Source organism: Ovis canadensis, chromosome 3 (genome assembly GCF_042477335.2).
Source record: "Ovis canadensis isolate MfBH-ARS-UI-01 breed Bighorn chromosome 3, ARS-UI_OviCan_v2, whole genome shotgun sequence".
Lineage (NCBI taxonomy): Eukaryota > Metazoa > Chordata > Mammalia > Artiodactyla > Bovidae > Ovis > Ovis canadensis.
The window spans coordinates 227,033,500-227,094,447 of record NC_091247.1 but is presented as its reverse complement, the minus strand read 5'-3'; the positions used below and the strand labels follow the sequence as shown (position 1 = coordinate 227,094,447).

Sequence of the window (60,948 nt, the reverse complement as noted above, 5' to 3'; positions counted from 1 at the left end):
CTCCTCCCGGCATGTGGCCCGCGTGGCCGTGTGTCATCCTCAGAGCCCCACGGGAGGGACCTGGCGCAGCCCCTGACCATGTCCGTGTGGTGGCCGTCCCAGCGCAGGTCGGAAAAGAACTTCCAGACACGGAGCATTGCAGAATGGAGTGAGTTCATTAAGAACAAAGAGCAGAGACAATGTGGGCACTGCGAGCACGGCAGGCTGAGCTCTTGACCCGTCAGGGAGAGCTGACGGGATGCTGTCTGAATCGCGGGCCGGCTCCAGGGAGAGCCGACACTTTCGTGAGTTGTTGTTCAGTCGCTCAGTCGTGTCTGACTCTTTGTGATCCATGGACTATAGCACGCCAGGCTTCCCTGCTCTTCACTATCTCGCTGAGTTTGCTCAAACTCATGTCCATCGAGTTGGTGATGCTACCCAACCATCTCATCCTCTGTCGTCCCCTTCTCCTCCTGCCCTCAGTCTTTCCCAGCATCAGGGTCTTTTGCAATGAGTCGGCTCCTCATATCAGGTGGCCAAAGTGTTGGAGTTTCAGCTTCAGCATCAGTCCTTCCAGTGAATATTTAGGACTGATTTCCTTTAGGATGGACTGGTTGGATCTCCTTGCATCCAAGGGACTCTCAAGAGTCTTCTCCAACACCACAGTTCAAAAGCATCAATTCTTCAGTGCTCAACTTTCTTTATAGTTCAACTCTCACATCCATACATGACTACTGGAAAAACCATAGCTCTGACTAGATGGACCTTTGTTGGCAAAGTGATGTCTCTGCTTTTTAATACACTGTCTAGGTTTGTCACAGCTTTTGTGGGTTAGTAGCCAATTTTTATAGCCTCAAGACAAAGAAAATTCCTGCTGGAAGGGTGCTATTAGGTGATTGGTTAGGGGCTATAGGGTGAGCACAGGTGGGCATTTTTGCCTAACTTGGGGTCAGAAAACCAGCTGGTGATGATCAGGGGGCTTTTGGCAGCAGTTACAAAGGGGCTCAGTCTGTTCTAGAGGTGACCTTGGTTCTGGGCTCTGTGTCTGTGGTCTTGGTGCAAGGCCTCACACCTGTGACCTTGGACTGGGACTCCACAGCCCATCCTGCTGGGGCTGGGCCTACCTCTCCCGAGGAGGACGTGCTGTGTCAGTGGGAGGGTCTCTTCTCCAGCACCTGCCACCAGCTCCCCCTCCTCCGCCCCAGAAGCCACAGGAGGACCAATGTCCTCCTCACCTGAATGGCCGGGACTTGGGGACACTGTGCTCTGGCCTGGACACGACATGGAACCTGCGTCAGAGAAATGAGAGGATGCTCCCCTGCTCTCAGTCTGCTGGATCCTTGAAACGAGGTGTCACCCACTCATTGCTGGGCGCTGGGAGACGGCTCAGTGGGCACACGTCCCCTCTATTACAGAGACGAGGACAAGCTGGGAGATGGCTCAGTGGGCACACGTCCCCTCCCTTACAGAGACGAGGACAGGCTGGGAGATGGCTCAGTGGGCACACGTCCCCTCCCTTACAGAGATGAGGACAGGCAGGCAGGCGACCGCAGCCACGGGTGAGTGGAGTGAATGCAGAGGTGAGAAGAGGCAGGAGGTGAGCACGGCGCCCACACCCTCCGCGTTCAGGAAGTAGCCCCAGGTGTCCATGGGATTTCCCAGGCAAGAATACTAGAGCGGGTTGCCGTGCCCTCCTCCAGGGGGTCTTCCCGACCCAGGGACTGAACTCACAGCTCTGGTGTCACCTGCATTGGCAGGAAGGCTTGTCACCACTAGCTCCACCTGGGAATATAAAGTGAAAGTGTTAGCTGCTCACTTGTGTCTAAGTCTCTGCGATCCCATGAACAGTAGCCCGCCAGGCTCCTCTGTCCATGGGATTCTCCAGGCAAGAATACTGGGGTGGGTTTCCATTCCCTTCTCCAGGGGGTCTTCCCCACCCAGGGATGGAGCGCAGCTCTCCTGTTTTGTGCAGACTCTTTACTGTCTGAGCCACCAGGGAAGCCTTCCTCACAGAGTAGTTAAAGTTAAATGAGGTCACGAGTGCGGGGCGGGCCCGACAGGTCGTGTGTCCTTACGGGAAGAGACACCAGAGAGCTGGCCCTTCTGGCTCCTGAGGACAGAGAGGAGGTGGCCGTCTGCACGTCAGGGGGAGCGCCCTCACCAGAAGTAAAGCCTGCTGGCACGCTGACCCTGGGTTTCTGGCCTCCACAACGGCAAGAAAAGAAGGGCCTGTTGCTGAAACCCTGGCCAGCGGTGTATGTTGTAGGGGTCTGCTCACACTGACCCACCGGGCACCAGCTCTCCTTTGTGGGGAGCCCACCGGTGCCCGCCCCGGACACAGCGCCCGTCCCGGGTGAGACCGCGGCTTGGCCAATCAGGGACACTGGGGGCTCTTTGCTGGGAACGTGGAGCCGTGACTTTTCAGGGCTCCTCACTGTATGGGGCGCTGGGAACACAGGACCGGCCCGTAACGCCCAGGGCAGGACACGTCCTGCAGCCCTCGGGCAGCCGACGGCCCCGTTTCTCCCCCTCCTCTTATCCGCACCCTCTGCCCTTCCACTGCGACCCTGGCCTTGGCCCGGAGGCCAGCTCTGGCCGACAGGGTGTGAGCGTTAGTGACGCCACCCAAGCTTGGAAGCCGCCGTGCTGGTGCTCTTGCTTGGGCTCGGCTCGTGTCCAGGGAACGCGTGCCCATTCATCAAACGGAAACGCAGCACCTGCGGGAGGGTGGAGCCTCCCCAGCCACCCTGGTCAAGCAAGTCCTGAAGCGACCAGAGCTGCCCGCTGACCCACCGACTCGCAGGCAGTGACCGGAGGCCGCTGCTCTAAGGCACTGGGTCTACACGGTTTGTCACGTGGCATCACAGCAGCAGGAGATGCCTGGCACCAGGCCCAGCCACCACATTCCCATTTTCAGGGGGCCCGGCCGAGTCCTGATCCTAACAGATCCATCATCTTGCCTGCAAGTACCCAACAAGAGGGGCTGACGAATCAGAACCACAGAATTTTCACTGGAGGGAGGGTCGGTTCCCTAGAAGATCGTTTAATGGCAAGTTTACAAAACACAGATGCAGAGACCACCACTGACATTTCCAGCCCTAGAGGGGTCTCCAGGCCGTGGTCAGGGGACGCGGAGGGAGCGGGGGTCTGGCGAGGCTGGAGGCAGGTCTGTCTCCTGCAGTGCCCCCAGCAGGGACGGAGCCTCTGGCGCGGGGACCGCCCTGCTCGCCCGCCTGGGCCCCGTGCTCCTCTCGGCCGCTGAAGACCTTATCATAGTACTCAATCAGCAGCTCGGTGAACAGGTTCAGAGGCACGAGGGCACTCAGGGAGGAGGCCCCCTGGGACGGCCAGATCAGATTCAGCCCGAAGACGCAGGCCAGGTTGGAGCTGTTCATTTTGTTCGAGATGCTCTCCCGGGACACCTGGGGTGAGAACACGGTGGAGACAGAAGAGGTGTGACTCTGTGCCCGGAGGAGGGCTGGAGTCGCCCATCTGTAAAACAGAAGGGATGGGCCTTGACGCCCCGGAGGCCCACTGGCTCTGGCCTCTTAATCTCCTTCCAGAATGTCTGCAGTATCCCCGCCACATCCCATCCCAGCCTCCTCCTCCACTCCCAGGACTCAGGGGGTGGGGCCCTGGCACCATGGGTACAGAGTGGGGCCCTGGCCTGCAGGTGCTCTTGTAGGGTTAACGAGAGAGTGTAGGGAATTTGCTTCCCCAAAGGGGCTGTCCCCTCATCTCGGCCAACACTTAGAGCAACTCCAGGGTGGGGAGAGGAGACATTTCTACTGTCTTAGGGCCCTCGGTGTGTGGCTCATGGTGCAGCAGGCCCAGGACACTTCCTGCTCAGGCCTCACACCGGCTGCAGACTCTAAGCATCCTTGGTCTGGGCACACAACCCCCCTACCCCGTCCGCACCCCACCCCGTGACCTGCTGGGCAGAGGTGTGGCCCGGTCAGGCCTTTAGGAGGCCCTTTGGGCCCAGACTGGGCTCCAGGGTCGAGGGAGGTGAGAACCCAGGCCTGGTCTGCCTGGGCACTGGCTTGGCCCCCTCACCTCGTGCAGGAAGCCCATGAGGTAGCTGAGGACGGCGTAGTTGTGTTCTGGAAGGTTCTGCAGGATTTGGCGGCAGCAGGTCACCCGCAGGCTGCTCTCCACACCTGCCACGGCCCAAGGATCCTTCCTGAGCGTCCCCTTCCTGCATCCCATCCCTCCGAGGACGGGCAGGGGCATGGGGAGGTGGGGACAGGCTGCCCCACGCCTGGACCTTGGGTCCCACTTCCCAAGGAAGCTCTGCTCCGAGCTCTGCCCACTTCTTCACCTCGGGCACAGCGACTGCTCCCCGCCATGACCCCTGGGAGCCAGATCACCTTATGGATGGGATGGTCGGTACAAACTACAGGCCGAGGGCCAGGAAAGCTTTATTGGCGCAGACCCACATCTGTTCATTTGTCCATGGCTGCTTTTGCACGGTGGCTGAGTCTGGCACACACAGCCTAAAATAGTTACTATCTGACTCTACAGAAGCACACGGACCCTGCTCTGGACTAACTCAACCTGTTTCCCATCCACAACTCAGGGCCCCACACCCAGCGGGGTCTGGAAGCAGCCAAGCAACCAAGCGGCCCCAGTGGCCCCCCACCACATACTCCACTGAGCTCCATAAACTGCGAGTGCAGACGTGCTACTCAACACACATTCGCCCAGCTCCTGCTGCTGACACACACGTGCACACACAGACACACCTTGAGCTCCCAGCACCCTAAACCTCCTCCCACTAAGCCTTGGGCACGGTGACTGTGGACTAACACAGCCTCTGCTGAAAGACGCAGAGTTCCCTGCTGTGAACGTTCTTGTTGGTTTTTCAACAGAAGTCATTCTTCCATGAACTCAAGTGGTTGCCGGGTAATTTGAGCAGACTAGGAATTCCCTTGCAGTTATTATTTCCGAGGAACCAACAAGTCTCATTGCCCTGGATCTCTGCTTTCCAGACTCGACATCTTTCTAAAAGCTGTGGTCCCAGAACAGATATGGAGCATCGTCCACCCCTGGGTTTTACTATGGTTCCTTGAAGAAAGAAGGAAGTGAGCAGGAAGGAGCAGCTCGCTGTCACAAAGCCACCATGAACCAAGCGCTTACCGTGTGCCAGGAATCATGCCAAGCAGTGTATGACCTTTCATTCTCAAAGCAACCCCGATTTTATGCAGACGAGGAAAGTGAGCTCAGAGAGGTTCAGTGACCTGCCCAAGGTCGCACAGTTAATGTGTGCTGAAGCCCAGACTAGAGTCCCATTCTGTTCAGCTATGAGTTGGTGCTCTAAACCTTGCTATACCTTGGCGACTATCCCTATGGCAGTTGGCTTTTTTTCCTGGACACCACAGGCCACCTGGGCAGCCCATTTCCTCCAGAGCATTCTCTGCAAGGACTTCTTGCCTCACTCCAAGAAGACACACACCCCACCTGGGCAGGGTTGCCGATACAATAGAGGATATCCAGTTCAATGTGAATTGAAGATAAACAGCAAATTCTTTTTTAGTGCAGGTACATCCTGTTCAATATTTGGAACATACTTATTCTAAAGAGTTTAGTATACTTATTTACACATAGATACGTGCTTATACTAAGAGTTCATTATTTACCTGAAATTCATATTTGACTGGACATCCTGTGTTTTTTAAAAGCTGAATCTGGCAGCCCTATGCCTGAGTCACAATTCAGTCAGGCTGAGTTGTTGAATGACAGCCGACAGGGTCCATAGCCTTCAGAATAGCTAAGCTGACAGAAAGATAGGCAGCTATTAAAAAGAATGAGTAGAGGTGCAAATGAAGAGGAAAGAAGTAGCTCATAATTGCAAACTTTCCACAGGAACTGCTCTAAGATGGGGCCAGGCAGCTCTGTCTATCACCAGGTTTTGGCTGGAATGAGAAGTACTTTCTCGGGCAGGATTTTGTTTGGGTTGTAGTCACCGTCCTAGGGGTACAGCCTCGAGCCGCTAACTCTCATTGTTAGAAACGATCAGAGTGCCTGTTCAAATCTCTTCGTGTGTGTGTGTGGGGGGGCGGGGCAGGGAGGAAGTTGGGGCTCGGCTGTGTCTATGGCTTGACACCTACCAGGAGCCAAATCCAGTTTTGGGAGAACACTGGGGGCAGAGGTCATCCCATTGAAAGCATTGAAAGCAACAATGTTTGATTACGCTGCTTTCCCAGCATCCTCCAGCATCTCTGACATGCCCTCGTTGTTGTTTACTTGCTAAGTTGCGTCTGAGTCTTTACGACCCCATGGACTGTAGCCCGCCAGGCTCCTCTGTCCATGAGATTCTCCAGGCAAGAATACTGGGGTGGGTTGCCAATTCCTTCTCCAGGGGGAAGATCCTCCTAGCCTAGGGAATGAACCACGTCTCCCGCATTTGCAGGCGGATTCTTTACTACTGAGCCACTTAGGAAGCCCTGACGTGCCCTCACTGGCTGTTAGGAGTGATCAGCGCCACGGCCCTCGGTGCACCTGGTCCATTCCAGAACACCGGCATCACCATGCCCGAGAGCTGCAGCTCACATCACATCTCCCCAGCATTCTCCACCAATCTGGGGAGACTCTCTCCTCAAACTCTAGTCAGGCTTTGTTGAGTTCTTTTATTAACAAAGCCTCTGGTTTCAGGCTTCTTTTTGTCTCTGCATTGTCCAGCTTTATGAAGAGCCGTAAGTTAGTGTAACGGGAACCTTGATCACCCTTGCCATCTGATGGGTCCTCATCCCCCCATCCCCCACCCTCTAGGGGATGTTGGGCCGCCTGGTCTGCTGGTAGCAAGGGTCCTGTTGGATCAGTGTAGTCAGAATCCGGCCCCCGCCTACCCCCACGCCTGTTTCCTCCGAGTAACCTTCCATCCACAGACCGCCCGCCCGCCAGCTCCTCGGCTGTAAAGCTCCTCCAGCTTGCAGTATTTGGGGTTGAGCCCAGTCTGCCTCCCCGCTGCAACGGTCCCTACACCTCTCACGGTGCCCCCCTGCCCCACGACGGGTGCCTCACTATGCTCTCTCAAGGGCCATGCACAGCTTTTTCTGTAACAGCAGGCGGGGGTGGCTACCCCTCTTTCTAGACGAGGAAATTGAGGTGCTAGAAGTAGAGACCCTGTGGAACAGTGCAGGGGGGTGCACTCTGACCGGGGCAATGCACCCCAGATTCAGAGATGCCCTCCAAGACCGCGCCTCTGGGCCCAGGGGCATCTGATAACCCCTGACCCCGTGTCCCCCAACCATGGGCAGGGCTGGCCTGGCCGAGGCTGGCGGGGGTCCGGGAGGGACAGCCCCTCTCCTGGCCTGCAGCGCCGGAGGGAAACAGCAGGAGGCCGAGCAGCCCCGCCCCCACCCACCTGGCCTTCAGCTGGCACCCTGGGCACCCCTGGCCAGCACCCCGGCGCGTACATACTGGTGATCTCGAGGATCTGCTCGTAGGCCTCGAAGGTCAGCAGCGGCTGGGGCAGCTCCCGCAGGAAGGTCTTCAGGATCACGGCTGGGAGGTGGATGTCCCCATAGTCATCGAAGTTCACAGGCTTCCCTGGACACACAAGGGCGAGCGTCTGAGTTCCGACGCTGGGCTGGGGACTCCAGCTGCAGAGCAGGCTCGGGCCTGAAATGGCTTGAAACCTCCTGAGGGGAGGAGCCCGACACCAGGACACAGCACTGTCCCGCCCTGCCGATGGTGTCACCTGCCCTCCCCTGCCTCTCACGGCGCCCGGCAGAGGCTGGGGACACTGGGCTTTTAATGAATTAATTTGGCACCACCGGTCTTCGTTGCAGCATGCGGGCGGGGTCTTTGATCTTTGTTGCGGCACATGGGATCTCGCTCCCTGACCAGGGATTGAACCCAGGCCCCCGTATGAGGAGTGCGGAGTCTTTGCCACTGGACCGCCATGGAAATTTCAGGGGTACACTATTGATTCTCTGCCATATGACCCAGTCCCGCCTGGACAAGAGCATCCTGAGGTCAGGCCCGGCTTCTGCTGTCCCCAGGCTTGAGAGGGGAGGCTTGGGGTCCAGGCACAGACTCACCAGGGCAGCTGTCCCCCAAGTCTGGGCTATTCTGGGGTCAGGGGTGGGGGGAGCTCCGCTGGCTCGAGTGTGGGCTCTGTGGCCTCAGAGGCCCCTGTGAGGCTGGCTGGGTGGGAGACTGACAGGGAGGGTCTTGGGGAGCCACTCACCTTGGTTGTAGAGCCGCTGGATCTCACGGACCGTCTGGACACTGGCTGATCTCCGGAACAGGCCCTCGGTGTGGAGTCCTGTGGGGAGTCTCCAGGCATCTCACAGGGCCCAGCATCTGAGGTTTCTGGAACGTTCCGTGACTCCCCCTTCCCACGCATCCCCCCACCGCGGCTGGCAGGGAACACTCTCCAGCCTGGCTCATCTTCTCCCCGCTAGCCCCACACCCACCTTTGTTTATTCCTCTTAAATCAAACCTTTTCCGTACTCCCCAGTCCCCCCGACTCCCCACCTCTGTGGCCCCAGAAAGGGAGAGTGGAAGAGGCTGACGCTTCAGGCAGACAGCTGGGGTCTGCCCAACAACGCTGCCTCGGGCCAGCTGTGTGACCTCAGAGAAAGCGCTCAGCCTCTCTGAGCCTCAGCTGCCTCCTCTGCCAAGTAAGCCAGGAGCGCCTGCCTCCAAGGGCTGCGGGAAGGATGAACGGGGGTAACGCATGGCCCCAGCGCAGCCCCCAGGACGCCCCCAAACATGCTGCTCCTCTTTCTCCCCAGTGTCTAGAGCCGACCTGGCCTATATGGCGGCCACTAGCTGCCCATGGTGGTTTACATTTGTGCAATTAAAATTAAATCAAGTGAAAAATCAAGTTACCCAGGCTCGGCACACGAGCCACACACGCAGTGCTCCGTTGGACGACGGCCACATATGGCCAGTGGCTACCATCCTGGACAGTGCCAACAAAGAGCATGTCCACGTTCACCAGGACAACACCAGGCCCCAGACCCCCATGCTCGCCGCTCACCCCCTCCCGTCTCTTTCCATGCTGAAGTTGGGTGAGCTATTTGACACCTACATCCAAACCTCATCGGCTCTGGCACAGAGGTCTTCCTGTCTCCATCAGTGATGGGAGAGCTGCCTGCGAACCCATACCACAGACCTACGGGTCTGCCTACTGCTGCCCAGCTCTCCTGCCCAGCGCCCCCCGCCCGCCCCTCTAAGCCGTCTGTCCAGCCCCCACCGGCTCCACGCTCCTTCCTACCTTCACCCTCTGCACCCGCTGTTCCCCTTGCCTAGGGGCCCCTCCTCTCTTTCTTGCTGAGTGACTGTAATAGGCAGAATTCTGACATGGCCCCCAGGCTCCTGGGCCCTGGGGTCCCACGTACTCATTCAAACACTAATCTAGATGCTGGAGTGGAGGGACTCTGCAGAGGGAATTCAGGTCCAACGTAGCCGAGCTGAAGGTACGGAGATTATCTAGGGTGGGTCTGGCCTAATCAGGCGAGCCTCATAAGAGGGACCCAGGTTCCTCCTGGCAACACAGACTCAAAGCATGTGGGGCAAGGATTTGAGGTGTGGGGGTTTCTCCAGGGGGAGGTCGCACAGCAAAGAAAGCAGGCTGCCTCTAGGAACAGAAAGAGACCCCTGGCTGACAGCCAGCAAAGACGCAGGCAACTTGGATCTACAACCGCAAGAACTGAACTTGACTGACGCACTGGATGTGCATGGACGTGGAGCCTTGCCCAGAGCCTCCAGAAAAGAGCACAGCCTGGCCGGCACCTTGAGTTGAGCCCGGTGAGACCCTGAGCAGAAAACCCAACCCCTGTGGACAGACTTCTGACCTCAGACATTATAATACATTTTAAGCTCCTAAATCTGTGGCTATTTGTTACGCAGCCGCCTGCGTGTCAGAGCTCAGGTTCCCCTGACCTCTATGACCGGCTCAACCCTGTCGTGTCAGTCTGTAGCTGTCACAGCTACAGCCCCTGGAAGGGACACAGGCTGTGTGTTGCGGTCACCATGATAACCCGAGAGCCTAGACGAATACACGTTTAATCCACATATTCTTCATCAAACACAGAGTGAGTTCCTACTATGGGCTGTTTGTTTTTTTAAGTTTTTTTTTTTAATAAGGGAATTAATACATTTTTTTTAAAAAGGAAAACTCCCTTCCACAGTTTCTATGAAACTTTTTTATCCACAAGTTTTTTTGTCCATTCCTGAAACACATAACGGAAAGGGCAGTATTGCTAATGACAGAGCAGGAATGTCGAAGGAGACAGAGCGCCAAGTGGCCAACCACAGGCCCTGCAGCCCGAGAGCCGCGGCCTCAGAGAGCTTTGGGCGCCGTGAGTGGGCAGTTCCTGGGACGTGCTGGGAGCCACCCCAGGGACCCTGCTCCCCTCTGATGCACGGACCCCCACAGCTGCTGCATCTGAGTCTGCTGGGGACCACCCCGCGCTGGCAGCCCTTTCTCTCGAGAATGGTCTTCCTCCCGTTAGGGTAAAAGACACCTCCGTGCACCTTTCCTGTGGATCTGAGCTCTAGCCTCCGGAGTCTAGGAGGAGCCACAAGGCTCACCCCCAAGTCACTGAGCACACCCACCCCACTGGCAATGTGTCTACAAACCAAGCGTGTCTCTCGTGATAAAGGACCAGAGGTGTGTGGAGCACCACGCACATCACCTCACTTAGGCTCCACGGCAACCCCGTGCACCAGGTGCTGTTATCACCCCACCGGACAGATGAGGAAACAGAGGCCCAGAGAAGGAAGGTGACTTGCCTGAGGCCACACAGCTAGCATGCAGCGGAGCCAGGGTTCAAACCAGAGAGGCCAGGAGGCTGGAGCCACTGTGCCCGGGCCTGCCCATCCCGGTCACCCCCCGGGCCCAGGTTCCAGCTCCTCCCATCCTCTGGCCTGTGCGGCGCTCAGGATCCCAGAGAGGCCTCCAGGAGACGAGTCCCTGGCACCCCTCACGTCCCCTGGCTGGAGCCAGCTCTTACTCACCTTTCTCTCTCAGGTATGTCACTGTGTATCTCAGCACCGGGGGGATGAGTTCACCTTGATTTTTGTCTTTTAGGCTGAGGGGAGAGAAAAGAGGGCAACAGTTTTCACCTGGGTGTGATAGGTGATTGTGATAAGCACAGGGTCCTCACCACACCTATGAGAAAACATGGGCCCGAAGCGCCATACAGGGAGAGAAAGAGGCAGCCTGGGCCCCAAGGAGGCAAGTGGTCTGGTGGCCAAGAGAGGCAGAAATAATAGAAATGACAGTGCATTATCCGAGCGCTCCCCCAGAAGGGTGTACATGTTACGGAGGAGATCTGCGGTTGGCGAGGGCTCCACATGGGGCAACTTCTCGCTGGGTTTTGAGGGACGAGTAGGAGCTTGCAGAGGACAAAAGAGGAAAGGGCATTCCAGGCAGAAGGAAACACACAGAAGAAGGCCCAGAGGTGTGAGAAGATCTGGCCGTGAAAGCAGAACCAGGAGACCGAATCAATCAAAAGAGACGCTGTGTGAAAACCAAGTATGTTGCCTCGGACAGGCTGTTAACAGTCTCTCAAGTAGTAATTTGATACAGAGATTCAGGAAACTTTAAATGCTTTAAAGACAGGGAAACTTTAAAACACAGGTACAATCATACGAATGGTCCTTCCAGCCCCATCTCCCCACACCCCTACTCAAGTGGCAGTCAGAAATTTGAAGCCAGAGCTGCCTACACTGACCCATTCTACAGACCCCTGGGATCCCTCTAAACATGTTTGTTTCTCTCTTTCCTCAGCTGCTGGATTTTCTTGCCCAAAAGGCAGCATATTTGAGAGACTGGGCTACATTGGGCCAGGCTCCTCTGTCCATGGGTTCTCCAGGCAAGAAGACTGCAGTGGGTTGCCATTTCCTCCTCCAGGGGATCTTCCCAACCCAGGGATCAAACCCAGCCTCCTGCACTGCAGGCGGTTTCTTTACCGTCTGAGCCACCAGGAAGCCCCAGCTAGACTGAGGGGCCAGGGCTCTGAAGTCAGACCTTCCTGGCTGGGATCCTGCCCTGACACTTTTTAACTGAGCAGAATATGTTTTGCTGTTCCTAGGATGCCCATTCTTTAAATTTCAGTGGGGTTAGTTGACTGATGTGCTGCTCAAGCTTGCTGTGGGCTTGTTCCATCACCTATACAGAGCAGGGTACTAGGGTCTCCTACCAGGATTGTGTATCTGCTTCTTTGGTGCCCCCAGATTTTGTTGCATGTATTTTAAAGCTGTTACTAGTGAGTAAACTTTTAAGATTAACTTGTTTATTATTACAAAACATTCCTTGTTACCCCACAGAAATCAGGATACACCACAAAACGGTTGTTTGAAGCTAGGTTCTGGGGGAACTTATGACGCAGCCACAGATTAGGGGAAAACATGGTCACAAGCGGACAGAGCCGGGACTCAGACCCACGAGTCTGAGCCTAGAGCCCTCGCTCTGAAATATTATCTACTTAGTTTCCATTGTACTTTTGTTGACCCCAATCAGATGGGAGATGGACACTGGGAAAGTCCAGGTGACCAGCTCGAGGTCCCAAAGCCAAGAGATGGCAGAGCTGGAGGCAAGGCGGCCATGACCCAGACCCATGCTCCTTCAGTAGCAATTCACTGGGGAGATATGATATCCGTCCTGCTTTCCATTTTCCTCTGAGATTTACAGAGGACCTAAACATGAACACATGGGCTTTCCAGGTGGTGCTGGTGGTAAGGAATCCATCTGCCAATGTAGGAGACACAACAGACGTGGGTTCAATCCTGGGCCGGGAAGATCCCCTGGAGGAGGAAATGGCACCCTACTCCAGTATTCTTGCCTGGAGAATTCCATGGGCAGAGGAGCCTCATGGGCTACAGTCCATGCGGCCGCGAAGAGCTGGACACGACTGGGTGACGGAGCACACGCACGGGCACAAGGAGGACCACGTCACCAGCAGAGACAGGCCTCTGCAGGCCCTGATAGCCGCAGAAAGCTGGGTTTACTGCTGATTTCACTTCTACTGAAGCTTGTCCCACCAGGACTCCAAACGATAGTCCAGTTGGCAAATGGGCCCGGGGGATGGTCTCTGCTTTCATGAGGTCATGCTACCGTAGGAATGCAAGCTGGACACTCCCCACCCCTTCCCTGACTTGATTCCCTGTGTGTCCCCTCTGAGTGGGAGGACGAGGCTTGGGGCCCAAGTAGTGTCCAGGAGGTGTCCCTGCTGCACCCCGGGGAGGAGTGGGTGGATGGGTCCTTTTCTCCCAGGACATTCCAAAGCTGCAGGCGCTCTTCCTCCTCCGTTTACTTTGGGAACCACACAGATCTGCAGAAGTCCTAGGAAATGGGTGACCCGCAGCCTGTCTCTGAGCCTCCCCAGCCTCCCCACATGAGAAAGAGACTTGCCGGCCACCTCCCTCCAGGGAGGGCTTCAAGTCAAAACAGTGAACGACGGGAAAAGCTGTAAGCTGTAAGTCAAAGACACTGATAATTAAAATCACTGCAATGCTGAGAGCTGGGTGACATCCCAGGCCAGACACAGAGGGCCCATTTCACGGATGGAGACCTGGATCCAGTGTGCTTATGAATAGACACGGAATCCTCAACAAAATATCAGCCATGCAAATTCAGCAACATATGAAAAGATTATACACCATGAACACATGTGATCTATCCTCAGACTACAAGGTTTGTTCAACACATGCAAATCAATCAGTGTAACATCACATTAACGGAATAAAGGGCAGAAGTCATGCGATGCTCTCAACAGAGCAAAAAAAAAGGTCTGACAAAATCTAACACCCTTTCATGAAAGAAAAAAAAAAAAACACATTCAACAGAGTCGCCACAGAAGGGATTTTCCTCAACCTGATTGAGGGAATCTATGAAAAACTAGCTTCCTACTTAATGATAAAGAGACTGAAAGCTCCCCTCTAAGATCAGGAACAAAACAGGGGTGACCGTGCTCGTCTATTCAACACTTCTATTCAACACTGTACTGGAGGCATAGCCAGTGCAATCAGGCAAGACAGGGAAATAAAAGGCACCCAAGTTGGAAAAGGATAAGTATAACTATCTCTATTTGCAGATGGTGTGATCTTAGACGTGGAAAATACTAAGAAAAAAATTCACCAAAAAAATCTATTAGAATAAATGAGTTCAACTAGATTGCAGGAGGTAGAATCAGCATACAAAAATCAGTTGTATTTCTATACACTAGCAATGAACAATTAAAAATGAAATTAAGAAGCAATTTGATTTGCAATAGCATCACGAAGAATAAAAACTAAATAAATTTAATAAAAAAGTACAGAACTGCTACATGGAAAACTATAAAACATTTTTGAAAGAAATTTAAAGATTCAAATAAATGGTAAGACATCCTTGCTTTTGAATTGGAAAGAACCTGCCTGTCAATGCAGGGGACATAAGAGACTCCGGTTGGATCCTTGGGTTGGGAAGATCCCCTGGAGGAGGGCATGGCAACTCACTCCAGTATTCTTACCTGGAGAATCCCATGGACAGAGGAACCTGGTGGGCTACAGTCCATGCAGTCACATAGAGTTGGACACTACTGAAGCAACTTAGCATGTAGTACACTATTAAAATGGCAATAGCCCCCAAATTGGCCTACTGACACAGCACAGTCCCTATTGAAATTCCAATTGCTTTTTTTTGCAGAAATTGACAAGCCGATTCTAAAATTAGTAAAGAAATTCAAGGGACTCAGAAGAGCTGAAATAATCTTGAAAAAGAAAAGCAAAACTGGAAGAATCACACTTCCCAATTGCAAAACTTACTATAAATCTACAATAAAGATCATGTAACACCAGCTTACAAATCAATGGAATAGAATCAAGAGTCCAGAAATATACCCTCATCTGTTCAGTTCAGTTCAGTCGTTCAGTCGTGTCCAACTCTTTGCAACCCCATGAATCGCAGCATGCCAGGCCTCCCTGTCCATCACCAACTCCCGGAGTTCACCCAAACTCAGGTCCATTGAGTCGGTGATGCCATCCAGCCATCTCATCCTCGGTCATCCCCTTTTCCTCCTGCCCCCAATCCCTCCCAGCATCAGAGTCTTTTCCAATGAGTCAACTCTTTGCATGAGGTGGCCAAAGTACTGGAGTTTCAGCTTCAGCATCAGTCCTTCCAAAGAACACCCAGGAGTGATCTCCTTCAGAATGGACTGGTAGCATCTCCTTGCAGTCCAAGGGACTCTCAAGAGTCTTCTCCAACACCACAGTTCAAAAGCATCAATTCTTCGGCGCTCAGCTTTCTTCACAATCCAACTCTCACATCCATACATGACCACTGGAAAAACCATAGCCTTGACTAGGTGGACCTTTGCTGGCAAAGTAATGTCTCTGCTTTTCAATATGTAGTCTAGGTTGGTCATAACTTTCATGGTCAATTAGTTCCTTACAAGGGTGTCAAGGCAATTCCATGGGGGCAAGAATAGTCTTCTCAACAGATGCTTCTTGCCTGTGTGGAGTATCAGGGAAGGCTTTCTGGAGGAGCGGATCAGAAGAGGGAATAAGAGCAGGCGATGAACTGGGCAGCAGGAACTGCTCACATTGTCTGCATCCTATTAGGGCCCCGTGGCCCTGAAGGGTACAGAGAGCAGGGTTTCACCTACGGTTAGAGGGGAAGAGGCGAGGGTGAGAAGTTACATCACAAGCTTGCCTTCCCAGAGCTGGTAAAGGCTAGAGCTGGGATGCGACCTGCCTCCCTCCCCCACCGCCCCAGAGGCCCCTCCCCTTTTCCATTGCTTCACAACTGCCCAGTTCAGGGCTGTTTCCATTGTCCCTCTTCAGGCATGGCAGGCAGGCAAAGACTTCTTGAATCTCTGACTTCCCCTTAATATATTAACTTAATTAGCTCGTGCTAAGGTGATAGCGTTCTGTTGTGTGTTTTTGAACGTAACTCAGCGAATTAACACTTGTGAATAGGATCTGCTTATGAATTTTAATGACTTTCATTCATTCACAGTCCAAACAAATTACATATTTGGTGCTTTATTTAATATGTTTATTGCCATTTTATTACAGTCATTTGCAATGAAACAGCATAAAATATTAATTTAAAGGGGCAATCGCATGGATTAGCTCTCAAAGTGGCACATGCAGAATGGTTTTCAGAGGTTGCCCAACGATAGTCACCATTCCCTAAAGATGTAACGAACTGACAGGAAGAGCAACAACTGGTTCTGGAGCGGGGCTGGACCACAGCCTTTACACCAGGTATCCCCCGCATCTGCGGGCAGCTCCAGGCTGAAATGCTGCATCAGCACCTTCCAAAAGGCACCTGCTCGAAACACAAGGCCAAGGTGCCCTGGTGAACTTCATAGGCTGAGCAGTACCCAAATCACAAAGACCTCACACACACACACACACACACACACACACACACAAACACACACACACACACACACACATTGTACTCAAGCAGATGGCTTCAGAAGTCCACAAGTTGGGTGAGTTTTGCTTTTTGTTTTTCATTTTTAAAGCTTTGTTAGATGATAAGGAGACTTCCCTGGTAGCTCAGACAGTATAAAGAATCCGCGTGCAATGCAGGAGACCTGGGTTCAATCCCTGGGTCAGGAAGATCCCCTGAAGGAGGGCATGTACGACTCAGTTGTGTGTGACTCTTTGTGATCTGATGGACTGTAGCCTGCCAGGCTCCTCCATCCGTGGAATTTTCCAGGCAAGAATACCGGAGTGGGTTGCCATTTCCATCTTCCACGTCACAGCAGGCGTGTTCCGGGTCTTGCCTTCCTGAGGGCAGTTAGGGGGTGGTGGGGGCCACACCAGCACATCTTTACAATGTTTAAAAGCGGAAAAGGAAGTGCTGTTCGCTGAACTTTGCTCCAGATGTATTTATGGAGGTCGTATATGAACATACGGTATATTCACTTTTGTTGTCTAGTTGCTGAGTCGTGTCCAGCACTTTGCGACCCACGGACTGCAGCATGCCAGGCTTCCCTGTCCTTCACCGTCTCCCGAATTGGCTCAGACTCACGTGCATCGAGTCGGTGACGCCACCTAACCGTCTCATTCTCTGCCGCCCTCTTCTCTTTTGCCTTCAACCTTTCCCGGTCACTAAGTGCTCACAAACACCCGAGTCGAGGGAGCGCTGCTGGGTGTGTGTCTGACTGAGGGGGAGCTGACACCCCGCCACCCGCGGCCACCCTGTCCACCGGGCAGCGAGCGGCCACCTGAGCTGAAAGCAGTTCCAGGCAAATGAGACGATAAATCCGGTGCCTCACCTGCCCTGCGTGGACAGTACGGACCATGGCTGCGACTATAGAAAGTTCTGGAAAACAACAGTCCCTTTCGGCTGCTGGGTCACACCCAAGGCACCACTTCCACCTCCTTACCCGGCCTGGGCCCTGCCCAGAGCCTCCTCAGCTCCTGACCTTTCAGTGTCTTAACATCCAGCACGGCCCTTAAAGATCACGGGATCTTTATACACAGACCGATCACACGGCATGCTTCTAACAAGAAACAACTAACAGACGAAACCGGGCAGACTGCTCCCCGGATCCACCACCCTCCAGGCCCTGGTTTTCCTACACGTCATGCGGCTCAGACCCAACTGCCCCACGGGGCTCGAATGGTTTTAACAGCCCCTTCGTCTTCCATCATGTCAGCTGCCTCACACCTGGCCAGGTGCCGGAGACAGAGGCTAGGAGGAGAACTCTTCGCCTCTGAGCAGGGCAAAGAGCCTGAGGGGCTCCTCCCGGCGCCTGCTCAGATCGGGACTGCAACGGAGGGAGGCCTTACATGCAGTCTAGAGCATCAGGGAGGGTTTCCTGCAAGAGGTACCACTATGATGAATCTTAGAATGGCCTCGGTGGGGGCCCAGAATCCTTTCCAAGGAGTAAAGATTGACGATCACATCATGCAGAAACTCGCTGATTTTAGAAATAAGGAAACAAGCTGAGAGGGGGCGTGAGCTCAAGGTTCATGTGGCCAACAAGGGTGAGACAGGCAGGACGGGAAGGATACACCGCGGGAGCAACAGTCCTTACAGCCGGGTGGCTGAGCCCCATGGGGGTTCACTCCCCACTCAGGCAGCCCCACGCCCTGGGCGTCAGTGGGAGGGGCTCTGTGGTCACCCAAGAACGCGGGCCAGCCAGATGCCGTCTCCACCCCACCTCCGTCACCACAAGAGACCAGCTACGAACCAGCCACTAAAGTTCCCTCCAGGACGTGACCTGCCCCACGGCCGCTCCTGTCTCCTTGGCCAGAGCAAAGCACGTGGCCAAGCCTCACGTGGAAAGTGATGGGAGGCGTCTGGGCCGTGGTCTCGGGATACAGAACCAGAATTGCCCACTGAGCAATGATGAGGAAAACTGAGGCAAGGACCCCACCACCCCCACCCCCAGCTCCCCCCGGCCCATGGCTGGGTGCTCTGCACACAAGCACACAGACACACACAGTGGTGGGCACTCTGGCCTCGTGACAAGCTCACAGGTCAGTTTCCCCAAAGGCTTAAGCTCGGCTGCAGAGGCTGAGGACTGGGGAGAATCCCACCACCACTGGCACACGGATGCATCCCAGGCAACAAGGCAGACCCCGTCCCCGCTCACTTACTATTGCAGACTGACGCCGAATTGCTGGGTGGGCAGAGGGGGCCGCGGCGGGGGCGTCTTGGTGGGAGGGGGCAGCCTGCCGGCGTGCAGGTTCCGAAGTTCCTCGTCGTATCTGTGGCCACAACAGAAGCTCAGCTGTCAGCTGGCAGGGGTGCAGCCTCAGGCCCCAAGGCAATATCGAGTCACACGTCCCACAAGCATCTTCATCCCTTTTAAGACTCATCATAGCAGTACCTCCTCCAGGAAGCCTTCCCTGATGCTCTAGGGAGCATCTCAGGTCACACGCCCCTCAAGCATCTGCAGGATGGCACCCTGGGCGTCCCATCCTTCCAGGCCCATATCTCAGTCTTGCACACTCACACACAGACACACGCACTCTCACAAGCCCCTGTGGCCATGGGCATTCACACAAAAGCCAGCAAGAGAAATCCAACCTCTAGCAAACAGCCATCCTCTCCTGCCAACCCCTAGCCAACACTTTACCCACGTGTCTAACCGAGAGCTTCCCTCTGCTGGAAAGGGACTCTTCCCTGGGCTCTCGATCTAGACAATGGTCCCTTCAAAACTCACTTCAGGAGTCACCTCCTCCGGGAAGCCTCCTCTGATATTCCCTCCTCACAAGTCTCCTCCCCAGCTTGGTTCAGCACCTCTTTCGGGGACTCATGGCCCCATTACCTGAGAGTGTCCTGAGGGTGGACACACTCTCTACGGAGCTCTATATCCCCAGTGCCTGCCACAGGACTTGGGGCCCATAGGGAGGGAGCTACCTCCATTCCCCCTGCAGGGCTTCCTCAAAGGAGCCCCCCCAGAGAGCGGGATGCAAACGGCAGAAGGGCATGGGGCAGGGCTCAGAGACTGGGCTCCATCTGAGCTGACAGAGGGGCCCGGGGCTGACCACACACCTTCCTGGGCTCCCTCCCGCAACCAGAGCCCCTGTCGGAGAAGGGGACCGCTGCCTAGAAAACAAAGCAGCAGACCCATCAGCTAGGCTTCCAGCCAGAAGCACCGGGCCGGCGGTTCTGAGGACACCTGCTCCAGGCCTGGGAGTGTTTCACGCCACACACGCATCATCCACACACCCCAAAAGTCCCCCTCATCCTCCGCTCCAAAGCGAAACTGGCCGACACCACAGCAGCAAACAGCAGTTACCAGCGCGGCTTATTTGTTTAATCAGTTTTGGAGCGGCGGCTGAGAGAAACATCTCATCTGCATGTGTACACAGTCATCCCCGCCTCGCCTCTCTGAGTCAGCAGTCAGCATCTTTTACCACGCGCATCCTTGTGGAGGCAGCGGATTCAGGAACCGGATCTGGCTGAGCACACGAATGGAAATGGAAATGAAGCTTTCAACGTGAGGGGAGGCTGGGGCAGGCGGATGTGGAGGGCATAGAGGTCTCACTCACCGCAGAACCTCCCGGGGGATGCTCAGCTGGTCGTATTTGAGGTGTTCACGGAGCTCGCTCAGATAGTTGAAATAGGTGACTTTTTTCCCAAACTTGTGACTAAGAAAGAAAAAAGACAGAAGAAAATTAAAAAAAAAAAAAAAGATTAGGAGGCAGGAAAGAGGCCGGGGGGCCTGCAAGAGCGGGGTGGCGCCGGGAGCCCTGGAGCAAACAGCGCTGGCGTGTTTCATGCTGAAGAAGCGTAAACGCTGACACCACCTAAACGCAGAGCAGAGCGGGAGCAGCGCACATCCGGCAGATGCTCTGCTTTCATCAGACCTCAGATGCACCCGGCCCGCCGGAGAGCCTCAGCAGCATAAAGACCAGCATCTGCCTCCAGGGTGAGCGGCCGGGAACCTGCAGGCCACACGCAGAGGGGGTCCCGGCGCCTGGCTTCTGGGGTCGGCGGTGGCTTCGGCTTCAAACATCCCACCGGGCTTCTCTCTATGAAGCGGGAGTCACATCCCCGCGACTGTGGGACCAAGCAAGACGCCCTCCGATTTCCGTTCAGGATGGTCACTCTTGGGGCGCACGATAGCCTGAGCAAGATGACGCAGACAAGCCCTGACCGGAGCCACTCGCCTCCCCTCGAAGTGGGGTTCCCTGCTGCAAAGAGTGGGGATGTCTACATGAACCAGCCCACTGTCTGATGCCTGGTGGACGTCGCGGCCTCGGACCATTACTAATAACAAGACTCAGGACTTCCCTGGGTGGTTCAGGGTTAAGACGTTGAGCTTCCACTGCAGGGGGCCCCAGTTCGATCCCCGGGTCAGGAACTAAGATCCCACACGCCTCGTGGCTTGGGGGAAAAAAAAAAGTTTTAAAATTAAAAAAAATATATATTGGACTTCTCTGGTGGCTCAGTGGTAAAGAATCCACCTGCTGATGCGGGAGACATGGGTTCAGTCCCTAATCTGGGAGGAACCCACATGCCTTAGAGCGACTAGGCCCGGCGCCACACCTATTGAGTCTGTGCCCTAAAGCCCGGGAGCTGCAACTACTACTGAAGCCCACGCACCCTACAGCCTGCGCAGCAAGAGGAGCTGCAGCAACGAGAAGCCCAGCACCGCGAAGCCCAGCACCGCAAGAGAGCCGCTCCCCCGGCCGCAGCTAGAGAGCCGGAGCAGGAGGGAGGCCCAGCGCCGCGGAAAACACATGGCCGATTGAGAAAAGCGAGCCTGTTTCCCCAACCGCGAAGTGAGGAGCACAGGGGGCTGGGCTGGGTGAGAAGGTCACTGCTGGGCCCAGCCTACCCCCTGTGCGACCACCCGCCTGCTCCGCTGTTTACAGCCTCACTGCCGTGTCACCGACGCCCGCTCGGCTGGCCGGATTCCACGTGCACGAGTCGACGAGCCTGAACACGCCATGCACGGCAAAACCCTCCCACAATCAGCGAACAAGGTGACCATTGCCCCGGAGGTGCGCCCCTTGGCTGCGTGTGAGCGTGCGCGTGCTCGCCCGAGGTGTGCCCTCTCCAGGACTTCTCCAGTAGATGACACCACGCCATCAGCCCAGAATATCACCTCTGATAACCCAGGCAGCTGTCTTATCCCAGACCCGCTGGAGCCCGGAGCCACAGGAGGCTGAGCCGCGGGCACCGGGCGCCCCCTAGTGGAGGAGGAGGAGGCCGACCAGGTGCCAGGCCCTCAGCCGTACCCACGGACAGGGCCTCTCGGGAATGGCCTGCAGGACAGAGGTGCTGGCCTCACGGCTGCAGGGAGCCCCCCTCGTGCCAACTCCAGCCCACCCAGGAGCCCCCTCGGCTTTCTCCCAGTGTTTCTGCCTGTCCCCCTCCGGCCGCCAGGTACTGGCTGGACACCAGGCTCCACAGACTCCTTCCTGCCTCTCATTCCCAGGAAAGGGCCTCTCAGGGGCCCATCCAGGGGACCCCAAAGCAGGGGTGCAGTGGAATTGCCAGGCCCTGCCTCCCGAGGGTCTGAGTCAGGCAGTGCGTGGGCCCTGGAGAGCCACTGGGCTTGTCGACTTCGTCCATCGGCAGCTGAGGACTCCAGGGCTCAGATGGCTCCCCAGCCCTGACCCCTGCAGTCCGCTCAAGACACCCGCTTACGTCCATGCCTGAGGCAGGACTGGGACAGAACCACACAGGCTTGAGCTGGAATCCCAGCCAAGCCCTGACATGCTGTGTGACCTTAGACAAACTCTATAACCTCTCTGAGCACCAAACTCCTCCTCTTTGGAATAGAAGAGAGACAGCTGACTTCATAGGATTGTTTCGAGGTGCCTGGCACATAAAGTACATAACATATTACAATTAAGTAATCAAAAAAGGATAATAGAAAGTTTTTTAGATCGCACTAGCAGCTAACAGTTGGTACTGACTAGTGCCAGCAGGCCCTGCTCTAAACGCTCCACACGTATTACATCGCTGATTCGTTACGGCAACAGGGTGACTTAAGGGGCATCGTCAGCCTCAAGGGAAACCGAGGCAGAGACAGGTGGCGTCTACTGCCCAGGGTGACGATGGTCAAGGGGAAGCCCGGGAGGCCTGGCTCGTACCCACATCACCTAGGCTGCTCCCACTGCAACACAGCAAGAACAGGTGGGCTTTTTCCAAGAACTTTAGAGGCTTCTGGAACTCTGAGAGCTTTTCTAAGGTGAAGGACAGCACCAGGAAGCAGGGCATCTGACCGGTCTTCTTGGGCAGAAGGGTAACTAGGACTGGTTTCTTCGCTTTGAAGCACCTACAGCACCAGTCGGCTGGCGGGAAACTTCAGTGAAATGAAAGGAGCTCTCTGGCCACAAAAATCATTCCCTTGCTTTTTAAATGGGTGCTGCCTTGAGTCCACTGTTTCAGGAATTGTCCCAAGCGGAGCTGTAGGTCCGAAAATGCGTGACCCTCTCTCGGGGTTTCCCTGGTGGCTCAGATGGTAAAGAATCTGCCTGCAACGGAGGAGGCCCATGTTCGATTCCTGAATCAGGAAGATCCTCTGGAGAAGGGAATGGCAACCCACTCCAGTATTCTTGCCAAGAGAATTCCATGGGCAGAGGAGCCTGCCTGAGGGGGCAACATTCCATGGGGGATCACAAAGCATTGGACACAACTCGGCGATTAACACTACTCCTCTCCGGGCCAGGCTCTCTGGGGTGAGGTTGGCAGCTAATGGGAAGGAAGGGCTCAGACCCATGGCAGGGCAGCCCCCAGACCTCGACTGCACCACCTCCTAAGAAGCTTCAGTTCCAAAGGAGATCAGACTCAAACCTTTCACGGCTTCTCGATCTGGTCTGAGGGGTGGCACAGTTTATTACCAGGAAGAGGATCTCAGAGCTCCCCAGAAGCCCCTCCTCCAAGTGGTGATTCTGCACAGCCTGGAAAACACACAGCTGCTCGCCTGGGAGGGCCCAGGACTCTGCATGCTGAGGGTGAGGGTTGTGTGGTGGGGGCCAGGCACAGGGTTCCCCTCAGAGCGGCCTCTCACCACCAGCCGCACTGGGAAGTCCTCGTTCAAGTCCCAGAGCTGGCCTGGAAAGCGGAGGGGGCCTCAGACAGCGACCTGGGGTCACAGAAGGGTTTGTGCACACAGGCGAGCACCTGTGCATGTGTATTCACTCGCCAAGTGAGAAGCGAGCGGGCTGGAGGGACCCCGAGAGGTGCCACAGTACAAATGCTGTGAGAGCGGCTCACCGCGAGGCCAGGCGGCCGCGGTGTAACCAACGATCACAGAACCAAGGGCTTAAAACGACGTTAGCTTATCCTGCAGGTCTGGGGTTCAGAAGTCCAACACAGGTCTCACCCGAGGGTCCCAATCTCCCTCATCCCACCCAGGGCCCCTTGCACTGGGAGCCCCTCCGTGCGGCAGGCATGGGGCTGGGGCTGCTGCATGAAAGCCATGTCTAGGGGCCTTCGCCCTGTCCACCCCGTCACGTGGCCCTGTGCACACAGTGTGTGCTGAGTGCCTGCAGTCCACATGGGGGCAGAGCAGAGGGGCCGTGTGGCCCTGGCAGAGCCCCTCCACCCTCGCCACCCCTGGCCTCTGCTTCCCAGCACTGAGGCAGAAATCATCCCGCAGGGAGAGCCTGGATGCGGAGGAGGAGGGCTGAAGTCACCGCTCTTTTGTTGAAGAGTCAGGCCTTTGGCTGGACGTGACAGGCCAAGAAGGGCTCACCAGGCACGGGCTGCCCAAACCCGCTGGTCCCAAAGAGAGGACGACCCTTGACCGGCTCCTGGCAGGTGACCTCCACGCCCTTGGGAGGTCCCGCTGACGACAGCATCTCTGCACCGGGGCCAACGACGTGATTTACAGCGAGGTCTTGCACCATACTGGGTCTGTCTAAGTGGACACCGAGCTCAGGTGAGCTTCTGGGGTGAGTGACACTCATCTTGAGCGGCACTCCGAGGCCAGGGGACCGAGCTGACCTGCACAAACCCTCCCTGCCCTGAAGAAGGCAGCAGGGAGCTGGGCTCGGGCTGCCAGAATGCCTCTGCTTTTCCAGATCCTATCCACATCCTTCCCCTGTAAAGACTGGAACCATGAGTATGGCAGCTTTCCCGAGTTCTGGGAGTCCTCGTGGGGAGTCCCTGACCTGAGGCGGTCTCAGGACCCCGACACGGGTGTGTATACTCAATGTGGGTGCTCAGGAAAAGGGGGCTATAAAACGCTGGAGCTGACCTCACTGGGGGCGCGAGCCGAGGCTCCTGTTCATGACTGTCAGCCCTGTGATCCGACAGAGCCGGGGGGCGGGCAGGTACCCCAGAGCAGGACTGCCTGGGTTTCCAGACGGGCCGGGCTGTCTGACCCCAGCAAGGCCCTCGTGGAGAATGGCTCATACCTGACAAGGGGCTTCAGGATGGTCCACAGGATTTTGATGAAGTTGGTGGGGTGCACGACATACAGGGCCTTCAGGTTCTTCTTGTACCTGAGGAGGGAGACGGAGGGGGTCTCAGAGCACGCACACGGAGATACCCTGGGCTGGAAAGAGCTGCAGCGTGGTGGCCTCGATGGCGAGCCTCAGAGCCCTCTGTTCCTGTTCTTTTCTATTTTATATTTTATTTATCTACTTATTCGGCTGCCTTGGGTCTTCGTGGCAGCGTGCAGGCTGGGTTGCTCCATGGCACATGGGATCTTAGTTCCCCAACCAGGAATCAAACCCGAGACCTTAAGCTTGGAAGGCGGACTCTTAAACCCTGGACCACCAGGATAGTTCGGACCTTCCGTTTCTGGACAGTCGATTTAAGGACATAGAAGGAGAGAATGAGGCCCCCACGCTCATCACTAGCAGTGTGCACACAGCACTTTACAGTTTGCAAGATCAGAGCCCCCACTTAGAGGCACTCACACTGGGGCTGGGGACGGGGACACACTGGCAACTTGGCAGCAACCCCCGCTCTGCAGGGAACTGACCTGGGCGAGGGTGGAGCCGTGACCCCCCCAATCCCCACCATACGACAGCTCTAGGCACCTCCTTCAACGAGATGTTTCTTAGCCGACTTCCCTTCCTCTTTCGTGATTAATTCAGTCCAGAGCCATCAGGCCGAGCCAAGAAGGCTGGCGTCCACCCAGGGCTGGAGAGAGGGGGTGGGCCCGCTGGGGTCTGTGACGCCAGCAAGGGGCTGGCAGCCTGGTGGGGAGGGGGTGTCCCAGAGGGAGAAGGGCATCCATACTCGGGTCAGCCAGGGACACCCTCAAGCCAGCTCTTCGCCCTTTAAAGAGCCGAATGCCAGAATTTCAGCCATTCAGGGAGTCAGCTGTGAAAAACAGCCGTTATTCAACAGTATCAACTCACAATGAAGTAAATCATATTAAACACAAAGGTCATGAATGGTCCAACCTCACTGACTCCTGATCACCCCATGACTTGTACTATTTGCTGCGCCCCTGGGCTCCTTCGCCTGTTACATCCCAGGGTGGGAGAACCCACAAGAAGGGATGGCCATCCATTTCCTCCCAGTTCCGTGCCCAGCGGGGCCACGTGGGCCACTTGGAACTGGTCACAGTTGCAGGACCGACAGCACAGGAATCTGCAAACATTTCCCATCAGTCTCCCCAAGCCCCTGCGAGCTGATTAGTAAGGCAGACACGAGCGAGGGGGGTGGACAGGAAGTCCAGCACGAGGTGTCTGGGACCAGGCAGGCAGAGGACGGTGGGGGCTGAGAAGGGACCCGACATTTGCAACCAACTGTGGGAGCAAGAAGGGGGCAGCCACGGCGGCCTGGTGCGGGCATCAGCCCAGGGGACACTGGCAGGAGCTCTGTGGGGGTGGGGCAGCCGCATGGTAACGGCGCCTCAGCAAGAGAGAGGTGGCCACGCGATTAGTCAGAGGCAGGCCAAGTAACAGCGGTGGATTCCCAGGTGGCTCAGTGGCAAGGAATCTTCCTGCCAATGCATAAGACACAAGAGATGTGGGTTTGATCCCTGGGTCGGGAAGATCCCCTGGAGGAGGAAATGGCAACCCACTCCAGTATTCTTTCCGGGAAATCCCATGGACAGAGGAACCTGGCAGGCTATAGTCCATAGGGTCACAAAGAGTCAGACCCCACTGAGCGCCTGAGCATGCACAAAGGCAGTGGGAGCCAGGCTCTTACTGTTGGAGGAGAGATGTCACGAATGCAGAAAGGGAGAAAGCCAGAATGAGCCCTGGTGGGGAAGGACGGGAACCAGCATAGACGTCGGTGTGAACACACAGGTACCAGGAGCAACAGGCAAGTGCAAGCACGAAGACCCACGTCGACGTGTGCGTGTACGTGTGTCTACATGTATGTACACACACACACCGCAACAGTCCGCTGACTCGCCTGCGAGCCATAACAGCCCCACAGCAACTAACACGCTGCTTCCAGGCCCGGGTTCCCAGGAGCATCCTCCCTTAAGAGGAACCAGGGGCCAGAGAAACGGCGGATTCCCGGGCTGGGTGTGCGTGCGTGTGAGCTAAGCTGCTGTCAGTCGTGTCCGACTCTTTGCGACCCCATGGACTGTAGCCCGCCAGGCTCCTCTGTCCACGGGATTCTCCAGGCAAGAACACTGGAGTGGGTTGCCATGCCCTCCTCCAGGAAATCTCCCCGACCCAGAGATCAAACTTGCATCTCTGACATCCCCTGCAGTGGCAAGCGGGTTCTTTACCGCTAGTGCCACCTGGGATGTGCCCAGAGCATCTCATTGTCCTAGAAAGTAAAGGAAGCGCTCGGAGGGAAAGGGACGTGTCTGTGGGACATAGGAGCCAGGCTGAAGCTCATCTGGCCAAATTTCAACAATTTGAGCATTAGGATAAATATTTTCATGGATTATAAACTATTGAATAAAATGGGAGATCCCAAGCCCGTACGAATATAAATAAACTGAAAAAGGAAGCTCTTTGGCATAGTAAAATGCCAACTAAGAGCCCCAATCACCATTTGTCATCCATCTTAATAATAATTAACCAAGAAATGGCAAGGGAGGCAAAAGCTAGCACGTGAAACTGATATTTATACAGTCTCAAGAGTATCTCCCGAAGGAATATTAATTAATTACCAGAAAAAACAAACAAACAGTCTTGCGATTCGAAAGGAGGAAGTTGCAGTGACTTTCAGGTGGTCCAAGGACCCAGAACACAGCTGTCACTGTAAGGCCAGCCCCAGGGGCCACGATGGGCCGCCACTCCTCTCCCTCCGGCAGGCGGGGGAAGTCCCTAACGGAAGGCGCCTCCCAGATCCCGGGGACCAATGACAGCACACTTCACCAGCTAAAGCCGCCCCACCCCAGCCACGCAGAAGGACCTGTCAGCCCTCGATGCCTCGGCCTGGCGACCTATCCAAACCCCCGTCCATCTAGCCTGACCATCCCTCGCAACGAACGTATAAAAACCACCCCCCACACGGTCCAGGCGCGCACTTCCTCAACCTGCCTTGTTCGGGTCTGGGAACCCCGCCCAGGAGCGCTTCGCCATTAAAAAGCCTGTTAGACACTCTTTTGGTGTCCTGGTCGTCTTTACCTAGCAGTTACAAAGTCCATCGCTATAGGAAGGTGGATTCTCCATGGCAGGAGCACCGGCGCTCCTAGAAGGGGGTCAGGTACATTCCTGGGTGGATGGTTCTTGCTTAAAGGAGAAACCTGGCAGAACAGTTTGGAAGATGAGAAGTAAAAGCAGAGGGAACAGAAAAAGATGCAGGAAACCCACTGTACCTTTGTAGTGGTGTTGGTAATGGTGGACGGAAAAATGCTGTATAAATTGCATCCAATTCGACTTGGAGCTCTGCTTACATACCTCCACCGACAGGGAACTCACTGCCTCTAGCAGGCACTCGACTATCAGGTGGCTTTGAGGCCTAGGATGTCCCTCCTTTTGGCTTCCATCAAGCCAAGATCTATAACCTTACTCTTGCCCCCAGTCCACCTTTGAGAGAAGCGGGAGAAACAAAAGACGTTCGCTACCTTCCATTTGAAAATGTATCGGTTTTAGCTCAAGACAGGCACACACACATATCCTTCCACTGTCAGCCTGAGCTTCTGGAAAAGATCGCTCTGAACATGTCATTCGCTTCTTCTCAAGAATCATGGGGCTTCCCAGGTGGCACTAGTCATAAAGACCCTACCTGCCAATGCAGGAGATGCAAGAGACATGGGTTTGACCCCTGGGTTAGGAAGATCCCCTGGAGAAGGAGAATGGCTACCCGCTCCAGTGTTCCTGCCTGGGAGATTCCATGGACCGAAGAGTCTGGCCAGCTCCAGGCCACGGGGTCACAAAGAGTCGGGCACGGCTAAGCAGGCACGCACCAACAGTCTTGCATGGCTGCGCACCCAGCCCTAAATGACAGTGCTGGACAGAGGCCCCTGGCCCTGAGGGGTGCTCACCCTAATGCCCCACCTGGCCCTCGGGGTCCCGCCCTCGCCTACTGCACAGCCGGGACCCCTCCTGTCACCCGAGCTTCCCCCTCACTCAGCCGGGAACCTGAGGTTCCCCTTCACCCCACCCAAGGCTGGAGGGCACCCACCTCCTGTCAAACTCCTTGTAGGCGCTCTGGAGCCAGCGTAGGGATGGCTTGTTCTGGCTGTTCAGCCCATAGTGGAAGTAGACGATGGTGTAGTCACTCTCCACGTACTGGTCCAGCGTGTACTTCAAATACCTGGGCACAGAGCGCAGGACACGGTTACGAGCATCTCACGTTGATCGAAACCAAATATGCCTTCCCCGTAACGGAGCTGTGGTCACCCAGCGGGTGCCCACACCAGGCCACGGGGGACGCTTCCAGGTCAACGCTGAGAATCCACCTGCAGGCAGTCTGGTCCTCGTTCCTTCCTCTTTCTTGTCTGGCTGTGCTGTGCAGCTTGCGGGCTCTTGTGTGACATATGGGAGCTTAGTTCCCTAACCAGGGATCGAACACAAGCCCCCTGCATTGGGAGCACGGAGTTTTAACCACTGGACTGCCTGGGAAGTCCCCTTTTCTCATTTCTTAGATGATAACTGAGGCTTAGAGATATTAACTAACTTACCTAACTTCTCCCTCCCTCCACAGCCAGGAAGTGGATATGATGGCTTGAAAGTGGCCCCCAGAAGCTGTCCAGGGTCAAATCCCCAGAACCCACGAACGTGGCCTTACTTGGAAAAGGCTCTTAGTAGACGAGATTAAGGAAAGGCTCTTCAGAGCAGTTAATCCTGGATTATCCAGTTCAATTCACTTCAGTTCAGTCGCTCAGTCATGTCCGACTCTTTGCGAACCTATGGACTTCAGCATGCCAGGCCTCCCTGTCCGTCACCAACTCCAGGAGCTTACTCAAACTCATGTGCATTGAGTCGGTGACGCCATCCAACCATCTCATCCTCTGTTGTCCCTTTCTTCTCCTGCCCTCAATCTTTCCCAGCATCAGGGTCTTTTCCAATGAGTCTGCTCTTCGCATCAGATGGCCAAAGTACTGGAGTTTCAGCTTCAACATCAGTCCTTCCAATGTACATTGAGGACTGATTTCCTTTAGGATGGACTGGTTGGAGCTCTTTGCAGTCCAAGGGACTCTCAAGAGTCTTCTCTAACACCACAGTATAAAAGCACCAATTTTTTTGGTGCTCAGCTTTCTTTATAGTCCAACTCTCACATCCATACATGACCACTGGAAAAACCATAGCCTTAACAAGTCAGACCTTTGTTGGCAAAGTAATGTTTCTGCTTTTTAATATATTGTCTAGGTTGGTCATAACTTTCCCTCCAAGGAGTAAGCGTCTTTTAATTTCATGGCTGCAGTCACCATCTGCAGTGATTTTGGAGCCCCTCAAAATAAAGTCTGACACTGCTTCCATTGTTTCCCCATCTATTTGCCATGAAGTGATGGGACCAGATGCCATGATCTTACCTTTCTAAATGTTGAGCTTTAAGTCAGCTTTTTCACTCTCCTCTTTCACTTTGCACTGATCACTGAGGAAGGCTTTCTTATCTCTCGTTGCCATTCTTTGGAACTCTGCATTCAAATGGGTATGTCTTTCCCAAGAAGCTCTTTAGTCCTTCTTCACTTTCTGCCATAAGGGTGGTGTCATCTGCATATCTGAGGTTATTGATATTTCTCCCAACAATCTTGATTCCAGCTTGTACTTCATCCAGCCCGGCATTTCTCATGATGTATTCTGCATATTAGTTAAATAAACAGGGTGCCTTGATGTACTCCTTCTATTTGGAACCAGTCTGTTGTTCCATGTCCAGTTCTAACTGTTGTTTCCTGATCTCCATACAGGTGTCTCAAGAGGCAGGTCAGGTGGTCTGGTATTCCCATCTCTTTCAGAATTTTCCACAGTTTATTGTGTTCCACACAGTCAAAGCAAGAATCCCTTAGAAGAAATGGAGTAGCCATCATGGTCAACAAAAGAGTCCGAAATGCAGTACTTGGATGCAGTCTCAAAAACGACAGAATGATCGGTTTGTCTCCAAGACAAACCATTCAATATCACGCTAATCCAAGTCTATGCCCCAACCAGTAATGCTGAAGAAGCTGAAGTTGAATGGTTCTATGAAGACCTACAAGACTTTCTAGAATTAATAACCAGAAAAGATGTCCTTTTCATTATAGGGGACTTCCTACAAAAGTAGGAAGTCAAGAAACACCTGGAGTAACAGGCAAATTTGGCCTTGCAATGCTGAATGAAGCAGGGCAAAGGATAACAGAGTTCTGCCAAGAGAATGCACTGGTCATAGCAAACACCCTCTTCGAACAACACAAGAGAAGACTCTACACATGGACATCACCAGATGGTCAACACCGAAATCAGACTGATTATATTCTTTGCAGCGAAAATGGAGAAGCTCTATACAGTCAGCAAAAAAAAAAAAAAAAAGACCAGAAGCTGACTGTGGCTTAGGTCATGAACTCTTTATTGCCAAATTCAGACTTAAATTGAAGAAAGTGGGGAAAACCACTAGACCATTCACGTATGACCTAAATCAAATCCCTAATGATTATCCAGTAGAAGTGAGAAATAGATTTAAGGGACTAGATGTGATAGACAGAGTTCCTGGTGAACTATGGACAGAGGTTCGTGACATTGTACAGGAGACAGGGATCAAGACCATCTCCAAGGAAAAGAAATGCAAAAAAGCAAAATGGCTGTTTGAGGAGGCCTTACAAATAGCTGTGGAAAGAAGAGAAGTGAAAAGCAAAGGAGAAAAGGAAAGATATAAGCATCTGAATGCAGAGTTCCAAAGAATAGCAAGGAGAGATAAGAAAGCCTTCCTCAGTGATCAGTGCAAAGAAATAGAGGAAAACAATAGAATGGGAAAGATTAGAGATCTCTTCAAGAAAATTAGAGATACCAAGGGAACATTTCATGCAAAGATGGGCTCCATAAAGGACAGAAATGGTATGGACCTAACAGAAGCAGAAAATATTAAGAAGAGGTGGCAAGAATACACAGAAGAACTGTACAAAAAAGATCTTCAAGACCCAGATAATCACGATGGTGTGATCACTCACCTAGAGCCAGACATCCTGGAATGTGAAGTCAAGAGGGCCTTAGAAAGCATCACTACGAACAAAGCTAGTGGAGGTGATGGAATTCCAGTTGAGCTGTTTCAAATCCTGAGAGATGATGCTGTGAAAGTGCTGCACTCAATATGCCAGCAAATTTGGAAAACTCAGCAGTGGCCACAAGACTGGAAAAAGTCAGTTTTCATTCCAATCCCGAAGAAAAGAATGCCAAAGAATGCTCAAACTACCGCACAACTGCACTCATCTCACACGCTAGTCAAGTAATGCTCAAAATTCTCCAAGCCAGGCTTCAACAATACGTGAATTGTGAACTTCCAGATGTTCAAGCTGGTTTTTGAAAAGGCAGAGGAACCAGAGATCAAACTGCCAAGATCCGCTGGATCATGGAAAAAGCAAGAGAGTTCCAGGAAAACATTTCTTTCTGCTTTATTGACTATGCCAAAGCCTTTGACTGTGTGGAATATCTGGGGTGGGGGTGGGGGACACTAAATGCAGCCTCTCACATCCTGGTAAGAAGGCTCGAAAGAGGGAAGTCACAGAGCGGAGCTGGCCTCATGAAGACAGAGGCAGAGCAGAGAGCAATGCGGCCACCAGGCCAGGAGGGTGTGAAATCGCCGACAGCCACCCCACCAGAAGCTGCAAGAGGCAAGAAACGCTCCTCTGCTGGAGGCAAAGCTTCCTCTGGGGGGACTGTGGCCCCACTGACACGACTCCGGGCCCCCCACCTTGCTGCCGGCTGTCTGTCTAGAAGCAAGCAATTCCTCCTTTTCAGATCTGCTCCTAACGTGCTTTCTCCTGGGCTTCCCAGGTGGTGCTAGAGGTGAAGAATCCGCTTGCCAGTGCAAGAGACGTGGGTTCGATCCCCTGGGTCGGGAACGTCCCTTGGAGGAGGAAGTGGCCACCCACTCCAGTGTTCTTGCCTGGAGAATCCCATGGACAGAGGAGCCTGGCGCGCTACAGTCCTTGGGGCCAAAGAGTTGGACACGACCGAGCGTGCACTCGCACGTCTTCGTTTTCCTGGAAAGTAGACCCGCTTCTGTCATGTGCCCACACTCCACGGGACAAACTACAAATCCCGTGGTCAGTCTCGGGCTGCAGCGCGTGCTCCTTCCTGGCCGCGTGCACGGGACCTGCCTGAGAGGCCCTTGCCCAGCCACCTGCACTTGAGCTGCAGCTGGAGTTCTCCTGACCCTGTCAGCAATCTGGCTCCTGACGTACAGCTGGTTCGGCCAGGTTCTTGCACCTCAGGTGGGCTGAGCCATTCATCAGCTAGAAAGCGCAGCTCGTGATTAATCCAGCCCGGCGCTCCAGGAATGCAGGCACGGCTTCTCTGAGTTGGTGGTGGGACCACAGCCGCCTTCCCTGGGAGCCTGGCAAACACAGCCCGCCAGAGCCCAGGGGCTGTTCTGTCTTCAGCAACTGGTGGAGGACCCAGCAAACTAGTCGGATGCCTGGGGTCCCAGGAATTCTCACAAAGCAAGCAGCACGAAGGCTTCCGGACGCTTCTACGATCCAACTGTGCCTTGGTTCACTTGGGAGTGCGGGGCTCCAGGCCACAGTCGTGGCATCGAGCTGTGGCTGGGCTTTTGTAGTCGAGAGAAAAGCGGTGGATCTAGAAGCAGTGACGGCAGAGTTTAGGCCCCCGAGCCGTCCCAGCAGCGGGTGGGTCTGCCCTGGGCCAGACTTCACTCCTCCGTCCCTCACAAGGGGACACAGACGTTCCCAGGGACGCCCAGCACTGGGCTGGGGCTTGACCAACTGAGTGAAGAGCCATTGGCACATGGTCGGAGAGCAGAATCCAACGGCTGAGCAGGAAATGCCCGGGACATGGTGTCCAGGTAAGTCACACAGGCCCAGGAGGCAACCTGGGCAGGGACAGTCCAGCAGGACCCGCTGGGTGGGACGGCACTTCACTTGATTTCAAGCAGCCTCGGTGGCCTCGGCACACAGCTTTCTCCTCCCCGGGCCGAGCCTCTCACCAGACCCGAGGCCGCCTACTCACTGGGGCGACGCCGGGCGGGAGCTTTGCAATGGGGACCACGCCAGCTCTCCTGATGCTCTCAGGGTCCGGCCGGGGAGGGGGGCCTGGGGTCAGCTCGGCCACACAGAGCAAATGGACAGCCCCCAGGGACAGGGCGGAGGACGAGGCCACTGCAGGTCAGGGGCAGTGGGGAGGGCTGCCTCCTGAGCAGACGCAGAGGGCGGCCTGCGTGGCTTGGAGGGGCGCAGGCATCGGTCCTGCGGGTGGGACTGTCACCTGGCACTGATGACACCCCCTCGGGGACCCGCGTGTCCATCAGTGTCTGTTAACCTTTGACCCTGAACATCCTGTCTGTGCTGAGAGTGATGGAGAGGCACCTGCCAGGGAGAGGGGCACACATGGGTGGGGGGTGCCTACGGAGGAAGGACGGCGGGGCGGGGGGCATGGAGGGGGCGCAGGACAGACTTACTCCAGCAGCCGCCTGTGGTTGAGCTCGTGGGAGGGGGGCATCCGGCAGCAGCAGAACGTGATGACGCGTCTTCCAAAGCGGTCTTCCCCTGCAGGGCAGACGGGTGTGAGCCCCGGTCCCGGCCTGACACCGGAGGTGGCCGTCTCCCCCCACGCCCTCCGGCCATCACCAAAGACGGCCTCTGTCCAGCCCACCCGAGCTAAGAGGCGCAGGCAGCCGGGGTGAGCACCTGCCAGATGGGTGCTGCTACCTGAGGCTCTGGGTGCCTCGGCCAAGGTCGCCGTCACCACCCCCTGCACCCCAGAGCCCACTGCTGAGCCCGGGACTCAGACGAGGTCCCACAGTCATTTCCTGACTGGTTACAGGAAGGCCGTGCGTGTGCGCTCAGCCGTGTCCGACCCTGTGGACTGTAGCCCACCTGGCTCCTCTGTCCACCGGATCCTCCAGGCAAGAGTACGGGGGGTGGGGTGCCATTTCCTCCTCCAGGGGCTCTTCCCAACTCGGGGATTGAACCCACATCTCCTGCACAGGCAGGTGGATTCTTTACCACTGAGCCCCCGGGAAGCCCGACAGGAAGAGTATCAGGAAATAGAAAGGCGCCCTTGCAGAAGTGCTCGTGACTCTGAACTCGCCGTAACTCACCGTAAACAAGCATTTACAGCTGTTGTCAGATGCTTACTTAGAATAAGAAGAAACAACAGCAGAGCACCTTCATTCCTCCACCCACCCCACCCCAGCTCTGAAAGGCAAGGCGTCAAGCTCTCATGTCCGGCCAGGACGGCTGCCTGTTACTTAAGGCACATCCGCTTCTCCCGGGAGCCGCGAGCCACTCCAACCTTCAGAATGCGAGAGTCATTTTGGTTTCCAAAGACAGCGGCCTTTTCACAGGTTACTTGAGAATTCTGGTCATGGTTTCTGTTTGTTTAGAAGGCGCTTGTTGAAAGGACTGCCAGGGGCCCAGGCGTTTATCTGCTTCCCTTGCCAGCTGGGCATTTCCGTCTGGGCACAAAACCTTCGATGGCTGTGCCTGGAGGCACAAAGTGTTTCCTGAACGATGTTTCTAGCATTGAGGCGACCAGGCTCCATGGCTCACCTGAGCCTGTGCCCGCCTGTGAGAGGGAAGGAAAGGGGCGACTTTGCTTCTGAAGATGTGAACTGTTTTGCGCGGCGACTGGAGGAACAGGGAATTAAATGCCCCTGGCGCTGAAAGAGAAGGTCGACCTCCACACTGAGATGTCAGCATAGGAACCAGACCAAGTGGAGAGCCTTGGGGATGTGCTGAGTGGTTGGTCAACGGAAGGCCAGGCCAACACACACTCATTGTGGGCTCACCGTGCACCCAGCTCTGGAGAGAAAAGGCCAGACATGGTCCTCACTGACCCACGGTCCACGGTTGAGGGGAAAGGACAGTGATAGGGTGCTGGGGGTCTTGGCTCAGCTCTGCAATCCGCTCTCTGAAAACCTTCAAGGCCTCCAGCAGCCACGTCCACCTCCGCAGGGACTTCCCAGATGGGGGGGTGCTATCCTCCACAGGCTGGCCCTCACTTCAGACACCAGCTATGCGTCAAGGGTCTCCAGGCCTCCCTATTTTTGTCCAGCTGCCTATAGATTCCGAGGTTCCCACTACCCGCCTCACAACTGATAACTCATTGGCTCACAGAACTCTGGAAAGCACTAGACATCCAATCACCTTTATTATAAAGGATACAAGTCAAAACCAGGCAAGAGGGGAGACGCACCGGGGAGTCGGGCAGCCCTGGGCCAGCCTCTCTGCAACGTGGGGATAAGAGACCTGACTTTGGGGGGAACAGGAAGGCCTGCACCCGTAGGTGGAATAAATCCTTGCCGAGCTGGCACACAGCAGGCGCTCCATAAAGGTGGCCCATTAGTCACCACGCGCCGGAAGGATGGTGGGTGCGTGCACCTGTGCTGTTTCATCGGGGGTGAGAAAAACCGAGGTCCAGAGACGCCAGGTGAGCGTCAGAGCTGGGCTCCTGCTCACGGCTGGCTGGCTTCCGGGGCAGTGCCCCCAGGCCAGCCTCCTCTGCTCCCAATGTTCCCAACAAGGAGGCCGTCACAGCCCCAAAGCCCCCACAGCCCTGAGGAACCCCTGGGACCCCGAGGCTCCTGCCCACTGAGCAGTCATGGGGCATTTGCGTTAACCACCCCCGTCAGGATGAGTCACTGCCCTCCCGCTCTCCAGCGACACAGGCCAGTGTATGGAAAACGGGCTTCGAAATTGTCATATGGGAGGAAATGAAAACTATCAATAAAATGCAAACTCTACAAGGCACCGGTTTAATTCATGACCCCATCTTCTCCCCTCGCTGGTTCACAACACAACATCACTCACGGTCTCCAAGACAGAGAAGCCCCGTTTCTGCAAAAAGAAATGAGTCCCGTGCCGTGACCCGTGACATGCCCGCCACCATCCATCACCAGCTCCGAGAGAGAAGGACGGTTAAAATGCCCCATAAAGGCACAGAGACCTCCCCAGGACCAACAAGGGAGCGTGTCTGGGTTTTAAGGTTGCTAACCTTTTACTGCGGGAGTGAAAGGGGATTCGCAGACTCATTTTGTCTGTGTCCTGCAGGAAGAGCCCAGCCAGGGTCTGAAGGGTTGTGAGGAGTGCTCCAGCCGTGAGGATGCAGACTGGACGCCAGCAGGACCAGGTCTGGCGTCTGCCTCTGTCTCTTCTCTGCCGCTCACCTCTGACCCTCGGGTGGAACCTCCGCTCTGCCCACCCTGCTTTCCAACTTCTAATCTCACCCCTGAGCTCACAGCCCCAGACCCAGACTGCAGTTTCAGAAAGTGATCACTCCGTAGTCATTTTTTATTTCTTATTTTTGGCTTGCGGGATTTGTCAGTTCCCTGACCAGGGACGGAACCTGGGCCCTCGGCCATGAGAGCATGGAATCCTAGCCATGGAACTGCCAGGGAATTTCCTAAGATACTGGCCGTGCTGTGCAGCACATACGATCTTATGGGAGGATCCCGACCAGGGATCCAACCTGTGCCCCTGCATTGGAAGTGCAGTTTTGCCCACTGGGCCACCAGGGAAGTCCCTCCCTAAAATATTTAAATCAGTGCTATCTTGAGACTTGAAAAGTTTTCAGAGCTCCCATTTGGCCAAATACATGGTTCTTTAAGTAATAATGAGAGATCATTCAACAATTACTTTTGACAAGACGCTCTGGTTCTGGGCATGGTCCTGACATTCAGCAGGTGGGGGAGGCAGCCCCTGGGAGAGGAATTAGGAGGCAGCTTGGTGGGGGGATGTCTGGTATACCTGATGTGGGCCCCCTGGTGGGTAGCAGGCCTGAACTGTCACATGCCCCCTGCTGGAGGAGCAGGAGAAGCGTCCATGTCCTGAGCTGCGTCCCCCAGGTCCTCTGGCCGCAGAGGAGAGTGGACCTGAGATGGGGCGAGGGGACACAGCTGGACGCCAAGGTGAGGCCTGGGAGGAGGGGGCAGAGGGTTGGTCCTCAGGGAGGGAACCCCGAGGTCTGCTCTCCCTGGGCTCCCCAACTGGAAAAGCCACGGGCTCACCCAGACTCAGACCAGGACTTAACAGCAGGTACAGCCTGGTCTCGGCTTGCAGAGGGCAGGTCATGGGACTTCTCAGCATCCCTCACTGCGTGAGAGCCGGTTCCTACGAGAAATGTCCTCGGATGCATATCTCCATACAGCCTATCGGCTGTGTCTCTGGGGACCCTGACCAACACGCTGCCTGTGTGAGACGTGCATATGAGTGGCATGGCCCTCATTCCTCAGGGAAAATAAACGTGACGCAAGAGATTCCCTTCTGGCCAGCTGCTGGGCGTGGGGCCGCTCACTCCTGAGTTTGGCAGAGGTTTGCTGCGTTTGCTGAGCGGCAGCATAATCGTATCCTCGGTTAGTAAAGCAATCCGCTTAATTCCGGCCTGTGCTCTCTACAGACGCTGCCTGGTGGCTACTCAGAGCACTTGGATGATGAGCTCTCAGCTGCGCCATGTGCATTCGCGAAACACTGGTGGGTCCCTTCTGCTGCGGTTTCCACGCTGTGAGCACAGCCCTGCCGAGCCCGCCACACACCGCAGCCCTCAGGAAGGCCGGCGCAGCAGCGCTCCCGGGGACCAACCACCCCGCAGGGACTCACCTGCCACCTGCAGGATGCCGTGTCGGGCCACGTCATAGAAGGGGTGGTTCATGCTCAGCTCGGGGTCCGGGCCAGCCGGGGGCGCCACAGAGGGTACAGCTGAGGGCCTTCTCGCAGCACCCAGGGCAGCGGCCTCCTCCTCATCTCTCTGCAGCTCTGTGGCAGACGGCAGGGTCAGGGGAGGGTCACTGCATTCCTCAGGAAGGAGGACAGCGAGGGAGCTGCCTGAGGCCTTTTAACAGGACACACACCTCGCCTTGCTGTGCACCCACTACATGCCCACTCTGTGCACCCACTACATGCCTACCTCTGCTGTGCACCCACTAAGCGCCCACTGGGTGTGTACCCACTACACGCCCATCTCTGCTTTACCCGTTACCTACCCATCTCCCATTACCTGCCCGCTCGCTGTGCACCCACTATGTGCCCTTCTCTGCTGTGCACCCACTATGCGCCTGCTCAGTGTACACCCCATGGAAAGAGTAAAATGGGTAAACAAACCCGGGGGCTGGATACTGTCCCTCCGCACTGACAGCAGGGGTAACTGAGGCTCAGAGGAGAGAATGACCCTGGGGTCACAAGGTGTGGCCTGAACCCGATTTCCCAGCTCCGAATTCTGACTTGGGCCCTTCCTGAGAGATGCTGACACCGGTGGGCGGCAGGAGGCCGTGGCTGGGGTGAAGGGCAGTAGCTGGGGTCCCTGTACTACAAGGCAGAAAGAAAGGGCTGCCTGCTGAAATTTAGTTTTAGTACAGAAGGTTCCTTCATACAAAACAAATCCAGGTTCCTTCAGAAATGTTTTCAGTTGGAAAAGGAGCGGGAACTTCACATTTCGGGTGAGGGTTAGACTTCAGTTTCCGGATACACTGGATGAATAGTGTGACCACGAAATTTAAGTCTACCCAGAAACCCACGGTGGGACCTCGTTTGGGAACAGTGTCTTTAGAGATGAAGTGAATTAAGGTGAGGTCACATTGGATCAGGGTGGACCTTAAATCCAATGCCATGTCCTTACAAGAGGGGGAAAAGGGCTCCCCTGGCGGTGCAGCAGTTAAGAACCCTCCTGCCAGTGCAGAGGACACAGGTCCAATCCCTGCTCCAGGAAGGTCCCCCGTGCCTCCAGGCAATTAAGCCCGTGCCCCACAGCTGCTGAGCCCCTGCACCGCACCTGCCGAGGCCCACGTGCCTAAGCCTGTGCCCCACGTGCCTAAGCCTGTGCCCTACACGAGAGCAGCCACCCCAACGAGCGGCCCACACACCCCAACGAGCGGCCCACACACCCTAACGAGGAGTGGCCCCTGCTTGCCGCAAGCAGAGAAAGCCTGGGAGCAGCAGTGAAGACCCAGCACAGCCAAGACTCAAAACAAATAGATCTTTGAAAAAAAAAGAAGAGGAAAGGACACAGAGCCCCGGAGAGAAAACCGCCAGTCTCCTCCCGGGATGGGGCTGGAAGAGAGCATACTGTACCTATTTCGGCCAGCTCCTCCAGGTCCAGCCCAGACATGCTCTGCTGGGGCATAGGGTGGCCCGGAGGCACCGTCTGGACGCCGCCTCCCAAGGATCCAGGCATGGGGTCCTTCCGACACCCTGAGGGAGAAGCACATTGAATCGGCAAACGTTTAACGTGAGGAATAAAGGAGCGCCCTTCACGTGGCCTGCTTGCTCTTCAATTTCCCTCCTTGACAAAGAAAAAGCAGCCACCTCCGATTCGCCTAGACCTCAGGTCACTTTCGTGTTTGGCTTTCAACCTGCCCAGCACACCCCCAACCCGTGGGAAACTTGCCCCTCGAGGAACCACGTGAGGTCCTGGGAGCTGGACCCCTGGACGGTGGCATCCACCCCATGTTTGGGCTCCTATATCTGACCTCATCCTCTGCAGGCCCTGCCCACTGATGAGTGCACATGGACAGGGCACCCCCTGCCCAACAGCCCCCTGTCCCAGGAGAGCAGGGCAGAGGGCAGTGGAGCGGGGAAGGGATGTGGAGAGAGAACAGCGTCTCCAGGGCCAACACACTTCGAGAACAGCATCTTTGCTTCTTCACCACCGTCTCACAGATTCACACACTCACTCCTGTACCCGCTTTACGGAGAGGGCAACTGAGGCCGGCAAAGATCACTTAGAGCGGCGCACGGCTGCACAGCAGGTAATCACCGCCAGCTAAGAGTCTGCCACCTGGTTATTCTGGGCCCTGGAGGTTGACGCAAAACCTGTGCAGATCTTTACTATCCAAACGGCGGAATATTGTGGTACATAAAAAGCAATGAAGTATGGACACCTGGTACGACATGGATGACCCTTGAAAATATTGTGCTAAGTGAAAGGAGGGCATGGAACCCACTCCAGAATTCTCACCTGGAGAATCCCCATGGACAGAGGAGCCTGGCCAGTGACAGTCCGTAGGCTCACATAGAGTCGGACACGACTGAAGCAACTTTGCATGCATGAAGGAAGCCAGACCACAAAAGATGCCGAGTCCACAGAATGAGTCCATTCTAGAAAAGTCTGGAGCAGGCAGGCCCACAGAGACAGAGGGTAGCCACTGGGTACTAGGAAGTTGGCGGGGGTGGGGGGGGGGCGGGCAGAGATTAGGGAGGTGACAGCAGAGCAGAGCGGACCCTTTCTGAGGTGAAGAAAATGCCCTAAAATTGACTATGGCGATGGCTGCCCATGTCTGCAATCACACTAAAAACCGCAGAGCTATAAACTGGTAAATTACATATTGTGTGAATTATATCTTAGTAAAGGTGTTTTTTAAAATGAACAGTGCCAGGTGAAAATGGCACATACAGCTTGGTCTAGCTTTTGAGTAGTGAAAAGAGACACAGGACATTGCTTTTATTTATTTATTTATATTTTGTCCTAACCGCTGGACTGCCAGGGAAGTCTTCAGAACATTGTTTTTAAAATGCTGGCTTCTATGAGTTCTAGAATTAGGATTTATAAATCCATTTATTTTTCCATGTTTGTCCCTTTTTCATTTTTGCAAAAGCCTGTATTACACTTAATATAAGGTTAAGTCATATAAACTAAATTAATAAAGTTTTATGAATACAAAAACATTTTAAACCTTGACGTCTTTAAAAAAAAACGCACTTAGTAGCTAAGTGCCATTTTCTATCTTATTTTACAGATGGGAGAACTGAGGCAGAGATCAGGCAGTCAGCCCCTGAAGGGCAGTGCTGTGGGACTCCTGGACAATGGCCACAGATACAAAGAGCAGAGGGTCAGGGTGGGGGGCAAGGAGGGAGAGGCCAGCCTCCGCTCCAGGGGGACCCCTCAGAGCCAGCTCAGTGAGGCTGCACCTGCCCACTTTGGGGGAGAAGTCAGAGTCTGTGCTGGTCTGCCACAGCTGCCAATGTTCAAACACTGCAATCTAATCTAAAATGAAAAAAAAAAATCTGTATGCCCCAAACTCCACAGTTCCACACACCCAGCAGAATGTGTACATCTGTGTGACAAAGGACGTGCGCTGGCGTGTTCTGAGCTGAAGCACTAATACAGCCCCAAACTGGAAATGACCCGTGTCCACAGACGGTGAAGGGAGCTGTTGGTGTGGACGGTGCGTCTCAGGAGTGAGGATGGTGTCGGGTTATGTAGGAGAACGTCTTTATGCTCAGATGCTGAGACAGTCAGCAGAGGAGGCAGGAGGGCTGTACCACCTTCTAGGAGTTCAGCTAAGAGAGAGAGAAAGACAGAGAAAGCCCATAACGGATGGTACCAATTTCCAAATCAAGGGGAAAAGCAGGTGTTTTCTTACGTTTCTGCACTAGGAACAATTTTCTTAAAAACAGCTGGAGATGGAAGGAAGGCAGGAGGGGGAAGCCCTTGCCTGGCTCCATCACCCTGTTTATCAAAGAACAAAGCTGAGGCCCGTGAGGTGCAGACAGTGGCTCAAGGTCACACAGCGTCATCCTCAGGGCGCCTCCCAGGACTCCTGACTCAGAGTTTCTCTCTCCTGACACCAGTGAGCCTGGGGTTTTGGCATTTCCGCTCTGAGAGTTCTCCACGATCTGGGGGCCACGTCACCAGGGCCTGTTTCCTGGCGTCCAGTTTCAACCAGCCTCCTCCCTGCCCCCTGCCGCTGTGAACCCTGCTAGCTGCTCCCCTGGGGGCGGGGGGGCACTCTGCCGTCCCAGATGGCTGTGTGGCTTTGCCAAGGGTTGTGCCCCGTCTGGGCTGAGGTGTTGCAAGAGCCTGGCTGGCTGCGGGTGGAAGACCCTGGGCAGGGCACAGGGGGAGAGCCCACGAGGGGGGAGGGGTGGGAAAGAGGGGCAGAGGGCCCAGGAGCAGGGGTGAGGGTTCATGGGTCACTGGCCTTCTACAAGTCCCGCCCCCCGACACGTCCTGGCTCCTCTGTGCCTGCAGTTCTGGGGGCAGGGGGGCCTCACTGTGACGCCCCTTTTAACACCAGCAGTCCAGATGCTAGGTCAGCCCCACCGACAGCCCACACTTAAACCAGTGATTGGGCCTGCCTCCACCCCTGCTTGCAGACCCCCGCTGCACCCCTGCCCAGGGCCTGCCTTGCCTGCCTTCTTCAGATGCCACAGCTCCGGAGGTGGGGTGGGCTGGGGGTGCAGTGTGCACACAGGATGGGGTTTTCTCCTGGCATCATGCAGGGCACGGAGTACCAGGCAGGGGAAGCCTCACCTGGGCCCCCCGCCCACCCTCTCCATGTCAGGAACACAGGGCTGCCTTCCAAATCCTGCATTCCCCAAGCTGTGGGGGGAGGAGGCTGGGAGGGCAGTAGGGGTGAGCCCATGCCTGAGCCTCTGGGCAGGGGCCCCCCGCCCTGCCAGCTGCAGTGAAAGTGAGAAAAGAAACTCAATCGTCTACACTCACAGCTCTGGACCCTCCAGGGCGGTCGGTCTGCTGGGAGCCCTAGCGGGGAGAACCTGGTCACCAGAGAGCCCGGCTGCCTGGCACAGGGGCCTGGGGGGCTGCAGCCCGTCCTGTGGGGGACTCGAGGCCACCCTCTCATTCCACTGACAGCTCATTACAAGCGGGAGGGGCTCCCAAGGTTTGAAGATGGGAGGGGGGCACCCTGTCGGCAGCCCACACTGAGCGCCCGAGCTCCCAGCCCTGCGTGTCTGCCTTGGCAGGCCAGCCTGTTACAAACAGCTTGAGAGCAACCAGCTGAGGGCACCGGGGGGAAGCCAGGCACAGGGGTGCCTGATTGGAAACACAGGGGCTGCTTCCTGGGGGCCTGCCCACCAGGGGAGGAAAACACATCCAGAATATTCTTGCTTCAAAGCCTCGCGGGAGGCAGACACCAGGGTGAGCCACCAAGGGGCCCCAGGCCTCCCCCTCGGCCGCCCGAGCGGTGGGGTGGGGGAGCTCTGGCCAACCCAGGAGCACAGCCTGAAGCCCCCGACCCTCCGAGGCGAAGAAGCCTTTGTTTTAACTCCAGACTCGGCCGCAACACCCAGAGTGCTTGTCACTCCTGTTTTTTCCTTTGCAAGCTCAAAACTTTCACCCGGCTGCCTATCTCAAACAGCACAGGCAGCGTTATCTGTTTTGAAGTTTGTGCACCAGGGCCTGAGCATGTCACACACAATCCGTGCTTTGTTGTGGTGACGGAGGGCTGGGGGGAGGGTAACTGTCGGGTTGAGCGGGCCCGCAGGCCCATAGTTGAGGGAAACAGAAGGCTTACCTGCCATCGTGGGCTGCTCCCCGGGCTTGGATCAGGGCCCGGGGGCCCACCTTGGCCCCCTGCTGCATGTGCTCAGGGGGACCCCACCCGGTGTGGGACGGACACACGGCCAGGGCAGGGGAAGGAAGACCCTCCCCCAACCCCGCCCCATGCTGCCCAGGCGATCCTCAGGGATGCCAGCGTCCTGCTCCCATCAGGCCCCGCAAAGCTGCTCTCTAGGCCCAGGAGCCCCATGTGCCTCTGATGGGTCAGGAAGGCCCTTGGAGCTGAGGGTTCTGCACCAGCCTTGTGATGGTTGGTTTTATACGTTAACTTGGCTGGGCTATGGTGCCCAGCTGTTTGGTCAAACACCAGCCTAGATGTTGCTGTGAAGGTGTTTGTGGATACGATTAACATTGACAATCAGAATCGGAAAAGGAGTACGCCAAGCCTGTGTACTGTCACTCTGCTTATTTAACTTCTACGTAGAGCATGTCACGCGAAATGCCGGGCTGGGTGAATCACAAGCTGGAATCAAGACTGCTGGGAGAAGCACTGACCACCTTAGATATGCAGATGAGACCAGTAATGGCAGAAAGTGAGGAGAAACTAAAGAGCCTCCTGAGGGAGGGAAGAGGAGAGTGAAAAAGCTGGCTTGAGACTCAACACTCAAAAACTAGGATCACAGCATCTAGTCCCATCACTTCATGGCAAATAGATGGGGCAAAAGTGGGAACAGTGACAGATTTTATTTTCTTAGGCTGTAAAATCACTATGCATGGTGACTGCAGCCACGAAATTACAAGATGTTTGCTCCTTGGAAGAAAAGCTGTGACAAACCTAGACAGCTTAATAAAAAGCAGAGACATCACTTTGCTGACAAAAGTCCATCTGGTCAAAGCAATAGTTTTTCCAGTAGTCATGTACGGATGTGAGAGTTGGACCGTAAAGAAGGCTGAGGGCTGAAGAATTGATGCTTCTGAACTGTGGTGTTGGAGAAAACTTTAGAGTCCCTTGGACTGCAAGGAGATTAAACCAATCCATCCTAAAGGAAATCAGTCCTGAAAATTCATTGGAAGGACTGATGCTGAAACTGAAGCTCCAATACTTTGGCCACCTGATGTGAAGAGCTGACTCATTGGAAAAGCCCCTGATGCTGGGAAAGACTGAAGGTAGAAGAAGGGGATGACAGAGGACGAGATGGCTGGATGGCATCACTGACTCAACAGACATGAGTTTAAACAAACTCTGAGAGATACTGAAGGACAGGGGAGCCTAGTGTGCTGCAGTTCAGAGGGTCAGAAAGAATTGGACATGACTTGGTGACTGAACAACAAACCTCACAAATGGACCCTTTCTCCTCGGTGGCAGGCATCAGAGCACCAGCTCCATCACCCCTGGCCACCCTCACCCTCCACCTGGGTCCACACATGTCTCATCTCCTCCCTGGGCCTCTCACTGCCAAGCCCTTTCCCTCTGAGCCAGGAATCACAGCCCCAGGTTGGGGGACATGGGTGCCAAGGTGCTGCCAGCATCACGAGGCTGTGCCAGCTGGAGCTGCAGACCAGGGGCACCAGCACGCAAAAGAGGCTTCTGCCCACCTGACGGCTCTAATTATAATTCATAGCAAAGTGGCTTGTTGCTATAAAAATATATTTGCACATTACACAAATAGACCCTCGCAGCAATTACCCTAACGCTGTAGTCACAAATTATCACCTACTTAGCTCGGGCAAATCAGCACCAGACCTAATTTGAGTGGCGCAGGCGATGTGTGGGGCGCACAGAGGGAGAGCCTACCCCCGTATTTGCCCAGCCCCATCCCCAGCTCAGGATGGGGCCGCTGATGAGAGGCTCTGCGTGGAGGGCTGGGTGGGCTCGAGGCCATCCAGCGCTGACCCTGTATCGACAGGGAGGGCACCCAGGGAGAAAGGGTCTGGCCGGGTCCCATCAGGGCAGGGGTGCAAGTCCAGGCGTGAGGGGAGGGGCTGAGAAGGGGGCCATCATTAAGCTGGAACCCCAAGGTCTCGGGGTACACCCCATCAAGAGCAATTTTCACCCTTTGGTCTCAGCGATGTCACACATTTACAGATACAGATCCCCACTACCCACTCTTCATCACAAACACCACCTGGATGCTGGCGAGAAGGCAGATGTAGGCTGTTCTCACAAGCAGCAGGGCCCGAAGCCGCTGGGACCGGGCATGACAGCTGGATGGAACACCCAAAGGTGGCAACAGTAAGGTCCAAGTGAGCTCCGACCTGCTGCACGACGCCTGCCTGCAAGTGCCGAGGTGCTGGGCTGAAAAGACAAGCTGGGGTCGGGTGGGGGTCTGCTGAGCACTGCTGGGGCCGCCCACCCCCTCCCGTGGTTCTTGTAGACACCAGCCTCAAGACTGGGGGCCGCTCCCCTCCCCAGCATCCCTGCGGCCCTGCCCTTGGTGCCCAGGTGCTTGCTCAGGTGTGCACCTCTCACCTGCACGGCCCTCAGGAGCGCATCTCATACCTCTGCACTCCAGCCCCGCTGTCTCTGCTCCAGCCTCACAGGCCTCAGGCCTGGGCCTCAAACAGACCAGGCTGTTCTTGCGTCAGGGCCTTGGCACTTGCTGTCCCCTCTCCCTGCAACACACGGCGACCGCAGGGAGTGAGCGATCCATATGGTTCCTGTTATGACCATTGGCTCAAGTCTGAGTCAGTAATTCAGGCTGAATTCAAACCTGCCTCCTCACTGGTCCCCTTGGAAGTGGGATCCACAGGGAGAAACCTCCCCTCCACCTTCAGATCCTTCTGTATAGGAAGATCTGGCTACAGTTTAGCCAGGTCAAATAAAGACTTTCCCTTTGGAAGAGAAGCTATGACAAACATAGACAGCATATTAAAAAGCAGAGACATCACCTTGCTGACAAAGGTCCATATAGTCAAATCTATGGTTTTTCCAGTAGTCATGCACAGATGTGAGAGTCGGACCAAAAAGAAGGATGAGTGTGGAAGAACTGATGCTTTCAAATTGTGGTGCTGGAGAAGACTGCTGACAGCCCCTTGGACAACAAGATCAAACCAGTCAATACTAAAGGAAATCAACCCTGAATACTCACTGAAGCTGAGGCTCCAATACTTTGGCCACCTGATGCGAAGAGCTGACTCATTAGAACAGACCCTAATGTTGGGAAATTTTGAGGGCAGGAGAAGAAGGGGAAGACAGAGGATGAGTCGGTTGGATGGCATCACCGACTTAATGGACATGAGTTTGAACAAACTCTGGGAGACGGCGAATTACAGGGAAGCCTGGAGTGCTGCAGTCCACGGGGTCACAAAGAATTGGACACAACTGAGCAACTGAACGACAACAATGAAGCCAGAGAGAAAAGCACCCCAAGTCCCGGGGGATGATCAGCCCACCCGTACTTTCCAGATCCAGGGACCTGGTTCTGCCCTCTCTATGTCCGGTCCAGAGACCCCTCTGTACCCTGAAGTGTTGACTCCCAGCCCCTGCGCTGGCACTGTGAGCAAGCAGAACGGAGGAAGTCAGGGGGATGGGTTCCAGCCCGGGTCATTCCTCCTCAGTGAGGCCAGTCTGCCCCCTCAGACCCTACTTCCCTATCTGTGAAATGGGCACAAACCCTGCCCTCCACCAGTGCCACAGTGAGGATCATATAAAGCCCAGATGCGCCATCACTCTGAAAGGTCAGGCACTCCAGAGGCAGGTGTACAGTAATAGTCAGCAGGGCTGTGCAAGCCAGGCAGTGATCAGAAGACAAGATTAATCTTATTCAGATCCTGATTAAAAAAGAACTTATGTATGGTCCAACTCTCACATCCATACTGGAAAAGCCATAGCTTTGACTCTGGACCTTTGACTATGAATATGGTCCATGACTATGGACCTTTCAGCAAAGTAATGTCTCTGCTTTTTAATATGCTGTCGAGGTTGGTCATTCTAGGAATCAGCAAACTAAAATGGACTGGAATGGGTGAATTTAACTCAGATGACCATTTTATCTACTACTGTGGGCAGGAATCCCTTAGAAGAAATGGAGTAGCCATCATGGTCAACAAAAGAGTCCGAAATGCAGTACTTGGATGCAATCTCAAAAACGACAGAATGATCTCTGTTCATTTCCAAGGCAAACCATTCAATATGACAGTAATCCAAGTCTACGCCCCAACTAGTAAAGCTGAAGTTGAACGGTTCTATAAAGACCTACAAGACCTTTTAGAACGAACACCCCAAAAAGATGTCCTTTTCATTATAGGGGACTGGAATGCAAAAGGAGGAAGTCAAGAAACACCTGGAGTAACAGGCAAATTTGGCCTTGGAATGCGGAATGAAGCAGGGCAAAGACTAATAGAGTTTTGCCAAGAAAATGCACTGGTCATAGCAAACACCCTCTTCCAACAACACAAGAGAAGACTCTACACATGGACATCACCAGATGGTCAACAATGAAATCAGACTGATTATATTCTCTGCAGCCAAAGATGGAGAAGCTCTATACAGTCAGCAAAAACAAGACCGGGAGCTGACTGTGGCTCAGATCATGAACTCCTTATTGCCAAATTCAGACTTAAATTGAAGAAAGTAGCGAAAACCGCTAGACCATTCACGTATGACCTAAATGAAGTGAGAAATAGATTTAAGGGCCTAGATCTGATAGATAGAATGCCTGATGAACTATGGAATGAGGTTCGTGACATTGTACAGTAGAGAGGGGTCAAGACCATCCCCATGGAAAAGAAATGCAAAAAAGCAAAATGGCTGTCTGGGGGGGCCTTACAAATAGCTGTGAAAAGAAGAGAAGTGAAAAGCAAAGGAGAAAAGGAAAGATATAAGCATCTGAATGCAGAGTTCCAAAGAATAGCAAGAAGAGATAAGAAAGCTTTCTTCAGCGATCAATGCAAAGAAATAGAGGAAAAGAACAGAATGAGAAAGACTAGAGATCTCTTCAAGAAAATTAGAGCTACCAAGGGAACATTTCATGCAAAGATGGGCTCCATAAAGGACAGAAATGGTATGGACCTAACAGAAGCAGAAGATATTAAGAAGAGGTGGCAAGAATACACAGAAGAACTGTACAAAAAAGATCTTCACGACCCAGATAATCACGATGGTGTGATCACTCACCTAGAGCCAGACATCCTGGAATGTGAAATCAAGTGGGCCTTAGAAAGCATCACTACGAACAAAGCTAGTGGAGGTGATGGAATTCCAGTTGAGCTGTTTCAAATCCTGAGAGATGATGCTGTGAAAGTGCTGCACTCAATATGCCAGCAAATTTGGAAAACTCAGCAGTGGCCACAGGACTGGAAAAAGTCAGTTTTCATTCCAATCCCAAAGAAAGGCAATGCCAAAGAATGCTCAAACTACCACACAATTGCACTCATCTCACATGCTAGTAAAGTAATGCTCAAAATTCTCCAAGACAGGCTTCAGCAATACGTGAACCGTGAACTCCCTGATGTTCAAGCTGGTTTTAGAAACGGCAGAGGAACCAGAGATTAAATTGCCAACATCCACTGGATCATGGAAAAAGCAAGAGAGTTCCAGAAAAACATCTATTTCTGCTTTATTGACTATGCCAAAGCCTTTGACTGTGTGGATCACGATCAACTGTGGGAAATTCTGAAAGAGATGGGAATACCAGACCACCTGACCTGCCTCTTGAGAAATCTGTATGCAGGTCAGGAAGCAACAGTTAGAACTGGACATGGAACAACAGACTGGTTTCAAATAGGAAAAGGAGTATATCAAGGCTGTATATTGTCACCCTGCTTATTTAACTTATATGCAGGGTACATCATGAGAAATGCTGGACTGGAAGAAACACAAGTTGGAATCAAGATTGCTGGGAGAAATATCAATAAATATCAGATATGCAGATGATACCACCCTTATGGCAGAAAGTGAAGAGGAGCTAAAAAGCCTCTTGATGAAAGTGAAAGAGGAGAGTGAAAAAGCTGGCTTAAAACTCAACATTCAGAAAACAAAGATCATGGCATCCGGTCCCATCACTTCATGGGAAATAGATGGGGAAACAGTGGAAACAGTGGCAGACTTTATTTTTTTGGGCTCCAAAATCACTGCAGATGGTGATTGCAGCCATGAAATTAAAAGATGCTTACTCCTTGGAAGAAAAGTGATGACCAACCTAGACAGTATATTCAAAAGTAGAGACATTACTTTGCCGACTAAGGTATATCTAGTCAAGGCTATGGTTTTTCCTGTGGTCATGTATGGATGTGAGAGTTGGACTGTGAAGAAGGCTGAGCACTGAAGAATTGATGCTTTTGAACCGTGGTGTTGGAGAAGACTCTTGAGAGTCCCTTGGACTGCAAGGAGATCCAACCAGTCCATTCTGAAGGAGATCAGTCCTGGTTGTTCTTTGGAAGGACTGATGCTAAAGCTGAAACTCCAACACTTTGGCCACCACACACGAAGAGTTGACTCATTGGAAAAGACTCTGATGCTGGGAGGGATTGGGGGCAGGAGGAGAAGGGGACAACAAAGGATGAGATGGCTGGATGGCATCACTGACTCGATGGACATGAGTCTGAGTGAACTCTGGGAGTTGGTGATGGACAGGGAGGCCTGCGTGCTGCGATTCATGGGGTCGCAAAGAGTCGGACGTGACTGAGCAATTGAACTGAACTGAACTGAGGTTGGTCATAGCTTTCCTTCCAAGAACCAAGCATCTTTTAATTTCATAGCTGCAGTCACCATCTGCAGTGATTTTGGAGCCCCAAAAGTAAAGTCTCTCACCGTTTCCATTGTTTCACCATCTATTTGCCATGAAGTGATGGGACCAGAAGCAATGATCTTAGTTTTCCAAATGTTGAGTTTTAAGCCAGCTTTTTCCCTCTCCTCTTCACTTTCATTAAGAGGTTCTTCAGTTCCTCTTTGCTTTCTGACATAAGAGTGGTGTCATCTGCATAGCTGAGGTTATTGATATTTCTCCGGGCAATCTTGATTCCGGTCTGTGCTTCATCCAGCCCGGCATTTCGCATGATGTACTCTGCATATAAGTTAAATAAACAGGGTGACAATATACAGCCTTGATGTACTCCTTTCCCAATTTGGAACTAGTCCATTGTTCCACGTCTGGTTCTAACTGTTGCTTCTTGACCTGCATACAAATTTCTCAAGAAGCAGGTCAGGTGGTCTGTCAGATGTCATCTATCCACATCTCTTGAAGAATTTTTCACAGTTTGTTGTGATCTACACAGTCAAAGGCTTTGGTGTAAAGATGTTTTTCTCTCTTCCCTTTTCAATGATCCAGCAGATGTTGCCAATTTGATCTCTGGTTCTTTTGCCTTTTCTAAATCCAGTTTGAACATTTGGAAGTTCTCAGTTCATATACTGTTGAAGCCTTACTTCGAGAAATTTGAGCATTACTTTGCTAGCGTGTGAGATGAGTGCAATTGTGTGGTAATTGAACATTCTTTGGCATTGTCTTTCTTGGGGATTAGAATGAAAACTGACCTTTTCCAGTCCTGTGGCCACTGCTGAGTTTTCCAAATTTGCTGGCATATTGAGTGCAACACTTTCATAGCATCATCTTTCAGGATTTGAAATAGCTCAAATGGAATTCCATCCCCTCCTCTAGCTTTGTTCATAGTGATGCTTCCTAAGGCCCACTTGACTTCGCATTCCAAAATGTCTGGCTCTAGGTGGGTGATCACACCATCGTGGTTATCTGGGTCATGAAGATCTTTGTTGTATAATTCTTCTGTGTATTCTTACCTCTTAATCTCTTCTGCTTCTGTTAGGTCCCTACCATTTCTGTCCTTTATTGAGCCCATCTTTGCATGAAATGTTCCCTTGGTAATTTTTGAAAAGATCTCTAATCTTTCCCATTCTATTGTTTTCCTCTATTTCTTTGCATTGATCAATGAGGAAGGCTTTCTTATCTCTCCTTGCTATTCCATGAAAGTGAAAGGGAGAGTCGCTCAGTCTTGTCCCATTGATCACTGAGGAAGCCTTTCTTATCTCTCCTTGCTATTCCATGAAAGTGAGAGTCACTCAGACTTGTCCGACTCTTTGCGACTCCATGGACTATACAGTCCATGGAATCCTCCAGGCCAGAATACTGGAATGGGTAGTCTTTCCCTTCTCCAGGGGATCTTCCCAAGCCGGGGATTGCACATAGGTCTCCCGCATTGCAGGTGGATTCTTTATCAGCTGAGCCACAAGGGAAGCCCAAAAATACTGGAGTGGGTAGCCTATCCCTTCTCCAGCAGATCTTCCTGACCCAGGAATCAAACCCGGGTCTCCTACATTACAGACAGCTTCTTTACCAACTGAACTATCAGGGAACATCACAAATGCTTAAGTAATCCATCAGCCCTCCCACCTACAATGCAAGCTGTTACACAGCTCCCTGACCTGGGAGCTCCGACAAGGGTGGGAGCAGAGCCCCTCCCAGAGGCCAGGGCCTGCAGAGGCCCCTGGAACTTGACCCCAGGGGTCATGGCCCCGGAAGGAGGTGCTTTCTGCAAGCCCCACACATGCCCCGCAGGCTCAAATCTTTGGCCCTCTGGCTTCAACCACCCGCAGCTTTTCTGTGGATGATAAATGCCCTGACCCAGTCCCCAGGAGGCTTCCTTTGTTTGTTTTCACTTTATAACCAGGTAGGGGGAGAGAGTGGGCAGGTACCCAGAAGGTTCTGGACTCCTGACCTGCCAAACCAGTTCCTTCTATGGAACAGCCACTGGCTCCAGCCATCCAACTTCTTGTGCCCTGCTCTGACCAGGGTCACTGCAGAAAGAACGGCTGGGGAACAGGTTCCAACCAAGCTTGGTCCCCACAGTCTTCCCTGGGCGTGGGTGGAGACTAGTCCTAAGAGGGGTAAAGCTGCCACACCCTGTTTTCGGCACTCCATACAAATTACATTTGTTTCTTCCTCCCAGAAACCCCCTGAGTGACAGCACTGCCCGTATTTTATGGGGAAACCAGGGTGCGGGGTGACCAGCTCCTGGCGAGCAACTCTCGGTCACTTGGCCAGGGTGAGGGCTCAGGGAGGCAGGCACCAGTGGCAACTGTTGACCAGAGCGCAGCCCGCCTGCTCTGAGGCTCAGGACACCCTGCCCGCCTGGGAGGGGTGGAAATGGACCTGACTCAGCCGGGTCTCCTGCCTGGTGGGGACCCAGGAAACTGGACAGAGGCCAGATCCAGCTGCCAGCACCCCTGGGAGCCTTCAGGACAATGGCTGGGGCGGTGCCCTCCCCCGGGCATCTCCGAGGGCACCCCCTCGCAGAGGGAAACCTGCCGATGTGCCCTGGGTGGCCAGGGAAGCCCCTGGACACACCTTCACATCTTCCTTGAGCATCAGTTTCAGTCAAAGGATTGAAGGAAAAGTTAATTTACCGAAAGGAAACTGAAAGCATTTCTTTTATCCCCAAGCTACTCTCACACAGACTTGAAGAGAAGTCACTGAAGGCTTGGAATGTCGTCCCCCAGGAGGCAGACCTCAGAGCCCTGGGACTGCCCCTCCCTCTCCCTTCCCACCCCCTTGCTGCTGGGGAGGGCGTGGACTCTGCTGTCACCGCAGGGTAGGTCTGGCTCTCCACTTTCTGGCTGGCCATGTGACCTCAGAAAGTCATCTAAACCTCCCTGCCTCAGTTTCCTCATCTGTAAAAGGGGACAGTAACAGCCCCTGCCTCGTGAGGCATGTGTGAGTGAAGAATAAGGCAATTAAGTGTGCAGTTAGGGGACTTTCCTGGTGGTCCAGGGGTTAAGAATCTGCCTTGTAGTTCAGGGGACGTGGATTCAATCCCTGGTTGAGAACCTAAGATCCTGCAAGTTGTGAAGCAACTAAGTCCGCGCACCGCACCTGCAGAGTCCGTGCACTGCAACGAGATCCTTCCTGTGGGCCGAAAGTAAGACCCGAGGCAGCCAAAAAAAAAAAAAGGCATGCAGGTAGGGCCTGAGAGCCGCAGCAAAGGTGAGTGTGACCTTCTGGAGGAGGGATGGTCAAGGGTGTCACTTTACAGGTCAAAAGGCTGAGTCCCCAGGAGGGAAAGTGACCTGCTCAAAACCTAGGTCCCTGACTCCGCCTGGGGCTCCTTGTCCCCATCCTGTGCCTCGGTGTCCCCACTGGCGAAAGAGGGTGAGATCAAGAGGCCAGTGTGCCTGCCAGGCACCTCCAGGGTGGCAGAGCTCTTGCTGTTCTCTCTGTAACCATCCCTGAAAGCCTCTCTGAAAGCCACCATCCATGGTGTGCCCAGGACAGCCTCACATGGCACTGGCTTGTCAGGGAGATGCCAAGATCCATGGGATGTTTAGTCAAGTGTCCAGACCTCAAAATGTCTCATTACGGCGCTCACTGGTGGAGTGGCTAAAGCTGTGGCATGGAACACCACCCAGCCATAAACAGGAAGAAATAATGCCATCTGCAACATCGCATGGACCAGGAGGGCATTCTGCTTTGTGAAGTACGTCAGAACAAAAGACAAATACTTTGTTCTCACTTACTTGCGGAATCTAAATAGCAAATACAGCAAGTGAACAAGCGTCTCTCGGAGGCTGCATTTCAGTGACTCGGTGATATCATCCAAGTGCATTCCTACCGCCTGCACCTGACCACCTGTCAGGTACTGCCCAGGTATGTCTACCCCCACCTACGACTTATCCCCAGACAACCACAGCCCCCCAGCTTCTGTGTGCGCACTCTTTCCTGCCTACCTCTCACCCATTTCCCAACTTAATGGTCACCTCCTCCAGGAAGCCCTCCGAGACCTCCCACAAACCTCTGGCTTCCCTATGTCACACAGAGGCTTGACTCTGAGTCCCCCTTGGGCAGGGACTGCAGAGGCGGCCTTCCACAAGGACTAGACAGGTTCAGGCCTGTGCACTGTATCCATCTTCACCCCTCGGCCCCTGCTCAGCCGCTGGCTTGAGAAATGGCTTAAAGTCACCAAGTTAAAGCAGAAACTCACAAACAAGAGCTTAAAACCGCCGACACAGACCGACCGAAAGATACCTGGTGGTCTTAGATTTTGAGTTCTCACCAAGACAAACCGCATTTCACGGACAAGCAGCACCGTGCTCTTTGGAATCCACACAGCCCTCTGTCACAACCCTCAAGTCTGTGAGCTCCAGGCAGTCAAAGCCAGGTCCCAACCCGCCCAAGACTCAGGAATTCCTCCCCGCCCACCCTGCTTCCTTCTCCCCGGGAGCTCTCCACACAATTGGCCTGGCCTGGGGAACCCCTAAGCCAGCGCTGTGGACAGTGGCCCTGGGCCAGGGTTTGCGAAAAGGGAAGGTAACCCGGGGCTCTCTCCGAAACTGGCAGTTTTGGAGGCTGATTTAACTTCGGGGCATATTAAGTCGTGTTGTTGCGGGGGGCGGGTCGTGGGGGGGGGGGTCCATCTCCTGTGACCAGCGGGCAGTAACCTCCAGCTGGAGCCCCTGAGTCTGAGGAGACTCAGCACATGCCCTGCCTCGGTTTTCTCATCTGTGAAGCAGGTCGATGCCTCCCAAGTTCGGGATGAGGGAGCTGCTGTGCGGGCGATCCGGGACCCCAATGAGGGGAGGAAAAACAGGGAGGTCGGCGAAAGTTTGGGCTGAGATGGCCCAACCAGAACAAACCCAAACAAGCAACCAGAACAACCCCAAACAAGAAAAGGCGGGAGAAGCGACGGGGCTGGGAGGGAGGTCGGGGACAGGGTGTAGGGAAGGGGCTGGGAGGAGAGGCGGGGTCCGGAGGGGAGAAGGGCGGGAGCGGGGGATGCGCGCGCGTGGAAAACGGGAGGTGGCGTGTGCGGGAGTGGGCGAGGGGCCGGGCCGGGTTGGGGCGATCGCGACTCTCCGGGTACCGCGCCCCGCCTCGGCGTGCCCGCCCGAGCAATGGGCCGGGCCTCAGATCCCGCGCCGCCTGCCCGCCCAGGCCCAGGCTGGCTCCCTCCCGCGGACACCCCGCCGCCTTACCTGACGCAGCCCCACGGGCGCCTCACCTGGGCTCCGCGAGGCCCGCCGACTCACCGGGCCCCGCCCCGGACGTGGCTCCCGCGAGGCCGCGCCCCTCGCGCCGCCCCTCGGGCGCCGTCTCCCTGGAGCTCAGGACTGGAGTGACCCTGGGTCACCGCGAGCTACCATTTCTGCGCATGGGCAGAGCGTCTGCCCCAGCCCTTTGCCGTCGTTCGGGCGCTCAGGCGCGTCCGACTCATTGCGACCCCGTGGACTGCAAGCTCGCCAGGCTTCTCTGTCCATCACCAACTCCCGGAGTTTGCTCAAACCCATGTCCATTGTGTAGATGACGCCATGATCCCCTTAAAATGAAAGTGAAATCGCTCAGTCGCGGCCGACTCTTTGCGACCTCATGGACTGTAGCCTACCAGGCTTCTCCGTCCATGGGATTTTCCAGGCAAGAGTACTGGAGTGGGTTGCCATTTCTTCTTCAGGGGATCTTCCTGACCCAGGGATGGAACCTAGATCTCCCGCATCGCAGGCAGATGCTTTGCCGTCTGAGCCACCAGGGAAACCCTCAGTTCAGTTCAGTTCAGTCGCTCAGTCGTGTCCAATTCTTTGCCACCCCGTGGACTGCAAGCTCGCCAGGCCTCCCGGTCCATCACCAACTCCCGGAGTTCACTCAAACTCATGTCCATCGAGTCGGTGATGCCATCCAGCCACCTCATCCTCTGTTGTCCCCTTCTCCTCCTGCCCCCAATCCCTCCCAGCATGAGAGTCTTTTCCAATGAGTCAACTCTTTGCATGAGGTGGCCAAAGTACTGGAGCTTCAGCTTCAGCATCAGTCCTTCCAAAGAACACCCAGGACTGATCTTTAGAATGGACTGGTTGGATCTCCTTGCAATCCAAGGGACTCTCAAGAGTCTTCTCCAACACCACAGTTCAAAAGCATCAGTTCTTCAGTGCTCAGCTTTCTTCACAGTCCAACTCTCACATCCATACATGACTACTGGAAAAACCATAGCCTTGACTAGACGAACCTTTGTTGGCAAAGTAATGTCTCTGCTTTTGAATATGCTTTCTAGGTTGGTCATAACTTTCCGTCCAAGGAGTAACCGTCTTTTAATTTCATGGCTGCAGTCACCATCTGCAGTGATTTTGGAGCCCCCAAAAATAAAGTCTGCCACTGTTTCCACTGTTTCCCCATCTATTTCCCATGAAGTGATGGGACCGGATGCCATGATCTTTGTTTTCTGAATGTTGAGTTTTAAGCCAGCTTTTTCACTCTCCTCTTTCACTTTCATCAAGAGGCTTTTTAGTTCCTCTTCACTTTCTGCCATAAGGGTGGTGTCATCTGCATATCTGAGGTGATTGATATTTCTCCCAGCAATCTTGATTCCAGCTTGTGCTTCCTCCAGCCCAGAATTTCTCATGATGTACTCTGCATATAAGTTAAATAAGCAGGGTGACAATATACAGCCTTGACGTACTCCTTTTCCTATTTGGAACCAGTCTGTTGTTCCATGTCCAGTTCTAAGTGTAGCTTCCTGACCTGCATATAGGTTTCTCAAGACGCAGGTCAGGTGGTCTGGTATTCCCATCTCTTTCAGAATTTTCCACAGTTGATTGTGATCCACACAAAGGCTTTGGCATAGTCAATAAAGCAGAAATAGATGTTTTTCTGGAACTCTCTTGCTTTTTCCATGATCCAGCAGTGTTGGCAATTTGATCTCTGGTTCCTCTGCCTTTTCTAAAACCAGCTTGAACATCTGGAAGTTCACGGTTCACGTATTGCTGAAGCCTGGCTTGGAGAATTTTGAGCATTACTTCACTAGCGTGTGAGATGAGTGCAATTGTGCGGTAGTTTGAGCATTCTTTGGCATTGCCTTTCTTTGGGATTGGAATGAAAACTGACCTTTTCCGGTCCTGTGGCCACTACTGAGTTTTCCAAATTTGCTGGCGTATTGAGTGCAGCACTTTCACAGCATCATCTCTCAGGATTTGAAATATCTCCACTGGAATTCCACCACCTCCACTAGCTTTGTTTGTAGTGATGCTTTCTAAGGCACACTTGACTTCACATTCCAGGATGTCTGGCTCTAGGTACCTACTGACCCCCTTAGGCAGGGCATCATACACTCAGGAAAGGCCCCTTAGCCCTGAAGGTGCCGTTGAAGAATCCGGGGCCCCAGGCAAGGGGAGGACTGGTCTTCCGATAGGATCGCATTAGAATCCCTAGGGCTTCCCTGGTGGCTCAGACAGTCAAGAAAATGCCTGGGATGCCGGAGACCGGAGTTCTGATCCCTGGGTGGGAAAGATCCCTGTAGAAGGACGTGACAACTCCAGTATACGTGTCTGGAGAATTCTGTGGATAGAGGAGCGTGATGGGCTCCAGTCCATGGGTTCGCAAAGAGTCGGGCACGACTGAGCCCCTAACACTTTTGACTCTCACCCAGAGAGCGGTTCAGGAGCGGGATTCTCCATGCGGGTCTTCCTATCGGGCCGGGGTCTGTCGCCCACCTTTCTGGCTGCAGCTCTGCGCTGCCCCCCAGTCTCCCTGGTTTCTGGAGGTCAGTGCCCCCGCAGGGCTGAGTGTGCATTTCTTTTCATCTCTACCTGCTCCCCAGCCTCCTGCTTTGAAAACCGCCCATCACCCACTAAATGGTGATCACCAACTAACTCTCCTGAATGCAGACTTCTGTCTCTAGACGCCCACTGCACGTCTGCACGTGCAGAACTTCGAAGGCAGCTGAAGCTCCACACGCCCACCTGGACTCCTCTCCTGGGTGTCCCACCTCCTTCTCCACCAGCCCTTCCAAACCGAGGGCGCGTCCTTGGCTCCCCTTGTTCCCTCACTCTCCACGTGTAGGCCTAGGATGAGCCCCCATAGCTCTTCCTTGAAGACGCGTCACAACGCCAACACTTCTCTCCACCCACGCCGGTCCCAGTGGCCCAGGCCGCCAGCATCTCTCACGTGGCCCAGGGCAGCGGCCTCCTGACCCATGTCTTGGTTCTGTCCTCACCCCTTTCCCTCTGTATCAACACAGCAGCTCGGGGCAGGGTGGGGGGGTGGGGGTGGGGAGTGGTCCTTCCTGAGAAGCTGTCCCGCCCCCTCTTCCCCCCTCCTCCTCTCAGGGGAGGGGTCAGGCAGTCCCAGGCTGCCATGCGTGGAAGGTGGTGTGGCTGCTGGCAGCTCTGGGGTTGCGAGTGGGGGCTCTGTGGTCCCCAGTGGCCAGTGTACAGCCGGCAAGATAATCGGGTGTATTGACCCTCCCCATTTCAAGGGGGTGGGGGGATCTGACTGCAGAGGCCACGCTGTGGTATCACCCTCTGCCACAGACTGGTGCAGGGCCCAATCACGCGGGCCTTCACCAGCGTACAGCGAGCAGTTCAGGACACTCCAGTTGGTGGGATGAACTGGACTTTGCCTGGAAATTTGAGGAAGAAACAATTCCTGCTCTATCTTTTCCTCTCCCCCACCCTAGATGAAGAAGCATGGTGCTCCTGGGATAGCAAGCAGCCATCCTGGGACCGCAAAGGATCTAGGCTTGGGATAAAGCAGAGATGGCAGGGAACTGGGTTCCTGGTGACCTTGTAGAGCCCCTGGATCAAACCTGGCTGAGGCCCACACTTCCTTCGGCACCAATAGATTTTCTTATTTTTCAAACTAGTTTGGACTTTCTATTTCTTATGACCAAAAGTATCCTCTGATAAAACATTGTTATGCTTTTTTAACCAAATTGCAAAGAGCTTCTCTCCTTATAGCGCTAGCAGAAGAAAACTCAGGGAAGACCTGGGTGGCTGAGCCCGAGATGCGCGACCATTCCAGGGATAGGAAGGGGGTTAAGATAGACCAGAACTTTATCCTCCCCAAGGTCAGGACAGCTCAGGGACTTCTGTGGGGGCCCAGTGGCTAAGAAGCTCCTAATGCAGGGGGCCCAGGTTCCATCCCTGATCAGGGAACTAGATCCCACATGCCACAGCTAAGAGTTTGCATGCCACAGCTAAAAGACCCTGCGTGGGGCAATGCCCCACGTGCTGCAGTCAAGAACCAGCACAGACAAATCAACAGAAATAAATATAAAGCAAAAGACAGCTTCACGCCAGTTGTGCTAACGGTAAACATGAAATAAGTGAATACGGTTTAATATTAATGGGAACCAGTGCTTGGCTGTAAACCTCAGCTGTCACCTTTCCGAGGCAGGCCAGCACTATGAGGCTGTTTGCTGACTGCAGTATCTCCAAGTGTCCAGTCTTGCGTCCAGCGCATGGCAGTCACCGTTCTCAATATGAATGAATGAATGAATGAATGAATGACAACAGTTCCTATTGTCCCCCAAGCAGCTGCCTTTTTCTGTGCAAAGAATCTGTGGCCATCCTGGCATGTGGGCTTGTTCACCTCACACATCCCGAAAAGTGAAAGTGAAAGTGTTAAGTCGCTGGGTCGTGTCTAACTCTGTGTGACCCGGTGGACTGTAGCCCGCCAGGCTCCTCTGTCCGTGGGGATTCTCCAGGCAAGAATACTGGAGTGGGTAGCCTATCCCTTCTCCAGGGGATCTTCCTGACCCAGGAATTGAACTGGGGTCTCTTGCTTTGCAGGTGGAATCTTTGCCATCTGTCACCAGGGAAACACTTGTATGTTATTATTGGTACCTTCCTTGCTCCCAAAGGACTTTGAGGTGAGAAGACGGAGGGGTCCATGGTGCTGCCTGACCTCTAAGTCACATGCACATATGAGCCCCTGGATGGACTGGGAAAGGGGCCTTATTTCTAGGTCAAAACTCTTCTTCCTTCTCAAAACATGACAAGGAAATGGAGGAGATGCCCCATGACTTACATGTTTGATGGGTTTCAGCTAGTGTTTATGCTGCCTTCTGTTTTCCTTTTGTGGAATATAAGCATCTTTTATTATCAAGGTAAGATCAGTCTCATGAAACTGGGACAAT

General features: G+C 54.2%; 1 protein-coding gene across 6 annotated transcripts; it reads right to left on the bottom strand.

The window, feature by feature from the left end:
* Window positions 1-2,984: 2,984 nt before the first annotated feature.
* On the bottom strand, window positions 2,985-56,388 carry ARHGAP8 (Rho GTPase activating protein 8). 6 transcript variants are annotated; one of them, XM_069581745.1, is made up of 13 exons: window positions 56,024-56,388; window positions 39,939-40,058; window positions 38,472-38,627; window positions 34,334-34,421; window positions 28,910-29,041; window positions 24,772-24,858; window positions 19,945-20,043; window positions 18,544-18,654; window positions 10,954-11,027; window positions 8,174-8,251; window positions 7,402-7,530; window positions 4,036-4,139; window positions 2,985-3,401 (listed from the first exon to the last, which is right to left on the bottom strand). In XM_069581745.1, exons 2-13 carry the CDS (start codon window positions 40,039-40,041, stop codon window positions 3,078-3,080), a joined length of 1,485 nt encoding a protein of 494 aa, XP_069437846.1. In that variant the 5' UTR covers window positions 40,042-40,058; window positions 56,024-56,388; the 3' UTR covers window positions 2,985-3,077. The 6 variants fall into 6 exon arrangements, with proteins under 6 accessions (XP_069437846.1, XP_069437847.1, XP_069437848.1 ...); XM_069581746.1 differs by having other exon boundaries at window positions 56,050-56,372; XM_069581747.1 differs by lacking the exon at window positions 56,024-56,388 and adding an exon at window positions 55,105-55,201.
* Between the last annotated feature and the right edge of the window lie 4,560 nt (window positions 56,389-60,948).

Coding starts and splice junctions, on each gene's coding strand:
- ARHGAP8 (XM_069581745.1), bottom strand. CDS start 40,041: ATGCCTGGATCCTTGGGAGGCGGCGTCCAGACGGTGCCTCCGGGCCAC. Junction 24,859..28,909: donor TACAAGGAGTTTGACAGGAG/GTGGGTGCCCTC, acceptor CTCCCTCCTCAG/GTACAAGAAGAACCTGAAGG. Junction 4,140..7,401: donor GCAGATCCTCGAGATCACCA/GTATGTACGCGC, acceptor GGGCCGTGGCAG/GTGTGGAGAGCAGCCTGCGG.